Below are 57687 nucleotides of genomic sequence, written 5' to 3' on the forward strand. Positions count from 1 at the left end.
GATAAAAATGCCCCATGGGAATTTGTAAGGATTAAATGAGTTACTGTACATGAGGCAGGCACATAAGAATTCAATAAAATGTTATTTTCAGATCTAGGGAGAGAAATGTACTTCAGATTATCTCTGAGAATGGGCTAGATGAAAAAGCCTCAATAAGTAAAATGAGGGAAAGGAAGGAGAGGAATGAATGGAGCTGGTGGGTGACAAATGGAGAAGACTGGGTGGGAGAGCGGGAATGAGGAGGGACTGGCTGAATGACTGACGGGCTAGGAGGATGACAGGTTGGAGGATTGGCCCACAGACCTCAGTTTTTTTTTTGTGATATCTGCACTGGCTGGCTGAGAACAGGCACCTGAAATTCCTATACACGTGGGTGCAGGGAGGAGGGGCCCCCTAGGGGGACTGGGTACAGGAAAGGGCTGGGAAGTTGAGGCCAGTGGAGAGGACCTGGGAAAGGAGTCTCCCTGGGCAAAACGTATAGATGGCCTCCAGGCTGGTCCTGAGTCCAGGCCACCTGCCAAGGAGGGAGGCAGCCCAGCCAGAGGGTGTGGGGCTAGTGTTCTCTCTCTCTCTCTTCCAATGGCAGAGGCCTTGGGAAATATACTAATCTGCTTTTTAAAAAATAAATTTTTCCTCCCTGGGGCGAAAGTCTCACCTTTTACACTTTGCAAATGCCCAAGCAGGGCAGACAATCCCCAGCAATGTCTGGGTGCTTCACTCGCCCTGTCCTCCCAGCTCCACTCAGTCCCCAAGCCCAGAGCCAGCACTGGGCCAAGCTGGGGGAACACCTGAGCCCAGGCCCCTCTCTCCCAAGGGGCCAGCCCTGGGAGAAGCAGATGGGCTTCTGGAGCAGAATGAGGGACCCAGGTGTCCCTGTGCACAGTCTACCCCTTCTTTTGCTAATTGCAGAAGTGGGGAAGGACATAGAGCCTTGGTTCCTGTAGGATGTCATCTAGAAGGTCTCTTGGTCCCCAGAAGCCAGCTGCCATCCCAGCCCTCCCTGAGAGGGGGAGGGCCCAACCCTGAGGCTGGGGCATGAGAGAAGGGGGCATGTCAAGGACCACTTTCCCCAGAATAACTCACATCCACACCTGTATACTCAAAATCCCACAGACACACAAACACACAGACACAGACACTAACAGGCCACAGGCAGCAGACACATACAAAAATACTGAAAGTCACATACAAGCTCACAGCCCCACGCAGATCCCACACAGACTTAACCTCATGGTTATACACACACATCCCCAGGCACGGGTCCTGCTGAATAAGGGTGAGGCAGCCTCAATGCTGCTGCTCCCCTGACCCAGCCGGCCTGGCTCCCTTGCTGTCCCCAAGCCTCAGTGATTCTGGGAACAGCTATGCCTGGCAGGCATGGGGTTAGAGGCAGGACAGCAGGCTGGCTCTTTGGCTCCTTCCCACTCTCCTCACAGGGGCTTCCCACTCCTAACCCAGCCTCAGGCTTCAGCTGGGTCAATAGGCACTGCCAGCAGCTCAGTCTCAGCAAATGAACATTCCCCCAGAAGTCCCCAGCGCCTGCTTGCCGGTCCTGGCAGGGGAGAGGGGCGTCGGCTGCAGTATCTGAGGAGGGACCATCTGGCCATTGGGGAAAGGGGAGATCCTCTGACCTCCAAACCCCTCACTGTCCCCAGGTCCTCCCAAGGACCAACTGGCCTCCGGAAAGTCACTTGTTCTCTCTGTACCCTAGTCCCTCTGGGAACTAGGCCTCAGCTGTCTGGATGGGTGGAAGGCAGGAGAAGGGACTGGAGCCAGGCAGAGGCCAGGGCTTGCTACCAATCTCCCTGAATTCCCCTGTATTGCAGGGGTGAGGAGGAGCAGGCCAGCTGTCTTTGCCATATCTCTCTTCCTGAAAGGGGGGGTGGTGGTGGAGGGGCTATCCCCTCACCTTTCAATATTTCCTGTATCCTTAGACAGCCGCCAAGGGTCAGAAAGAAGAAAGAAGGGGGAAGGAAGAACAGGAGGGAGGGAGAAGGCCTGGAGAGGTAAATTCCTCACTCTAAACTGTGGTGCCCTGTGGTGGGACTTTAATCACCATGAAAATGGAAGTTTTGGTGGCAAGTGGCTTTCCCTATGGCCCTCACATCACATCAGGTGGGTGGACCGACAGGGAGCAAGTGATTGTCTAAATAAGCGGGAGTAGAAAGAGGATGGGAAGAGAGCAGTGAGCTATGGTGGACATGCACAGGTCCTGAGGGCTCGGGGCTGGGGGCAGGCACAGAGGAGGCTCCAGCTTGGCCAGGTTGGCCCCTAGCTGAGGGCCTGGTGGAGGACAGGTATGAACTAGGAATGAGGCTGAGGGCTGGGGGACACAGATGAGAAGGATGTGGACTGACAGAGAAGCCCGGAGAGCAGGGAAAGGAAGGGGGGAGGCAGGGCGAGGCCAGCAGAGCCTGGGGACCCCTCAGCCTACCCTCTTGGCCGTCTCTGCCTGAGCCTAGGTGCTGTTCCTTCTGTCTACACCTCCCCTCCTCGATTCCAGGGATGTGCAGACAAGTCAGGGCTTCTTGGTGTTCCCAGGCTGTGAGGAGGGAACCAGTGTGGGGGTTCAGTCCCCTCCCACTCCCTGACCCCAGGCCCCAACCAGCCCGTTTTGTGAGGGGTCAGTGAATGCTAACCCCTAGCTTCCCCACAGCCCGCCTCCCTGCCTCTTTCACTCTGGGTCCTGCAAACCACTGAGGGGAAAGGGGCCTGTCCAATCCCATTAGGCAGAAGGCCCCTGGAGGGTGGAGTGCTGACGTGGGCCTTGCTGCTGATGCTGCTGAGGAAGCCCATGGCCCCCCCTACCCAGCCTGGGGCCCCCATATGGGTCTTCTCCAGCTCCAGGAAGGTCAGGAGGGGTTTTTGTCCAGCGATCACCCAGGGGGGCAGCCTAGGAGCAGCTCAGAGGCCTGGGCACCTTCCCCGGGGATGCTCAGGAGACAAGGCCCAGCTCGACAGCCTGAGCAGCACTGCCCCCATCCTGGGTCTGCGTCCCTCCCTGCCCTCACCCTCCTAATTCCTTGTCCTCACTTTTTCCTCTCTCCTCCTCCTGTCCCTTCCCATATTATCTACTGCACACGTTGTATGTTCCTTGTCCTTATTTTACAAAGGAGGCCTAGTGGAAACTCTGCCCCTTGAAACCAGACCCTCACATGGCAGTTTTGCCTGTACATCTTGGCTAGCTTCCCCGAGGCTAGTGCCAAGGGGGTTCAGGCTCTGCCTGTAGCACCTTGTTCCTGCTCAGGCCCCTGGGGTGGCCTGCTTGTGGAGCCTCCTGGTTGGTTTCCTGGACCCTTTACAGGTGAGCAGGGTGAGATTTGGGCTCTCCATTTTTTTAAGAATGAGTTACCATTTATTGATATGGTCTATTATGTGCCAAGGGATTTACAAATGGTCACCCTTTGAAACATGTAGTATTATTATTTTGGGTAAAGGGGATCTTCATTTTATAGGGGGGTAACAGGCTGAGAGAGGGAAAAGAACCTGCTCAAAGTCACATAGCAGTGCCAGGGCTGGAACGCAGTTGTCTTGTCTCCTGTAACACCTTTCATCTCACAGGTGCCAGAGACAGTTGTGGTTGAGCCGTGACCCTTCCTGTGGTCTCAGGTAATGGCCCAGAGGCCCACCTTGCCCAGGTGCATCCCTATCCAGCTGGCTGCCACATTTTCCTCAAAGCCCAGATCTATTTTGTCTGGCCCCAGGCTGGACCTTGCCTCACTTAGGGCCCTGAGAGGGTAGAGTTTGACATCTTACAAGGGCTGGCGCTCCTATGAAGCTGTGGGTGAGGAGGTAAGGGACACCCCTCCAAAGGTAAGGGAACCCCAAGACTCCTGGAGGTCAGTAAGAAGTAGGAGGATAGGCATGCCATTTGGAATTTTTATTTTTCACTGAGCCAAGAGAGGAGATCCAGCTATGGAATCCAGAGAGTTCTACAGGGACAGAACACAAATTGCCTGGGCCTGGGCCCAGAGGAGGCCTGGAGCTTCCCGGGCTAATGTTCAGTGCCAGCTTCATCCTTGGTACTCAGGCCCTCCCACAGCATCGCTCAGCTCCAGGAGCCAGAGCCCACAGTACAATGGCAGCTGCTTGAGGCTATGGCTGCAGCTGCTGCCCTGCTGAAGGAAGGGTGTAGGATTGGCTCTGAGGGCCAGGGAGGCCAAGCTAGAAAGTGTTAGAAATCACCCAGTCCACCCCTATTTTACAGATGATGAAATGAGGCCCAGAAAGAGCAGTGGCGTTCAAAGAGAACACATGTGGAGACTCGAACTCAGGCCTCCTGCTTGCTGAGGGCGTCTGTCCAAAGCCTCCTCCCAGCATCTCTGAGGGCTGGTGTCTGGAGGCGTGAGGCACACAGGGCAGCTGGCCTGGGTGTGTGTGTCTTTGTGTGCCAGGATGCATCTGTGGTGTATGCCTCTGCACATCCCAGGGTTCCCATGTGCCTCTGTGTGTCTCTCTGTGGGTGCTCCTATGTGCAAGAACTTGGGGCTATGGCCAGAGAGCACGGGCCTATTCCTACAATCTTGGGAGGCCTCCCCAGGCTGAGTCGGGGTCCTGAGGGTAGGGTGAGAAATGAGGACTTCGCTCCCAGTGGAGAGGGAGAGACTAGGAAAGTAGGCTTGGGCCATGGATGAGAAGGATCCTAAGGCTAGTGTGGAGCAGGGAAAACAAAGCCAAGATGGGGTATAGGTCCCTGGAAGTTGAGACATGCTCTTAGCCCTCATGTGGGCCCAGCCCTCTGATCACCCCAGTGGGCAACTCCAGGGAAAGTCGTCACATGATGTGGCACTTCTCAGCTGATTGCTTTAGGTCCCCCAATGTGGCCTGGGCCTTGTCCTTGAGTGAGCCAAGGTCCAAGCCAGGGAGGCTGGCCAGCTGCCCGAGGACCGAGGCCTTCTCCTCCTCCTCCTCTGTGTCCTCCTCAATCATCTTGGCCAGCTCCCGGGGCAGTTCCACGTCTCCACCTGCCATCTGGATCTGGCTCTCATCTGTCTCATTCTGGAGGGAAGAGAGGAGGGGGTTGGAGGTCTGTGAGGACCCAGAGTTGAGGGGGCAGGGAGGAGGCCTAGACGGGGTTCCCATATTCCAGGATCAAGCTTCTGACACTTGGGCATGGAGACCTTGCCCTTTTATACCTCCTTACTTCACTCTGAGATACTGAAGGTAAGATACTAGCATAGAGAGCACAGAGGAAATGAAAATACCTAGGAGTCAAACTGCTCCAGTGAGCTAAGCCATATGGTGACTACCATTAACTATACGAAAGGACTCACCGATAGTAGTGATGGGTACCATTTATCAAATACCTACTATATGGCTGACATTGAGCTAAGTGCTTTTAATTCTCACAATAACTCTTGAGGCAGGTATTGTTATTTCCATTTTACAAATAAGGAAATTGAGGCTCAGCCAATTTAAGTGAGTAACTTGCTCAAGGTCACACAACTAGGCAGTGAAGGAGCTAGATTTAAACCTGCCTCACGGATTCCAATCTCTGCTCTCGTTGCATGGCACCTGCTGATTGTCACTGCACTTCTCTGTCCCTTTGGGGACGCTGGGGCTTTCCACTTTATGTCCTACTCACTTACAGCCATGTCTTCCCTCATCTACTGGACTCAGAGTTGCCTGATGGCAGGAGTTATGCCTCTCGTACCCTTTGTGCAAGCTTTGGAGCAACGACTCCATCCCTAGCTGGGTTTAACTCAGCAACTTTCCAGAAAGGTAGGCTTTCTGGACTGGTTTTCCTTTTGAGAGATTTCCAGAAGACTGGTGCCCTGTGGGGAGTCAGAAGCAGCCAGGGGCTCAGTAAACATTTGTTGAATGAATGAATGTGATGTCCATGTATCTGATCTTCCAATTCAAGTGGAAGATCAAGGTCAGGAGTGCTATAGCCCTGTACTTCCATTTCCCCTCAGTCTCACACAGTTCTGGACACTGGGAGTGGCTTATGCCTCAGTTCCCTCCTTAGCCAACACTTACATGCCCCTCTGGTGCTGCAGTGCCTAGGGGAGACAACCTCCTGGCTGCTTGGCCAACCAAGGGGTTCTTTGCTCTCTGCAGACAGACTCCATACCTTGGAAGGCAGCCAGGGGGCCTGGAGCAAGCGCAGGCTCAGCATTCACAGGCTTGAGCTCTGACCCCAGCTCCATCATTCTCTGGCTGTATGACCTTAGTCAAGTCTCTTAATCTCTCTGAGCTTCGGTTTCCTTATTTGTAGATGTGGGTGATAGCTACCTGGCAGTTACTGAGAGGTTAGGTAGGGGCATGAAGATCAACAGAGGTTCCACCTTCTCTCCTCCACCCTGCTCTCCCCGAGGGTTCAGAAGCCCCAGGAGCACTCAACCCTGCGGTAAAATCTACTGCCTTCCATCTCTTCATCTGCCCCGGGCTGCCTCGGGGGTTGGGGGAGTGGGGTGTGGAGGAGAGAAGGGCCCTGGACTGGCTCCAGAAACACAAACCTATCAGTCTCTAGCGGACTGGGCTTCCCCTCAGCGCCAAGCCCTGGCCCTTGGCTGGAGCCAATTAACCATGAATGAGTGAATGAATGAACGAGTGAGAGAACGAAGGATGTAACCAAGCACTCCATGAGTCTTACAGGCTGAGAGTTGCGGTGCCCAGAGTCAGGCAAAGGAGTCCGGAGCCCGAATGTGCCTCGCAGCCCCGCTTGTAAGCTTACCTTGGGGAGCCGGTATTTGTCTCGGAAGTGGCTCCGCAGCGTGGCCCGCTCGGCCTTCCTCTGTGTGAACTGCGCGTCCCTCTCCATCCTGCGGGGGCACCGGGGGCGGAGTCATAGCGAAGGCTGAGAGAACGGGCGGGCAGGGTCTGCGAGGAAGGGGCGGGAGGGGTCTCCGCGTCCTGGAGGGCAACCGCATCTCTCCCGCCCGCGGGCCTGTGTGTTGGGAGGGTGCTCGGACCAGACCGGCCACGATCAGTCTTTGCTGTCTGGCCCCGCATCACAGCGCCCTTTGTCGTCTGCGCACCCGCCGCTGGACGGAGCTCTCCGGGCGGGGACGTCAGTATGTCTTTCTCTGCAGGCCCTGATATATGTCCCTCGCGGCCTCCGACTCGGTCTGTCTTTTCCCTCCCTGACAGATTGTGTCATGTGGAGCAAAGTATTAAGGACAGACTTAGGTTCGCATCCTGGCTCCACTACCACTTTTGGTTGTCTTTGGGTAAGTCGCTTACCTTCCTCTTTTGTAAAATGCTGATAAGATTTTGCAACTCAAAAAACTGTTGGCAGGATTAAGTGAAATAATAATAGCTAACATTTAATGATTTATCACGTGCCAGGCGCTATGCTAAGCAGTTTATATGCACTAAGTAATTTAATCCTCATAAATTTATGAGGCATGTTTTATGATCACCATCCCCATTTTACAAAAGAGGAAACTGAGGCACAGAAAGGTTAAGTAACTTGCCTAAAGTCACCCAGTTAAAAAGAAGAAAAGCCTGGCTCTGGATCCCAAGCAGCCTAGCTGTGGAGTCCAGCCCTGAACTCCCCTCTGGCTGGCTCTCTGCCCCAGCACTCCTGGCATATGACAAGCCTCAGTATCTATGACTCCTCCCCTCTCAGGGACAGTCTCTGTGACTCTGAGCCCCTCTTAGCTACAGCACTTTTCTCAGAAACTCAAGCTCGGAGGAGCTCCAGTTGGAAGACACAGACGGCTGGGACCAGATCGGATTAAGGGATTACTTGTTTCGTCAGAAATGCACGTGCCCGCACCGTCCTAGGACCCTTTCGCCCCTGTCCCCATTCCCTCTGGGCTCGAATGCGAACCTGGGGCAGGGTCTTGTTTTTGAGATGGGGTGGCTCTGGGGGCAGCCTAGGAGGCACATTTCACATCTCTTACCGCGTCTGGAAAAGTAGGGGAGGAGGGCTCGGGGTCTGAGACTGCCCTAGGGGTGGGCCAGGTGACTGTTGGGTGGGGGCGGGGTGTAGGGGGAGGGTCATTGGAGCCGGGAAGGGATCCCACTCACTTTTCTTCCACCAGTTGCTTCTGATACTCCTCATACTCCTCTCGGCTCATGCCCTGCGCTTCGGCCGCCGACTTGTCCCCGTCCCCCTTGTCTTCGCCGCCCCCCAGGCTCCCGGTGAGGTTCTTCAGCTGGCCGCCCACCATGGTCTTCACCATGAATGCCATGGTCTTCTCTGGCCTGGGCACCACGCACCGGGTTCTACGCACCAGGCGCCAGGCTCGTCCGAGCCTACTTCAGCACTAGGGCTCGCGGACAGCTCCCGCCGCCGGCCCCCGCCCGGCCCGCCCCTACTTCCCCAAACCCCTCCTCTCGGGGGGCGGGGGGCCTGCACGCGGCCGAGGAGGCTGGACCACGTGCCGGCCCCACACTCCCGCCTACCCCACGTGCCTCCTTCAACCCCAAGCTCAGCCGGGCACTGCTGACAATGGATTAGGGCCTTTGGGGGTGGGGTCGCTCCCCTGGGAAAGGGGTTTCGCTGATTCGTGCCCTGAACCTTTCTTCCTACTCTCCGCCCACTTCCTCCTTTCCCAGGTCGCTGATAGGATTTCAGCTGGGAGATCGGAGTAAAAGCAAGGGACAAAGATCCAGCCCTGGGCCCCACCCCATCCTTCTCCCCAACCTGCTTCCCCAGCAGCTGTCCAAAGAGCTTGAGGCTGGGGAAGGGAGCGGGGACCAGAGAGCGGGAATCCCAATCATGGCTCCATGGGTTGCCTCTTAGAGTTCTTGGTCACGTGCCTGCCCTGCTGACCCCTGGAACTGAGCGGGGAGGAGGGGAGGGCGGGACAGAGTTGCTCAAGGTGATGCTGGCTGAGCTAGGAAGGGCACCTGGAGACACCACTTCTTGTTCTGGGTGAATTGGAGGGACAGAATTATACTGTTGTGACTCTCTCCCTCCATAGTCCAGGACTCAAGGCCTGTGGGGTGTCTGGTCTTTTGGCATTAAAGCCAGCTCTTGGCCTCCTTGTGTACTTGGAGCCCACTCTCAGCTACCTGTCCAGAAAAGGGGGAAGTCTTCAGAGAGATTAAGGTGCAGCTGGAAGGTAAATGAGCATAGCACAGCATGGGGAGAGGGAAGTCATCTTTAATAAGGTGGAAGCTCTGCAGAAGCTAAGGTATGGGTAGTTGCTGGGCACCTAGAGGGAGAGGATACTGGCCAAGCCCTCCGCCCAGCTAGACACTGTTTACTTCCCAGTGATGAGAAGTGGACATTCCTTCAGGGCTTTGAGGTGGGTCATGCATGCATGCCGGGAGAGAGGGGCTGCCTCCTTAGAACCCCCAGGGCCCTAGGGATGGGTGGTGCCAGACTCAGAGGAAGGCTGCCTGTGGACAAATAGTCTGGACGGTTCTGGTCCTGCTCCTGCCTGCTGCCAGGGAGAGGAGAAGAAGGTTACTTGGACTTCTCCCTACTGGGCTCTTGAAACCAGGCTCCCACGCTCATCTCCCTATGCTCACGGACCACAGCCTCCCTGCTATGGGACCTTTATGGCTTCCTTGGCCTCCCCATCAGGACCACACTTTCCCCCTGGCATTCAAGGTCTGTCCAGGTGGCTCTAGCCACCATTACACTCCTATGTAATACATAGCCCTGTCATCATTTCCACCTTGTACCTTGCTGCTCTCTTCACCTGGAGGCTGTCCTCTCCTACTCTGCTTTTTAAAGCTCAGCACATTTCACTCCTCCTCTGGGACCACCCCACCCACAATGATTCTTCTTGTCTTGGAATTTCACCAACAAGGACTGTCAGTCCCATTTCTGAGCCCCTTAGCACACCCTATATCTCTAAATGTTTCATTCATTCAACAAATACCCACCAAGCAGAAATAGTGACCTCTCCCCAACCTTTTTAATTCTCTTTGCCCAGATTCACAAACTGGTCCCATCCTTTGCTCTGACAGTACTGAACTTAGCACTTTTTTCTCCAAAATATTATGCTTTTTTTCATGCTTCCATGCCTTTTCTCATGCTGTTCCCTCTGCATCAATGCCTTTTACTTATCTTGCAAGGCTGGAAAAACCCCTGGTCGGACTTGATGACCCACATCAAATGGCCCTTCCAGGTTTATTCCGTCATCTCCCCAAGCTGGGTTAAGTGCTTTTTACTGTACTCTTATTGCCCCTGAGCTTCCTGCCATCATGGCACTGACCGCATAGCATGTGACTATCAATTACGTGTCAGTTTCTCACACTACAGAATGAGCTCTGTGAGCACAGGACCCAGATGGGACCAGCGGCTGAGCAGGTGGTCAGTAGAGGCTATTGGAAAAATGGATCCTGGCCTGGGCACTGCTCCTTGCCAGTTGGTGGGCCAGGCAGGTTCCCCCTGGGCCTTAGTGGCGCCTCTTTCCAATAAGATGGCTATGGCGTAGAACCAAGAGATGCCGGGTAGGTGTGGGAAGTCCTGCCCATGAGAAGGCCCACCTGAAGTGCACATAGTAGAAGAATCCTACAGTCTGGATGAGGAGGAAGAACAGGAAGATGCCTGGCCGCAGGCATGAGGAGGCCCCTGGGAGCCAGCCAGGTGGGTGAGGGTCCTTGGCTCCTGCTTTCTGAAAGAGGACATTGTAAGGCCCTGGACCAGTCTCTTACACAGGAGGGAGGGGACCTGGAATCCAGGCCATGTGTGGGCTCTGTTTCCCTCTCCCAGGCTTGGGGTACCCTGGCTCTCATCTGGGGCACTTGGAGATGGGCAGAGGACAAAGCTGCCCTCCCCCCACCCCAGCTCCTACAGCTCCATCTGTGGGAACAGCTGGGAAGGCCTGGGGCCTGGGATAGTCAGAAGGCCAAAGGGTCTAGAGATGAGAGAGAGAAGTAGAGAGCAAAAGACAGGGTGATGGTGAGGGCAAGGGAAAGAGCAAGATGAGGCAGGGGCACAGGAAGCATGGGCTTCACCCTGGAGCTCTAAAGGATCTTGGGCATGGCCCACTCCCATTTCCCTTCTGGTCATTGAGGATATCGGACCAGGTGGTCTCCAGGGCCCTGCTGGCACTGACAGTCTGTGGGACTCTCTAGAGAGCAGGGAGGGCAGAGAGAAGGTGACATCTGTCTCTGTGTGCGCGTGTGCATACACACAGAGACACAGACATAGGTGTGCCAACTAGGGGTCCCGGGAGCAGAGGGTAAAGGCAGAAGTGCTGGAAGAAGGAGGCTAAACCCAGACTTCAGGGATGGAGCCCCCACGGTACCTTCCCCCTCACCACTGGGCCCCGAAGGTCCTTCTGCAGGAGGCTCAGGATCTGGGCCAACTCTAAGAAATGATGCTTGGTGCCTACAGGCAGGTAGAAGACCTGGGCTCTTGAGACCACGTGGGCAGCTGCATCCCTGGTGGGGGATAGAAACCAAGGGAGTTGACTCTATCCCTTCTGGTTGCACCCAGACCTCCTAACCATTTCTCATAATCCTCAGAGGCAGCACCTTCTTGGGGGCTAGTCTTCTTACCCCAAACCTTTTTCCTGGATCCTCAGTCTCCTTTAGCTCAGAGAAGGGTCTCCCTAAAGCTGTCCCAACCCCAGGTTCTCTGCTCTGCCTTCCATTCCCAGCTCCCAGGGGATTTTACTCCTCTCCCTCTTCCCATCTCCCCACCCCAAGCATCTAGTGAGCAGGGGATCCAGCATCGAGCATCCAGCCTGAAGCCTCCCTCTTTCATGGCATCAAAGTGACCCCCCTGCTGCCAGGGCTCTACAGGTAGCTCCCAAGACCTGGCCTAGAATGGGATGCTGGGAGGTTGGAGCGGGGCAAAATGTAGTCAGGGACTGCCTCCTCCAACTTGGCCTGATCTTGATTATGCTTCCTCCAGGAATCCCATCAGAACATCTCCTCCTTCCAGGAGCTGTCACTGAAGGAAAGCTCAGATTTACTGACCCTCCCTGGGGCGGAAATGCCTGAAGGGGGCCTCAGGCGGGGCCTCTCCCAGGGACAGTTGCTTTTAAACTAGGACTTTCAAAACTTTAAACTGGATTTCAATTAAATTCAGTCAACTCGACAAACCTAATTCTGCCCCCAGCCCCTCTGTGTGCGCCAGGCTTTGTGCTGGGTGTTCAGGAAATGATGAAAGGAATACAGGGCTGATGGAGGAGCTTCAGGCAGAGAAGCAAGTTGGTGGATGGGAACTTCTCGTCCCTGTCTCGCAGGACCCCTCCTCTCCCTGGGCTTACCTCATCTCTTGCAGGTCCTGGAGCAGAGTCTGCTGTCCATGGAGCAGGGTGCTGATTTTGGCAGAGTCCTGCAGAAGTGCCAGCCTCTTCCCCAGGGCCCAGGGCACAGCCCCTCTCTCCTCAGAGGTCACCTTCCCCGGGGACACTGCAGCCCTTTTACTTCCAGAGGCCTTACCAGATTACCTGGGCCCTCCTCATTTTGGACACATTGAGGACACATTGTCCATGTGGGCATCTGGATTCTCCCTCCTCTCAAACCCCTCTCCCTGAGGGTGTTGGTCTCCCCCCACCCCCACAACAGTGGCTACTCCTGGGCTTTCTCAAAGTCCCTCCCCTTCCCAGAAGTGGTTCTGCCCCTGAAGGAGGAAGAGGCCCAGTCCAGTCCCCTCTTCCCACTTCCCCCAAGGCACAGTCCAAGCTGGGGCCAATGCTGGTCAACTCCCAGTGCTTGGGCCCTTGTCTGGCTGAGTGACCTGAAAGAGGTGGCCACCCCTCTGTGGGGTGGGTGGAATCTGACAGGAGGGGTCCTGGGCCTGGAAGCAGCATCAGAGAGCTTGGAGTGCGGTGCCCCTCCCCTCTGCTCCACCCCAGCAGTCCAGCTCTAACTGCTCTGGCCTAAGGATGCAAGACTCAGTCCCAAGCTGCCAGAACCCAGCAAAGCCCACAGGAGCTGCTGGCCTCCTCTGCCTAGCATCTAACATCTTGACTGAGTTCAGCTCTCAGGCCCTAGGCTGGGGATGACATGGGGCATGATTCCTGGGGGAGGAGCCAGGATGGCAGGAGATTCTGGTGCATCTGAGCATTAAGCAAGCCGTATGTGAATCAAATCACATGTGGAGCTACATGCAAATTAGCATCCAGTCTATTTCTGTCACTTGTCTGCAGACCCACATACAAATACCTGGCATCTCCTCTCCCCAGCCCCAGCCATGTGGCTCCTTGGGCATTTCCTTGTGCAGAGCTGCCCTCCTGCATGCTCCCCCACCTGGCAGGTTCTACCCCATCCTGTCACGTGCAGCATTTTACCCCTATCCACCTTTCCCTCCAGACCTTGGGGGACACTAGTTCTCACAAATAGTGCTTGCTCCTCTTTCTGGACAAAGGGAGCCCACTGGTGCCATGGGACCCAGTGCCTAGGGAGGACAGCTTCTCCAGGCCTGCAGGTGGACCATTGGGTGCCTGAGGGGTCACTCACCCAGGCTCCCTCAGGTCTGGCCTGGCCTGGGGGCCCCAGCTGCTTCTTCCATTGCCTCTCAGCCTGGGCCAACTGCTCAGAGAGACCCTGGAGAGCCTGCAGGATCTGGCTGTGTCTGCCCAGCGTCTCCTCCAGGGCAAAGATCCTTTCCCCTGGGAATTGGAGCAGAGCTGGGACAGGCAGCCAGCTGGGGTGGGGCAATAGATTCTATCATTTGGGAGCTTCTTTGAGAGGGGGGGTTCAGAAAGGCGTGGCTTTTGCTTCCAATACTCTCTCCGGGAAGGTGCGTCTGGGTGGTGGGGCAGGGACAGGACAGAGCACCCAGGCCCCAGGGCCTGTTTAGATATGCCTCCTCAGGCTTCCATCTTCCCACTGGTTAAAGGACTCCTGGTTCAAAGGGAAGAGTATCCTGTGACACCTAAATGGGTCCCTGCCCCACCTGGTGTTCCCTGGGTCCCTACCCTCTTCCTGGGCTTCAGACTTCAGCTTTGGAACCATGTCCTCCTTGGTGCCCAGGGCCAACCTTGCCTGCAGACCTTCCAGCTGCCTTGCCAGGCGGAGCTGCTCCATCTCCGGGAAGGCCTCGGGGGGAGGCTAGAGGAGAAGGACAAAAACTCAGTCTGAAACCCGTAGGAGACCCGGGGGCGAGGGGAGCCTCCCCACAGGGCGCCCGGGAGCTCAGTTCCCTGCCCTGAACAAACATTCATGCCAGCAAGGGAAGAGTCCGCCAGCTGGCTGTCCCTCGGTTCAGCTGCCAGGCCCTGCAGTCTCAGCTCCCTAGCCCTGCTCCACTGCCCATCCCCACACACTTCCCTCCCGCTGCGGCCCAGACCCCGCAGCTCTCACAGGCCTCAGGTCTCCACTCCTCCACACAGCTCCTTCAAGCTCATCTCCTCCAGGCTGGTTAGGACCCCTCCTCTGTGCTCCCACAGCTCCCGCCAGCCTGGGAGGTCCTTGAGGACAGGGCCTGACTCTGGGTCACCTCTGGCCCCCAGCACTGCCCAGTACAAGGTTGGCCTGAGCAGAGCTCAGAGATCAGGTAGAGACAAGGCTGGAATGACAGCTCTAACAGCACCATGACGTGAGCAGAAGCATCTGGGGAGGGAAGGGTCCCAGGGCCGCCCCTCCCCACAGGGCAGGCCCTGCACTGGCATCACCTCTGGACCTGGCTCACTCAGACTGAAGGTCAGGAAGGACAGGACATCATGGTCATCTGGAAAGGGGGGTAGAGAAAGGAAGGTAAGACCCCCCCACCCAGCAGCCCACTTAACTCAGCCCTCACCCCTCAGGCTCTTGTATTCCAGGCAGGCAAGAGATCTGGGGGACTTTGGGCAGCTCTGACCCTTGTCTTGCTCACTTCACAGGAAAGAGGTGAGGGTCAGACAAGCAGATGGGTGGGCTGTGAGGGCTGAACTCCACACACAGCCAGAGGTGGGACCCCAGTGAGTGGGAAAACTGGACAGCCTTGGGCTAGAGCCCTGGCAGCAGACTGAGCGTGACACCCTCAGGCCCCAAGAGCACAGCTGCTGCTGGCAGAGGCAACCATGCAGTGGCCACCTCCTCAGCATGGCTTTGACCATGCCACTCTTCTCCTCAGAAACCTTCTATGGCTCCCCAGTGCCCAGGGTCTAAAGACCAAAGTCCTGGTATTCAAGGACTCCCACCCTCTGGTTGCACCCTGCTTCCCAGCCGTGGGTCCTTCCATGGACTCTCCGTTACATCACATCCCTTCGCTCCGCTTCCCTAAATGTCCCTCTTGGCTCTCCCTCCTCCGCTTGCCCCACAGCTTCCAGCTAGGGGCACTTATGGGGCCAACACTGGAATAAAAGCTTCTCCTGTTTTATCCTATTTGAGAATTTCAACATTTCTTGGGGGCAGACATGACCTTCCAGATGGTAACGGAGCCTAGAGAGGGCTTGTGACTTGCCCAGGTCACATGGTGAGGAAGTAGCTGGCCTCACACCCTGTGCTCCCTTGGAAGGTATGCTCAGGATGGCTTGCTAGGGACTGCTCCTCTGCTGTTACCGGTCCAGAAGGCCCTCACCTGCCAGGGTGCTGGTGGCTGCTGAGACCCCAAAGAAACCTCCAGGGGCCAAAAGCAGGGGCCCCACATCGATGCACACCTCGTCTGGGTCTCTGGGAGTGAGGCCGCTGTTCACGGACACCTGAGGGGCATGGAGGGAAAGAGCCCCTTGAGGGTGGAGCCCACTCCATCTCCCCTGACCCCAATTCTGACTCACTGGCTCCCTGGCCCTAAAGGAGGGAAGGCAGCCACAGGGCTTGGTGTGAGGATGGCGTGGAGGGGCTTGCACACCTGGTCTCACGCTAACCCTCACAAGGATGTGCTCAGGCAAGTTAGGATTCTGTGTAGGGAGGAGGATCCTGTGTGGGTGTTGCCTGTATTGTACCAGGGACCCTGTGTAGTGTCTCTGGCATGAGTCTCTTGGGATCATGGGCACTCACACAGCAACTCTGTAGCTCTAAGCCCTATAATCTGCCCTCCCCACCCAGAGGACCTGCAGAAGCAGGAGGGGTGACTCACGCGCAGCCTCTGCCCCCAGTAGGTGATCCGTGCTCTGAAGGGGTATGGCCGGTTCCTGAAGTCCCGGTGGCAGGAGCCCAGCACCCGGCTGGCTCCATCCCTGTGGGCACTTGGAATCCAGCTGGGCCACACAGGACCCAAGGCCTGGCCAGTGGGGGAGGCCCCAGAGGTTGTTCTGCCCAGGCGTGCAGTGCCACTCCCCCTCACTGGTACAGGACGCGTCCCTGTTGTCTAGCTTGAGTCTCCCTTGCTGTGGTCTGCTCCCTTAGCAGAAGAGAGAGGAGCAGGACAGCAAGCCCTGCCTGGCAGAGTACTGGCACTTGGAGTTTATAGAAGAGGCCAAGGGCCTCCTGTGGCTCTTCCCCAGGGGTCAGAACATGGACCAAGAGTGGGGTTTCCGCCCCTCAATCCCCCAGGCCACACCTCCTCTGGCTGCCCTCCCTCCCCCGCTTCCCTTAAACTCCAAGTGCCCCTGCGCCTCTGGGTGGGGCTTGTCTTTCCTCTCCCTTCTGCCAGGCTTGGACTGCAGCAGGACAGACTCAGGACAGACAACACGAGAAACGTCCTAGCAGCCAAGAACAACATGACCAGCCTGCCTCCCCGACAGGAGCAGCGCAGCAGGCTCTGGGGAGTTAGGAGGAAGGCGTTGAGCTGAGAGGTCCTGAGTTTCTCTGGGCACAGGGGGACACAGACACTGCTCACACCACAGCACCTGTCCCTGCCACCTTCAGCCAAGAGGGAGCCAGCACAGAACAGGGAGAAGCCAGCTCAGAGCAACCACCTGCCTTTGCACTCCTGGCTGTGTGACCTTGGGCGAGTTCCCTCCCCTTTCCAAACCCCAGCTTCCCCATCTTTAAAATGAGGATAATAATTGAAGTTGTCCCATAATGTCCTTATGAGGGTGAGCTAAGAAAATGAATGTAAAGTGCTTGGCACCATGCCTGGTGTACAGTAAGCTCTGCTCCATAAACATTAGCAATTATTCTAATTGTTATGAGCTAAGGGGTGTTTGCGGAGAGACACTGACTAACCGGCCCAGCTACTGAGGAGGCAGCCAGGCCGGAGGGCTGGGAAGCCATGTCATCTGGGAGAAAGGTAGCGCACTGGCAGGCAGGCAGACTGCACAGGCAGAGGGCGTGGAGCCTCCACAAGGAAGTCTGGCCTCAAATCTCAGTTCTGCACACGGCTGTGTGACTCGGGCCAGTCACTTCACCTCTCTGCACCTCAATGTCCTCACCTGTAACTAGGGACTAATAATCCCCACTTCTCAAGAGTGTTGGGGATCAGATGAGATGATGTGAGTGAAAACACTCAGCCCAGGCCCCACCTTGTGTCATTTCACTACCCCCATGACCTGGGGACATTGGTTGAATGAATTGAGGACTCAGTGGGGCAGTTCCCAGGGAGAACAAGTAAACTCTAGTCTCAGCCAGGAGGATGCACAGCTGTGACCAAGTGGGAGGGAGTTCCAGGGTGGCAGCCATTAGCTCGATGAAAATCCAGCAAGGAGGGCACAGCCCTAGGAGGGGTGGGCTCTCTGTCACAGGCTGGGACAGGGGCACGAGTGGGCAGTGTGGGTAACTGTTGAGCCCCTTGCAGCCCAGGAATCAGGTTGGGGTCAATCCAAACAGGCCCTTACCCAAGCGGCTCGTAGAGGGTGTGCCCATCACTGGCCAGCACACGGATGGCAGGGCTGCTCTGCATGGGAGGTGACAAGCAGCCTGAGCCATGTGCACAGGGAGGAGGGTGAGGGTGTGGGCGGGAGGGCAGGCACGAGACCACTACTCACCTGGGTATCCTCAGCCGAGGAATCGAAGAGGATCCCGATGCCGTCCCAGGAGGCCAGCCCCCCCAGGACAGAGCTTACTTGGCCCCTGTCCTGGGTATACCACACAGCCTGCGGGTCCCCAGCTGCTCAACTCAGCGGTCCCTGCAGGACCCTGGAACCCCAGGCTCACTGCCTGCCTCCCTGACTCACCCCTCTCCCGGGCTCTGGTGGGGGCCACTCACCATGCCCTGAGCTCCCCGGCGCCCTGGCCCGGTCACCCTCATGTGCATCTCTACCTCCCAGGCAGAGAAGAGGACTGGGGCCCTGCTCCACACGGCGCCACTCCGGTTCCGCATGGATGGCGCCAGCCGCACTTCCTCCAGGCCTGGGATGGCATCTGTGGACCAGGGCAGCTCAAGGCCCAGGCCCCACCATCCCCTGGCCCCCCCATCATTCTCTCTCATTGGCCTGGGCTGGGGTCCCAGAGGAGGAAGGCGGTAACCTCCAGGCCAGCCATGAAATCACGGGTGCAGGAATCCACTGAAGAAGCGGGAACTGGAGCCCAGTACAGCTGGAGGGGCCTTTGCCAGGGGAGGGCAACTAACACCAGACCCACTTGGAGCACTTTATCTGCATTCCCACTTAAGCCTCACCACAAGTCTGTGTGGCCTGTTTTTATAAGACCCCATTTTACAGATGGGGAACCCGAGGCTCAGAAAAGTCAAGGAACTAAGTGCGTTGGAACTCAGGTCCATCTGACTCCAAAGTACAAGCTTTTTCCACCATGAGAGAGATTTGTGTTCAACCCTTCCTTCTCTCAGATGAGGAAGCAGGCCCTAGGAGGGAAGGACATGCCTGAGACCTCAGGACACAGGGGGGCACATTGAGAGAAGGACTATGTGGAGGGTCAGCACTCTGGGCTGTGGAAGCACGGAGGACACTGCAAGGTGGACAAATGAGGCTGAGGGCTGCCTGGGGGTGCCCAAGGGGGCGTTCCAAGGAGAGGAAAGCATGAAAGCAAAGGTGGGACCTGGACCGCAGGACTGTTAGGAAAAGGCAAAGGAGGGAGTGTGTGTGGGAGAATTATCGCTGGTGGCAGTGAGGGGGGAGAAAGGAGAAATATTTGGTGGGAGAGAAGAAAGGGGAGAGAAACTGAGGCAGGCTTGGCAGGAACCAGGGAAAGGGAGATCAGAGGCCCCATTCCAGCTGGCTCCCCACCCCTCTGGCCTGCCAGCCTGGAACCTGGCTCAGGGCCCAGGCCCTGCCAGGACTTTCCGGAGACTGCTAATCCACCCTGTTTGCTTGGCAAAGGCCAGGGCTGGGGGTGGGGAGGCTCAGAGGCTACAAGGCCAGAAGTCTTTGTGGCCTTGGAAGCCACCAAGGACTTGCCTCTGAAGTGACTTTCAGGAGGCAAGGATTGCCCACTGTCTGCTACACTTATGCATGCACCTTATGTGGATTGTTCATGGCACCTCGCCCCAGACTGTGGGCTCCCTGGGCCTGACTCAGCCCTCTGTCTCTGGGCTGGGCACAGAGGGGCACGGGGGAGGGGGGCGGGAATCCAATAAAAGGATAAGTTAATGAAAAGACAAAGAGCACATCACTGGGTGATCTTGGAGAATGTGCCTCTGCTCCCTTAGATGGTTTGTGACACCCCAGACGTGGCAAGGCCCAGAGCAGTGAGGACGGTACCAGCCCTGCCATCCTGGCCCTGAGGCAGGGCCTGGCTTGGTGCTGTGAGAGACAGTGCCCTCCTTTGCCTCTGTGAAGGAAGACTGGGCCAAAGACCCTGCTGACGGGGTCTCCCATCTTAAAGGGATATTTGTTCTATTCTCACTTAGGAATCATGCCGTTTCGCAGAACTTACATCTCACAGACATCAGAAATACACGACTGATCTGTTTTCTCTCTTTGTTTTGCCTGTTAGGAGGCTCTGAACCAGATCTATGGCCCAACTCTGAAGGGTGGGCAGACCTTGTAGCATATGTTTTGGCAACAAGCCACATTCCTAGACTGATTTCATGCCCCAGCTGTAACCCTAAGTCTTATTCTTCTGGTTCACTCTTAATTTAAGCTCCTCTCTATTGCATAGGTCCTTGTAAGTCCTCAAAAATCCTTTTGTGAACAAGACTAAGTAAAAGACAGACTCTTTCTAGTTCTGGCTTTAGAAAGTCCAGAACACAACCTGTGCTCTCATGCCTGCTTCCACCCAACACACACACAGGGCAGGGCTGGCGCCCTCTTTGGCAAAACAGCTGGCTGTGAGGATGGTTCCCTGCAGGCAGCCCCCCAGTGCTCATGGACAGCCAAAGGCCTGACAGCACGGAGCCAGGAGAGCGGAGGTTTGTGCTGGTCCAAGTTGCCTCGAGTCCATCTGTCTGGGACTCAGCATGTGAGCATGTGTGTGTGTATCTGTATGTGTGTGTGTGTTCACAGGTTCAAGAGGCAGAGGAGGAGAGGGGGCCCAAGGAGAGAGAAAAGGAGAAGAGAGAAGTCCTAGGGCGGAGAAGGAGAGGGGCAGAGAGGAGAAACTGAGGCTGGTGGCTGGGGATGGGGTTGTGGTGGTAGAGCAAGAGACAAGCCTGGGAGGGGTCCTGGGGCCCCTGGCACTGCCTGCCCCAGGCCTGGCCCCATCTTAGGCAGAGGCTAGTACTGGTAGGCCTGCTCCCACCAAGTCACAGCCACCCAGTGCTGATCAGCCCCTCCGGCACTCTGGGGAGCTCTGGGCATGGCTGGTCCCCACCCCATCCCTCACCTCCATGATGGCTCCAGAAGGGTATTCCAGCCCCAGGCAAAGCCAGCCGTGGTCCTTTGAAGCTGAGCTTGTATTCAAACCTTCGCTGAGGAGGACGACCCCCCTCAGGGCTGTAGGGGTCCAGGAGCAGAAAGAGGAGAAGGCAGAGCAAGGGTTTAGGGCCACTGACCACCGGCATGGTGAAGGGATCTGGCAGCCGGGCCCCAGGGTAGATTGGTAGCTGAGAGGCCAGGGATGGGCTCCTGGGACTGGGCCAAGTGGGGAGGAGCTGGGGATTGGCCAGGAGCTGGGTTTTGGCACTGTCCTCTCCCTCCCTTCCTCCCCAACACAGACATCCTGTTCTTTCCAGGCCTGACCTCAGGCCCCGCCCCGCTTACCACCAGCCTGATGGGGGCAGCCAGACCCCTTGCCAACCTGACTCAGCTGGGGCCATCTTTCTACCTTCCTCGGCTCCAGCAGCTGAGGGGCCTTGGGGACTCCTGGGATAGGCCTACCCTTCAGCAGCTGACCTTTCTTCCCTGCTCTGGGGGATGGGCCTCCACATCCTGCCTCCTTCCCGAAGATGGATGTCCCCACCCTCCCCTGTCCTGCTCTCTGCTGTGGTGCTCAGCTCTCTCCCATGTTCCCAAATTCTCATGCCTCCAGGATACCTGGTTTCCCCAAGAAATAGATCATATGAAAAAAAAGAAAGAGAGCCTTAAGACACAGAGCAGATGAATGCAACATGTGGGCCTTGTTTGGAGCCTAATTTTTTTTTTTTTTTTGGAAGATTAGCCCTGAGCTAACATCCACCACCAATCCTCCTCTTTTTGCTGAGGAAGACTGTCCTTGAGCTAACATTTGTGCCAGTCTTCCTCTATTTTGTACGTGGGAGGTTGCCACAGCATGGCTTGATGAGCAGTGTGTAGGTCCACGCCTGAGATCCAAACCTGTGAACTTAACCACTACACCACCAGTCCAGCCCCTGTGGTTACGTTTTTTTAAAAGTCTTTTGTCTTCTGGAGAAATGTACTAAAGCTTTTGGATGAATTGCTATAATGTCTAGGATCTGCTTCCAAATATCTCAGAGCTTGGGGGGAATGGGGTGTGGATGGCACAGAACTGGCTTTGTGCTGATAACTGTCAAAGTTCGACAGTGAGGACATGGGAGTTTGTTATATTCTGCTCTTTACTTTTGTATGTTTGATATTTTCCATAAAAAAAAGTTTTTAAAAAGTAAGAAATCCTTTATTTCAAATATTTTTATCCAAATAAATGTTGGTTTTCCAGAGTGGCTTGTTTGCCGAGAATTCTGGATAGCTGAAGTTTTACTGTACTTTTGGGTCCCCAGTAGGATTAAGCTACCGAAGCCCCACAAATTAATTAAAATCAAGGCTGTAAATGGGAAATTTTCAGATACGCTGAAAGAAAAACTTTTGGGGTCCGCCCTGTGGCCGAATGGTTAAGTTGGTGCGCTCCGCTTCGGTGGCCCAGGGTTTCACCGGTTCAGATCCTGGGCGTGGACATGGCACCTCATCAAGCCACACTGAGGTGGTGTCCCACATGGCACAACCAGAAGGACGTACAACCAGAATATACAACTATGTACTAGGGGGCTTTGGGGAGAAGAAGAAGAAGAAGAAGAAGAAGAAGAAGAAGAAGAAGAAGAAAAAAGAAGATTGGCAACAGATGTCAGCTCAGGTGCCAATCTTTAAGAAAAAAAAAAGAAAAACTTCATTTCTCAACACTAAGTCCCCAGCCACCTCCACCCGCTCTCCCCATCACCTTCATGGCCCAGCTATGGAAAGGTGGGCCCACTCCAGCCCTACTGCCCCGTCTCCCCCTCAGTCCTTCCAGCTCCTGCCCCACCGCCCCACGAATACCACCCCACTGAGGCCTGCCAATGGCCCCTGTTCTCTGTGCCTGGTGGACACTTCTCTGCCCGGTCTCTGCAACGTGAAATGCTGTGGACATTTCACATCCTCTCTTCCCCTCCCCTGCCCCATGCTCTGAGGCCCCTCAAGGCTCACCTGCCTCTCCCCTGCCCCCAGGCTGCCCGTTAGCTGTGTCTCTGCCACTGCTCTTCCTCCTGGCTTCTGACACGGGGGCTCCTTACGGCTGTTCTCCACGTGCTCCTTGGCCAAGCTTGTCCATGCCCTTGGCTTCAAGCACCCTTGCTGTGCCCCTGATCCCCAAATCTCTACTTTCAGCCTGGCTTCTCCCGGAGCTGCGGGCTCAATTGAATATCCAACTCTGCAGGGGACATCTCTCCTTGGATGTCACAAAGGCCCCCAGACAACATGTCCAAATTGAACTCCTCTTTCCAACCCCTGGCCCATTCTCCTTCAGAGCTGGGGTCTCATGGATGGTGCCCCCACCTTATCAAGCCAGAGACTGGAATCTCCCAGATGCCCTCCTCTGCCTCACCTCCTCAGCAGCCATCAGCAAGCCCTTCAGTTTGCTCTTGCCACCCTCATATTGTGTGACCTGACTCTTTGATCTCTCCAGGCCTCAGTTTCCTTACCTGTAAAATGTAGATGATAATAGCGTATGTCTCCAAGAGTCATTTGGAGGGTTACCGAGATAATACATCTATTGTACTTAAAACAGGGCCTAAAGACAGTGAGCGCTCAGCTCAGGAAAACGTCAACTGTGCTCACTTCCTCTCCTCCCACCAGCTTCCCCAGCCCAGGCCACCATCAATCACCTTCTGCCTGGCTGACTGCAGCCTCCCCACCACATCCCCTTGTCTCCACTCTGGACACTCCCTCTCTCCGGCCAGACTGCCACCAGAAAGATCTTTCTAAAATGCACAGCTGACCATGTCACTCTTCCGTCCTAAACCCTTCAATTGCTCCTGATCATCTCTGCATAAAGTTAAGCTCCTCATGGGGCCTGCAAAGCCAGGTGGAGCCTGGGCCCTGCTTTCCCTTCAGCTTTACTTGATCCCAAACCGCACCCCTTGGCACCTTAGCCCTGGCTGCACAGAAGCGCCTTGGCAGGCTGTCGCACCTCACCACCTCTGCCTGGGCAGTGCCCTTCCTTTGCCAGGACTGCCCTTGCTCCCTGTCCCTGCCTGGGCTCCAAGTGTCTGAGAAGCCACCTCTGGCCTCCTTCCCCTGCCCCCCGCTTGGTGCTGGTGGTGGGTGCTGCCCGCCAGATTCCTTGGCACCAAGTTGAGTCCCGAGTGGGATCCCCATCACTCTATGAGTTCCTTCAGGGTGAGAACTGTTTTGCGCATCTATGATATGCCAGTGGCCGGCACAGAGCAGAAGGGAAGTATGAGAGAAAAGAGGGAGAAAATAAAAACCCCGAAACTAAGTAAGAAACAGGAAGTGATGCAGGAATCGAGGGTGGGGACACGCATGCGACCAGGCAGAAAGGTGCAACATCTGCTCCCTGGGCCTGCATTCCTGCAAGTCCCCATCAACTGGACGCTGCCCCTTCACTCTCCTTTGTCCCACCTGTCCAATTCTCTGTTATGTCGCCTGCCTGGCCCCTCTTGTGACCCCATGGCCAGGGGCACCATTTGCCGGTTTCTGAACCCCAACTGGCTTGGACAGCTAGTGAGAGCCGGTGGTCAAAATCTCCCCAACTCCTGCATTCAGTGAAGTCAGGTCGGTACCTTGAAATGGGCTATGGCGAGAGACTACATCACAGGTATCAGCAAACTATGAATCGGAGCCCCCGGCCTCACCCCTGCCCCAGATGTGGCTGTTAAACATTCACCAGCGCGCCTCGGCCTGACTCTCTCCTCTGCAGTTTCGCCGTGGGCAGTCCCTCGCCCATCACCGGCCCATTCCCACTCATGCTCTGGACTCCAGCCACCTTCCCTGCTCCAAGGAACGCTCTACCTTCCATCACTACCACTCTCGGCCCTCCATTCTTCCTGCCCTCCTCCCGGTACGCAGACTTGAAGGTAAGTGTCCTTCCCTTTGGCAAATTTGTTCAAGCCTCTGCCATCTTAAAAATCCTCTCTCATTCTCTTTCCTCTCCATTACAGCTAAATTTCTCCAGATCGTCAACCTTCCTGAATTGCTCGCACCCTCCTCTAGCCATTGTAATCTGGAATCTGCCCTCACACAACTCAGGTCTTGCTAAAGTCACCAGCGACCTCCTCATGGCTAACAACAAGGGGCTGGCTCAGTCTCCCTCTCTGTTTTCCGGGAAGCGGGACCTGCTGGTTCTTCCTTCTTGGCCTGTCCCTCCGCCTCCAAAGCAAGGACTCCTACTTCCTCCTCTGCACCTTGCGTGGCCAGCCTTTTCTTCTTCACCTTTGAATGTTGAGCCCCCGAGGCTTGGTCCTGGGCCCTCTTCTCTTCTGCATGTCCTCTCAAAGTGACTTCCTCTTTGCCATGGCCTCATGGACAAGCCACTTGCTGATAACTCTGAAATTTCCCTCTCCAGCCTCTGGGTTCCAATAACTTACTCAACACCTCTCGGCAGTTTCAAAGGCACATTTAAAACTCAAGATGTCCCTAACAGAACTCATGATGTCTCCTCCTAAACATGGGTTTCTTGGTTCCCGCCCTCCCACACCCTTCCTGGTAATCAGGAGTTGTATGGCTCCACTCTCTCCTTCACCTTCATCCGAAATCCATTACCAAGTTTGGTCAGTTTCACCTCTTACATCTCTCTAGAGTCTGTCCACTCCTATCATTGTCTCTCACATGGATGAGTCCTTACTGTGCTCCCCTCAGATCCTCTCCACCAGCAGCCAGGATGCTCATTTCAAAAACATGTGTCTGACATGTCACCCTCCTGCTCAGAACCTGTTGCTGGCTTCCGATGGCTCTGTGTGATGAAAGCCAGACCTTGCCACAGCCTCACCTCTCCAAGCCCATTTCACACCTCTCAGCCTTGCGCTCACTGTACATCTTCACTGGCCTTCTCGGAGATCCTGGAACCAGTTGCCCTCCCACGAGTCTCAGCATCTCTTCCTGGAATACTGCTACCCGCCCCCGCCATACCTCCTGTTCGTCCTTCTGATCTCAGCGTACATACTGCCTCTCCCAAGAAGCCCTCCCTGATCTACAGACAAGATCCGATTCCCATATTATACATGTTTCTTCCACAGCACTTATCAGTTTGTAATTGTCTGACTGTCTTCCTAACTGTGAACTCCACAGGGTCTGTTTTGCTCACTGCTGAACTCCAGTCCTAGCACACAGCAGGTATTCAAATATTTGTTACTGAATGGTCTGGTTTTAGGAAAATGAGTCTGGCAGTGTGCAGAGAGGATGGACTGGGGGAGGTGAGGAAGCTGCTCCTCTGGGCCAGGGGATGATGGCAGCTGGAGCGCAGTGGACTGAGGAGGAGCAGACATGAGGCACATTGCAAAGTCAGAACTCTGGATTTCACGTCCTGCTGGCTGGGACAGGAAGGATCAGAGCCTCAACATGACAAGGGGGTCCCCCAGCTGCCTGTCTCATTGAACAAAGTGAGCCATCCTCAACCCTCAGAGGTTCTGCACAGACCACTGCTCCTGGGGATCCTGACTGAGGGGAGTGAAAATGCCATGGCTGGTCCTCATTCTCCACCTGTGCCTCCCAGGGTGAGGTGGGGAAGGCCCTCTCCTTTACATCCTCAGGTACAGGCTGGGCCCTTGGGTGTGGGGCTGGGGTAGTGCTGTTACATCTTAGGCGAAACTGTAAGAACCACCAGCAGCGCAGAGTCACCCCTTCCCCCTCACCCTCCAGGGTCAGCATCTTCTCTGAGGCATGAGGCGTTTATCTTGCCTTCTATCAGGGGACCCCACCTCCATCTAGTCAGGCCTGGCCTCCTCCTGTCCTTGGCTTCAGCCCTCCTTGTGCTGATGGCTTGAACAACACAGCAGGAGAGGCAGCCGGGACCCCCAGGCATTTCCCTTGGACGGGGCCCAAGCCCAAGATGGCCCAGAACCAAGCCTGCGCTGCAGCAGGATGGGGGGGCGGGTGGGTGGCAAGAGCTCCCCCACGGCAGACACAGGACACTCGCTCGTGCAGCTGACACAAAGCGGCGGCTACATCTCCCAGCCGTGCTCCCCACCCCACTCCACTCACAGGGCAAGCACAGCCCCACTCACAGAGACAGGGGGATGGACAAGATGGCACGGGGATGGGGGGCCGGGTAGGACAGGCAGGCTCGGCGGAGGAAGCGCCGAGGCTGGGCAGCGGTGTCCTCATGGAGTGGTTTATTACGATTCCATCTCACAAGGCAGGTGGGCGGGCGGCAGCGGCACATGAACTCCAAGCCCCTGACAGACGTCTGCCGCGGGCGCATGCAAACAGTGCAACACGGTCAAGCGCAAACACGGGCGACCGAGGCGACACGGGACACGGGACACGGAATGGGGAACAAGGCTGGGGCAATGGGTCCCTAGAGAGGGGCCTGGTTTCCCCAACCCTTTTGGGCAGGACAGGAAAAATAAGATTCGTACTTCTTGTAAAATGCCCATTTCCTGGGTACTTTCTTTCTCCTTATCTTGAAAAATAATAAAAAATAAACACACGGAAAAAAATCTCAAAAAAGGAAAGGAATAAAACTCTAAGAAGGCGAGAGATGGGAGGCCAGGAAAGCCTGAGCATGGGAGGGGGCATCTGCCTCCCGCCCCTCACCCTTCCTTCTCGGCCCTTTGTTGGGGCTCCTGAAGCCACACAAGTGGGTCCATGAGAGAAGGTGCCAGGTCTAGGCGGGGTCCCTGGGGGGCCAGAGGGGGTGCAGGCTGGGACAGAGGAAAGAGGCCCACCAGCCTGCTGGGCTCAGTTCAGGTTTGAGCCTAGTGAGCGGGGGCCCCAAGGTCCACAATCTTTCCAGGTTCAGTCCCCACATGCCCAAGACCTGGGCGGAGGCCGGCGGTCACAGGTGGAGCTCGTGGGCTTTGATGTGCTCGAGCTGCTCCCGGAGCTGCAGGAAGGAGGGCCGTGTGGCGGCGTCCAGGTGCCAGCAGTTCTTCATGACATCGTAGACTGCAGGCGGGCAGCCGTCGGGGGCGTCCATCTTGTAGCCCTTCTCCACCCGAGGGACAACGTCCTTCAGGGGCTGTGGGCAGGTGAGTGGTACAGAGTCGGTGCAGGACCTAACTCTGGAGGGGACCCCTCTCTCAGCTTCAGGGATCCCCTTCAGCTCTGCCTCAGACCCAGGCCCAGGAAGTGGTCTGGAGGCTCCGGGGGGTAGGTCTGCGGCTTCTAGGCCTCAGATTGGAGAGAGAGGGCCAATGAGACCCCCTCCCCTACCACCCCCTCCTTTGCTCCAAGCCCTACCCTCAGCCCCAGTCATGCCCTGGTCCGAGGGTCCACACTCACAATTCTTGGATAAGGCACTCGCCCAAAGGAGTAGATTTCCCAGAGAAGAATTCCAAAACTCCACACGTCAGACTTGGTGGAGAATTTCTGCCATGTGGAAGGGAGCAGTGTCAGATCCTGGGAATTTGGGGGTAGGGGTGACCCAGGGCCCCCATCCACCACTGCTCAGGCCCTGGGAGAGGCCTGCCCCACCTTCTCTCTCAGAGCCTCTGGGGCTGTCCACTTGACTGGCAGCTTGCCCGTGTCCTGGGTGCTGGAGGCCTCCTTGGTGAGGCCAAAGTCGCTGACCTTGGCCACATTGTCCTCGGACACCAGCACATTGCGGGCGGCCAGGTCCCGGTGCACGAAGTTGTTGCCCTCCAGGTATTCCATAGCCTCGCAGACGTCTCTGGAGGTGAGCCAGCCACATGTCCCCTCAGACGGGGCTCCCATAGCTGGGCAGGGCCTCCCGCCCCCAGGGGCTGCTTCACTCACAGTGAGAACTTGAGGAGACAGTCTCCGCCTAGCACCGACCGACCGCGTGACCGCAGATAGTCCACCAGGCTCCCCTGGGGCAGGACAGACAGACCAGCCCCACAGGTCAGACTTGCCCTCCAGCCTCCAGGAACAGGCCTGGAGCTGGTAAATGGTGACACCCAAGGGAGGTGTGAGGAGAGGGAAGGAGCAGGGGCGGGATGAGGACACCACTTCTGCATGAATATTAGTGTCTACATGCTGGACACTGTGCTCAGCAATTGTCATGTACTGTCTCTCTTAAGTCCTCACAAATCTCTGAGGTAAACTTTATCATTATCATCATTTCACAGATGAGGAAACTGCGACTTAGTGAGGTGACACAACTTGTTCAAGGTCATAGTGAATAAATGACAAGCCAGGACAAAAGCTAAGCCCTGGTGACTTTGCAGCTCAGATGGGGGGAGGTGACTGAGGGAGTAGGGGCCCACGGGTGCAATGGGTGGTTTGGGGCAGTTGGAAGCTGGAGCCCCAGTGTTCAGCTCTAGGATGGGGGCTGCATCGGGGGCAGGTGCACACCTTGGCCATGTACTCAGTGACGATGTAGAGCCCGCCTTTCTCCTCCACGATCACGCCTAGAAGCTGTACCAGGTTGCTATGCCGAAGTTGCCTGGGGCAGGACGGTGGAGGTTAGGGCCTGCCAAGCCTCCCTATTACCTCCTGGCCCAGGGCGACCTCTCCACTCCCCCTACCCCTACTCACGTCATGACCGAGGCTTCAGCCAGGAAGGCCTGGGCCGTGGCATCGTTCTTAATGCACTTGACAGCAACTTTATTCCCTCGGTAATCGCCCAGCATCACATCTGGGGGAAGAGGTGGGGTTGTTCCCTGGACTCCCCACAGCCCCTTGGCCCTTCCAGGGGTCCAGCCCTTCCCACTCACCTCCAAACTCCCCCTTCCCAATGGTCTGCAGCAGCTTCAGATCCTTCATGTTCAGCGCCCAGCCGCCTGGTGGGGGGGGTGGTTCTGTGAGGGGTGTTGAGGCCAGAGCAGGGTTTACAGCAGGGGTGACAGAGGCAGACTGGACTATAACATGTGTGGGGGTCCCTGGAGGACTCCAGAGCCTCTGGGATGGGGGGAGTGGCAGGAAGCCTGGGAGGGAGGAGGCAGGTAAGCAAGTAAGGACTGGGGTGGGGTGGCACTCACTGCGGAAGAACTCATCCTGGGCTGCCACTGTGCCCTCCATGACCTTTGGCTTGATGAGGCGAGTACAGAGTCCATCTGCATCTGAGGTGTAGTGCTACAGAGGGCAGCACAGGCACTCAGAGCCAGCCCCTAGGGCCCCACCAGCAGCTTGCATGCACTGCCCAGGTCTGACCACCAGAGGGAAGCAGAGGCTGGTCTTGCCCAGCTGGGAGTTGCTTTGAGTGGGGAGGGCTCCCTATTTCCGGCAGGGCAGGGGTTAGGGAGGCCCCAGACTCGGACATGCAGCCCATTTCCCATGCCACCCCACACCTAAGTACTGGACAGACACCCCAGTGTTGCTACCACTCTGGGCCTCACCAGCATCCCGAGGCAGAGGGCAAACCCTCGCTCAGTCCAGACACCAGCCTCTAGCCAGGTATGCCCAGGACCCTGCCCTGCCATAGGCCAAGCCAGGCTAGCAGGGGGAAGGAGCTGAGAGTGAGTGCAGGGGGCATCTGGATGGCTGCCTGGCGCAACTGGACACCAGGTGTGGCCTGGCCAGGGCTGGCAGGGCTGGCCTCAGGAGCTGCAGGGACACGTGGGCATCCGTGCAGGTGCAGGAGCCCAGGGGACCCTGGTCTTTTAGGTGTAGCTCATGAGGACATGCTTATATACACATACCTGAGCATGTGGTTCTGTGAGTGGCTGGAAGGAAGCTAGTTCTGAAGTCAGACAGACTCAGATTCAAGTCCTGGCCCCTTCAATTTATAGCTGTGTGACTTGAGGTAGGTCCCTTAACTGCTCTGAACCTTCATTTTCTGACTTAGGAAATGGGGATGGTGGCACCCTCCCTGTAGTGGCATCATGGGGTGAGTGACCAACTCTGGCACATAGGAGGTGCTCCATCAAGGGGGAGGAAATGCAGGCTCACAGAGGTTGCATGACACGCCCATGGTCACCAGCTGGAAGTGGCGGGACTGGAGCCGAATGCAGGCTTGCATGGGTGCTCACCTCCACCAGCTGCATGAGGTTCTCAAAGTACACCTCCTCGTCGATGCTGAGCTTGCTGGCATGGTACATGATGCGGTAGTGCTCCACCTTGCCGTCGCAGCTCACACACAGCGTGTAGTCCCCGGGGTAGTTGGTGCTCTCCCGCACCAGGAACAAGCCTGTCTCCGGAGGGCACAGGAGCCGCTCTGCCTGCTCCCGCGTGATCTTGCCATGGAACCAGCTGGGGGGTGGCCAGGCCAGGGGTCATGGTAGCCCGAGGGTCTGACCCCAGCGCACCTGACAGGCTCCACTTTCTGCAGGTCCTCCTCTGAAGGCCCTTCCCACTGGCTCATTCTGGCACCCGGGCCCTCGTCTTCTGCTTCTGCTCCTTCTTTCTTTAGTCCTCCCAGCCCCGTCCTCCCCTTTGAGGTCTAGCACCCTGGCCCTTCCCCTCATCTCCAGAAGCCCTCACGGACATTCCTGCTCCTTCCTCTCACCCTCCTGTTTTCCTCTGACTCTCTTCTTGGGGAACAAGCGCTTCTCGTCCTCCTTCCTTCCCAGACTGGGAGATCCTGACCCTGCCACAGTGGTACTCACGGCATAAGGCTGAGTTTGGTGCCCGCCTTCACGCCCTCCCGCTTCTGGACATAGTTGGCTGGGATGATGCCCTCACGGCCCACCTTGTTCTTGGCTTTGTACCAGTTGGGGTCCTGGGGAGAGGGCAGTCCAGACATGCTCTCAGGCCCACCCTCTCCTGCAGGGGAGCCAGGACCCAGAGGGAATGCCCAGAGGTGGCAGGGGGTGGCAGTGGGCAGGTGAGGTCCCTGATTACCTTGGTGACGGCCACAATGGTGAGCACATCTCCTTTGCAGAAGGGAAGGTCTTGCTCAGCAGTGCCATGGAAGTTGTACTTGGCAATACATTCTGTACCGGATGGCCAAGCGGCCTGCAGGGCAGGTGACAGGTGGGCAGGTGCAGCCCAGGGCCCCTCCCCACCCACCTGCCTGCACACCCTCGAGGCCACAGCCTCTCGGCTGCCCTCCATGAGCCTGGCTGAGGTGCCCCTCCCCCTGAGAACTCTGGGTCCCTTCTAGCTGGGATTGCCCCACTGCCTCCAGACCTGTGTTCCCATCTTGAGGGCCTCGTGTCCAACAGTGCACCCTGGAATTCTACTTTGTTGAAAGCCAGGGCTGGGAAAAACGGGAGCCAATTGATCTAAGCCCTCTTTCTTTCTCTCCCTCAACACTCCCCTCCGGGTGGTGCGCATACTCACACCCCTGCGGTACCTGTATTGCTGACATCTTCTCAGAAGATCCGGCGTCCCCGTGTCACAGGAAGGCCAACCTGTTGCTTGGTACCATGAGAGCTGCAGGGACAAGGGGAAGACTGAGGAGGGGGTGAGAAGACGGCACCCCTCAGGCCTCTGAGAGCCCACTTCTTCCACAGAGAAATGTCAACAGGTGTCAAAAGCTCCCAGAGCTGGGACACCGGGCAAGGGCCGTCTCTCTAATCTCGCTCGGCAGGCTGAGGGCACCGCACAGGGGAGGAGGCAGGAACACGAGGCCGAGGATCCCCAGGGACAGAGGGGCCAGCAACCTTAAGCCCACAGGGGGCCTTACAGCCCAACAGAATGGCCAACAGAGGCAAAGGAGGCTCGGGGGAGTGAGCAGACCAGTGCCACCTGCCCCGCCAGCCCTAAGCCTGGGTGCTAACTGGTCTGTTGGGGCAAGGAACCTGGGGCAGGTGCTCTGACTTGGGAAAGTACTTGTCCTCTGTGGGCCTCTCAGTTCCCGCGCCTATAAAAACTTGCCCAGGCAGCATCTCTAGAGCCAAATGTACACCAACCCCACAACCTGGTCATCCCACTTCTAGGCATAAACCAGGAGAAAATAGGACAGGTGTCCTCCGAGATAGGCATGAGCACTCACAGCAGCACAAGTTGTAATAAACCTCAAACTTGGAACTGCTCAGATGCCCATCAAGAGTCAGATGGATCCCCTGTGGTTTGTTCACAGAAGGAACACTGTAGGGCAGCAAACATGAATGAACTACAGCTATGAAACAACACTGATGACTTTCTACACGTAACGTTCACCAAGAAGCCAGACACAGAAGAGCACATGGCCTAGGATTCCACGTGTAAAAAGTTCAAAATCTGGAAACCATGGTGCAGGATGGCGACTACCTTGGGAGGCGACAGTGACCACAAGGGGCGGAAGGGGCCTCTGATATCTGGCTCCTCTGGGCCCAGTGAGGGGTGAGTCCACTCTGTGACCACTCATTGAGCTCCATCCTTGTGATCGGTGCACTTTTCAGTGCATATATTTACTTCAACAAAGCTAACTCCTCAAACAAATCTACCCAGGCCAACCCATCCTGCACACACACTGCCCACAGCTGCCCCCAACTGTCATCTTCCCAAACACACCCTGAGCCCCTTATCCCTGTCTCAGGAAGCAGAGGGGCTGGGGCTACTGTCCCCTTTTTACAGATGAGGAAACTGAATCTATAGACAGGGCCAGTGACTCCTCAACGGTCATCGAATGTTAGGGAAACACCTCCATGCACCTCCCAGGTTCCCAGGCTCATCTGACAGGCTGACGGTCACAAACATTACCACCCACCCCAGGCCAGGCGAAGACTTTTGAGCACAAGAGCTTAGAGGTGTGAGGTGAGCAAGGACTGCAGAGCTTAGGTGGGCTTCCTGGAGGAGAGAGCGCTGGAGCTGAGCCCTGATGACTGAGAGCTTAGATACACAGAGGGCGGCCTGGAGAAGGGACCTGAGCAAAGATGTCAGGGTATAGACAGGCACAGCCGTGAGAAACTGGCCTGGCTGGAAGCCCATGGACAGACCCTGCCCATCAAGGGCTCTGGGACCCCGAGCTTCCAGAGTCCACCCCGAGCACCCTGTCAGCCTGCTCTAAGGGGACGGTTTCGAGCGGGCCTGGTATAAATCTTGCAGGGCAGCAGGAATCAAATGCCAAAGTGAGGAACCAGAGTTTGCTTCTGAGGGGTGGGGCTCGGGGGCCTCAGAAGGGGAGCGTGGTCTTGCAGACCAGATGAGCTGGGCAGAGTGGAGCCGGGGAGAAGCGCTGCTCCAGGTCTCACTCCAGGTGCTGGAGTCGGGTAGTCCTGGCTCTGTCGAGTGCAGCTCAGGAGAATGACTCAACCCTTCTGAGCCTCAGATCCCTCACCCTGAAAGGTGGGGATAGGGGTCCCCTGCAAGCAGGCTGTGGAGGGAGTGGAATGAGACCCAGACTTGGAAGTCTCTGGCACAGGCCTGGCATGCACTCCTTCCTCCTCCTGGACAAAAGAGCTTCCCTTTCTCCCAGAACACACAGTACCTCCCGTCCCCAGGGGGCAGCCCATCAACCTCTACCCTCTAGACAGGGAGACTGGAGTTAAAGGAGGATGAGCCTGGACACCGCCCCCCCAACACATTCACATGACTGAGCCACCACAAGTACAGGAACCACCCCCTGGGCTCCTGAGGACCACAGGCTGTGGGGAGCTGTGATCTTTCTTACTCCTATTTTATAGAAGCAGAAACTGAGGCTCACGAGGTCGAATAATTTTCCTGAAGCTACACAGCTAGCTAGGGGTGACAGCCTAGAACTTGATTTGGGGTCCCACTGGGCTTGGCTGGGTCCCCAACCTTCAGGTCCTTAGGAACAGGGGCTCTGCTAGTTCTCCACATCCCCCACCCCCCAAACTCACCAGCCCCAGGAGGGTGCGGAGGCTGTGGTACCTTTAGTCACCCTCCCAGCTGTCAGTGTGCAAACACTCCTTTCCAGGCTTGCAGCTGCTACTGCTGCCACCTCCCCACTGATGTGATGATGATAATAAATAACAACAGGCCCTGTTTTCTGAGCACTTATTCTGTGCCAGGCCCTGTCCTTGGCATGTATGGCTCATCAAATCTCTGAGAATTCTGAGAGAGAGAGGCTATTATTAACCCCATTTTACAGATGAGGACCACAGGCAAGGCCAAGAGGTAAGGTGGCCTGGCCTGAGATTACACCTTGAGCGAGCATCCTGCCCCGCTGAGCCATTAGGTCTCCCTACCCCCACCCCCCGCCTTCCCCCAGTGCCTCTGGGCCTTCGATGTCTGTACTATACCCCCAGGAGCTGCAAGCATGTTAGGACCTCACTGGCCTAGAAGAGAGAGTGCAAGGGAGGAGAGAGAAGCAAGTAGTGCTCAGAGGAAGGGGTAAGCTCCGGCAGGAGTGGTCCGGGTGGGCTTCCTCGAGGGTCTGGGCTTTAACAACCAAGAAAGATGTGGAAAGGAGAGGGAGGAGATAACCTCTCCCCTTTGCTCTACCAGCTGTGACTTTGGGACCCAGTTTCTCCATCTGTACAATGGGTTGGTGATAACCCCGCAGCTCCTAGGGCTACTCTGAGGACTGGAGCTGCCACCTCTCAGCACCAGGAACAAGGTCCAGCTGGACGCAAAAACCCTTCCTGCAGGAGCTGTGGACCATCTCTTGACAGCTCCTTCCTGAAGCTATGAGCCCAGGATGGCTCAGCAGTCTCCCAGCCAGTGCCTAGGCTGGGGTCCCCTCCTTAAGGCTCTGAGGGTCCAGCCAAGCCACTCTACTCCAGTTCAGAGGCCAAGAGTGAGAGTGGTTGTCCTTCAATCTGGCTTGGGTCAGGCAGAGAGGGGCCTGGTTTCAGGGCACTTCGTGGAGGCAGTGCAGGAATACTGTCCTGGGAGTCAGGGACTCTGAGTCCTGCTCCTGGCTCTGCCACTTTGCTATGTGACCTTGGGAAAGTTACTTGAACTTTCTGGGACTTGCTGGCTCACCTGCTCTTCCCAGGGCACCTGTACCCTGCCCACCTCCCTGCCTTCACATTCCCTCGCCACTCCCTCCGCCTTCTCTACCCAAGGAACTTCCACTCCGCCTTCGGGGGCAGCTGAGACAATGCCTAAAAAAATATAGGAGGACAGTCTCTGCCGTACTGTCTGTGGTAGCAAGAGACTGGGAGACAACATTCACGTCGATTTACAAGGGACAAAGTGAATAAACGACCAGATATCCCTAAAGAGAACAACACAGCTCCAGCTGTGACGGGGTCAGAACACTCCCTGGGAGAGAGTAAGTAGAAATGGTGAAAAGCCAGCCAGTGAAGGGAAAGTTGCTGGGGGGATAGGACAGTGACACAGCTTCCAAGTACCACCCCACGGATTAATGAGAAAGATGACAGAGCACCTTCACAACAGGGAGGTCTGGCAGACTCCTCATTAACCAAATGATCAAATTCAGCATCACTGATAAAGAGAGAAGCGACATGAGTGCCTCCTGCTCCCAGGCACTGAGGAGGGCACAGCATCTCTGTGGTATTCCTGCAGAGCTGCTGCTCTGACTCCACCAGGAAGGGGCAGTCACACAGCCCAAACAACTGGCCTGGACTCTTAGAGTCAGCGTCACAAAAGACAAAACAAACGAAGGCTGGGGAATGTTCTAGATTAAATAAGACACTAAAGAAACATGACAACAACAAAATTATAATGATGTGAGTTGAGGGAGGTGTTAACTAACCTTACTGTGGTAACTGCTTTGCAACATACATGTGTTATCAAATCATCACACTGTACACCTAAACTTACATAATGTTCTATGTCAATCATATCTCAATAAAGCTGGAAAAAAAAGAAAGAAACACAACAACAAGATTCAATGAGTGATCCTGAATCGGATTCTGAATCAGAGGGAAAAAATAGCTATAAAAACCATTTGGGGACAATTGGGAAAATGAAAATGTTAGATAATATGGAACTAATGTTAATTTTCTTAAGTGTAATCATGGTACTATTATGTAAGAGATGCATGCTACAGTACTTAGGAGTACTTAGATGTGATGCCCACAACTAACACTCAGATAAATCAGCAAAAAATAAGCACATATGTCTATGTATATAAAGGAAGAGGTAAAGCAAATATGACAAAATGTTAAGAAATGGTGATTCTGGGTAAAGGATATGTGGGTATTCATTATACTATTATTTCAGCTTTTTGGTAGGTTTGAAATACTCAAAAGAAAAGACTGTGAAAGAGAGTGAGGTGCAGGCCACCATCCGTGGTATATCACAAGCTCTGTTTTTCAAGGGGACATATGATTCATCCCTAAACTCAGATATCCACATATCATCTTTGAAAGATGGAGGAAACTGATAACAGAGGTCACCTCTGGGATGGGAAGGGGAAGAATCAAGTTCAAGGGAAACTTTTCACTGTATATTTGCTGTTTTGTCCTTTTTGATTTTTTTTTTAACCACATACATCTATTACCTTCCCCCTAAAAATCTGATTGAAAACAAGTAACTTTTTGAAAGCTACCTCTGCCAGGAGCCTTCCATGGTCCACCAGCTGTGGAGGCTGCTCCGGGCCTCCACAGCCGCTCACACATCTCCGTGCTCCAGGGAGGACCCCACCGATCCTGGCCTGGGAGCTCTGCAGGGGGAAAGCCAGCATGGGCTGGACCCAGAGTGGCAGCTCAGTAAATGAGTGCTGAATGAATGAATGAACCAACAAACGAAAGGGTGAAGCAGGCTGGCCACACCACACCGAGGTCCCGTAACCAGAGGGATAGCCGCTATCACCCCACCCCCACAGGTCTAGGGAACAAGGGGTTTTGGAACTTTGTGAAGTCAATGCTTCACTCTGACTTCCTGTCCCAAACCCTGCTCTCAGCAGTCCTTGTGCTGGGGTCCTGAGAACAGGCTGGGCACTGTGCCCAAGCACTGAGGTCAGTGGAAGCAGCCTCAGGCAGGCCTTTCTTGAGAGTCCAGGCCGGCAGGGAGAGGGGAGCCCAGAAACTCCCAGGCTGCCCTTTTCCTGCCCTGGGGGCAGCTGTAGACCCCCACAGCCAAGCACGTGCTGAGGACCAGGGTAGGTCAAGGGGCCCCTGTCCTGCCCCCCTCACCAAAACTCCACTGCCCAGTGGGGCGTGGGAGCCTTCAGTAACTGTTTACACCCAGCTAAAAATACCCACTGAAAAGGGAAGTGCACATGAGACCTGGGGGAACTCGGGGCCATGGCCCCCAGAGACTCTGGTCCTGCCACAGGACCCAGCTAGAGCCTCTGGGGGCAGGGGCAGCCAGTGGAGGCAACAGGTAGGTCCACCTTGCCTTCTCATTCTTTGAGCCAGTGTTTCAGGAGCCTTCCTGTGCACCATGCTTGGGGGGCCAGCATGGGCAGGAGGAAGAAAGGGCCCAGGAGTCCTGCCCTTGGGGTCCTAAGAACTCCACTCATCGGTCTCTGTGGCCAGCCTGGGGACCCCAACAAAATGCAGCCCTGCTCCTCTCCTCTTGGCTACCAGATGGTCAATCATGACCAGGTGAGCTCAGTGACTCAACAGGAGAGACAGGGGCAACCCACAAAGGCTTCCAGGAAGAAGGGGAAGGGAGCTGGAACTGGGAGGATTTTAGGTGGAAGTAACTGGGAGAGGGTGTGCTAGATCAGGCCAGGACTAAGAGTCCAAACAGTCGTAAGGAGGGAGTTAACTAAGGCTGAAGAAGGCTCAGGGTGGGGGTCCATGGAAACTTTGAACCCAGCCCGGAAGTTTCTGATAGGTCACAAGACAGATAGAAGCACAGGACAGATAGACAGATATGGTCACCACCAGCAGTTGGGCTGGTTTGGCAGCAGTAAAATCAGCCCCACCTCTGGGTCTGTCAAGGGCACCCAGGCTGCTCACACTGTGACGCCCCTGGCCACATACCAGGCAGTGGGGCTGGAGGGCAGCCACTGACCCAGGAGGTGGTCCAGAGCCCTCAGCACCTCCACTGCACAGATGTCTCAAGGTCGGCAGCAGAATTAGGCACAAGACCCTTGGAGACGCCTAAACCTCCCTGGAGGTCGGGATCAATGGTTCTCCACTTTGGCTCCAGTGTATGGTGCCACTCCCCACTCCCAGGGCTCCCTCAGCCTTCAGCCCCCTTGCCCTAAGGAGAGGAGCGAGTTTAATGGCTGAAAAATGTTAAAAAACAAATGACAGCAACTCACTGGATTCCTTCCTGCCCTCAGTGGCTCAGTGGGACTGGAAATCCCACCTCATGGTTGGGAAGGGTGAGGGCTGGAGTGAGAGGAGGCTAGTGGGGAGCCTCCTCCCCCAGGCACCGCTGCCGCTTGAGGCTGAAAACTCCTGGCCCAGAAAGGTTTCTAATTACCGCTCAGGAGCCTAATTACCTGGGCAGCGGGGACTCTGGGCCTCCCCAGGGCCCTAACCCAGGCCTCTGTTCTCCCACCCCCCTCAGCAGAGGCTGTGCTTTTGCATCCTCATTTGCCTGTATCTACATCTAGCCTCTCAGCACTGACTTCCAAAGAACCCTAAGGAATCATGGAGTGTCCTTGTCCCCTCAGTCCTAGCCAGGTCATAGGTGGGGAGACTGAGCCCCAGAGGCCCATGAGCTGTCTAGAACTTTGGCCCCCAGATTCCTAGTCTTCCTGTCTCAGAACTGGGACCCACAGCTATGGGGGCCCAACACAAAGGACATAGAGCCTTGCTACCCACCCACGGTTTTCAATGCCCTCCCCCAGGCGGACAGACGGTAAAAATGAAAGCCGGGGAGAGAGTCTCCAACCCAACCTTGCGTTAGTTATTTAATCCTCAAAAACCCCATGAGGTTTTACTATTGTTCTCCGTTCGACAGACAAGGAATCCGGCTCTGAAGAGGGTCACCCAGCTTTCAAGGGGTACAGCAGGGGTTTGGGCTCAGATTTGTCTGAATTTGGTAAGGAGAAAAATCCTCTATCCTTCCTTGGGCAGGACCGATGATATCCTGAAAATGGACAGATAGTGAGGGAGGGTGGCTGAGAGGGCTGTCCAGAGCTTGGCCCTCCTGCTCTCAGGAGCATAGCTTACATCTGAGCCACCTCCTTGCTCATCTGCCATACCCTGCCTTGCACAGAAAAGCCAAGAGTCTTTCCAGGGCCACACAGCAACCAGAGAAGCCAGCAGCCCGAGAGAGGGTAGAAGTTCCAAGCAAGGACCTCTGTTTCCACCCAGCCTCTTCCTCAAATGCTGCTTGGTTTTCTTGGCCCTTCCCCTCCAGGAAGCCTTCCTGGCTGCTGCAGCCTACGCAGATCCCCAGCTTCTGAGCTCCCACCAGCCCTGCCAGGAAGTCAGAGCCACAGGCCTCCCCCAGTTGACTCCTCTCTGAGTCTGGTCTCCTCTACCGGCCAGCAGGGGAGCTCTCAGGGTCCCCTCTTCATTCTTCCCTCCAGTCTCCCTGCAGCGTGGACAACACAGGCTGCAGATGCCCAGGCTGGGTGAGAACCAGGTGCTGGGCTGGGCAGGGCTGTGCAGCAGCAGCCAGGGTAGGCAGGCATCAGATGACACCCAGGTCTTCACCCACCCACAAGGCTTCCAACTGTTTGCAGAGCGGGACAGGCAGCCTCTCTGCTGCTTGTTCTGTGCCTCCGGGCCTAGACCACAGAAGGGGCGGGCGGGAGAGTGGGGGTGGGGGGAGGCCAAGGGAAGCTGCGGTTGGAGGCCCAGCCCCACTGAGGCGTACACAGCTAGTGTGTGATGAGAGCTACTCTCATCGCAGTACCTTAAAACCAGGAAGAGAAACTGAGCAGGCAGAAAGGGTGAGCTGGGCTTCGTGGGGCCCTCAGGCCCCCTGGGGGCCTGCCAAGGGGAGCTTCTGGACAGTCGCTGGACAAACCACTTCTCCCTTCTGGGCCTCAGTTTCCCCCTGGGAAAAAGGAGATTCTCTCCTTGGTCCTGCCAGTCTGTCCTTGATTGATGCAGGCTGTATCCTGCCCAAGAAGAGACCCTCAACTGGTGGAGGACCCCTGATCCCCCAGTGGGCTTTGGCCTCTCCCAGGATGCAGGGGCTCAGCCCCCCGAAGTTAGCCTCGCCCTGCTCATTTCTCCCCTCAGCCATGCAGGGAGCACACTAGCTCTTCCTTCACCAGCTCTTTATTTTTAGGTCTGAATTTGACTTTAATCATTACTTAGCGGATTCTATTTCCAGCCCTCAGATGAAGGGACCCAGAGGCGAGGAGGAAGGGAGACAGTGCTCCCTGCCTGGTACGAGGGCGGCCTGCTCCTCCACCCATCCTGTCCCCAACCAAGGATGCGGGGGACTGAGAAACACCCAAAGGGCTTGCCCCAGCCAGGCCAGTATCTTGGAGAGGACCCCACCCTGTGACCTCATCTCAACCCAAGCTGTGGGACAGGAGGGTAGTTGTAATGCCCACTTCCCCTGCCCTAAGACCAAGGAGGAGGGAGACACCCCACAGGCAAGAGTCCGGCAGCAGAGTCCAAGGTCACATGCCTGGGGGACCTCTGCACTGAATGGGCCACCTGGGGGAGGACTTCCTGCCTAGGTTAGTCCCGGATGGTCCTAGGGTCATCTGGGGCTATGGTCTCATAGGCCGTGGGAGTGCCAAGCTGAGACTGATTTCCTCCTACTGTGCAGGGGGTGGCCCCAAGAGGGCATTCCCAGTTCTCTGGTCTCCAGAGAAGCAGAATAAGAGGAAGCAAGTTATGTCACAGCAGTACACACTCAGGTTAGACGTGGGGAACACCTGCCAAAGAGGAGGACACTCACACACAAGACTTTCCCAGTGATTTGTCGACATCTCTGTTCCCTTCCAACTCCCAGCGGGGAGGCTCTAGAATCCCTGCCCCTTCAGCTTTCTTCCCTGCCTTGGCCACTGGGAAAGGGTGGGAGATGAGGCTGGCATGGCTGTCCTTGGGTTGGGGCTCAGGATGCCTGGGTTCATTGCCCAAGTCTCAGTTTTTTCAGGGAAAGTACGCCTCTATCTTCACTGGGGAAATTCGGGGCTGGCCTAGGAAGTACCCAGAGCTGGGGGACAGGAGGCAGCTGAGCTCTTAGAGATGAAGCCTTGTCCACTCAACTCTGACGCTTGGAAAAAACGAGGAGGATGTGTAGGGTCAGGCCCCAGAAATCAACCAGTAGCCCATCTTCCCAGGGTCAGGTTCATGCCCTGGGCCACCCAATCCCATGGTGACAAGGAGGAGGGAGGGCAGGGAGGTAGGACAGAGCACTGGCTAGAGGAGTCCAGAACTGCAGGGACAGAGGGTTTCATAAGGGCTCCTGGGGCAGAGACCAGGCCCGGCTGGGTGAGCCATCAGCCAACCTGGCCGAGGTGTCTTCGCCACATGTTGAGGCAGCCTTCGGTGGGTACTCCATCACCAATGCCAGCCCCTCCTCACACAGTGCCTACTGGAGGCCAGGGGCTGTGCCCAGCACCTTCTAGGACCTGGGTTAGTTAGTTCACACTGTGCATACACTCCTCTGAAGCAGGATCACCGTCCCTATTGTGCATATAAAGGAACTCTGGCTCAGAGAATGACTTGTCCAAAGTCCCTCCACTCTGGCCTAAATGGCATGGCTGGACCTGGAACCCCAGTTGGCTGGGTGCCAAGTTGCCCACTCTCCCCAGTACTCCTGGCTGCTTTGGGGGCCTGTAGTAACAACCACCACAACAGTGACAGATGGGAAACGACAGTGTACATGCTTAGTAAGAGGGTTGGGGTTAGGCTCCTGTGGCAGAACTATTTGGAATATTCTCTAGCTTTTTAGAGGCAAAGCAACACAGACCATATAGCAACATGAGAAAATGCCCATAGACACAGTATTGGATGAAAAAAGGTGTCATGCACACACACTCACATGACAACAGCGACGAGGGAAAAAAATCAGAAAGACTGGCAGGGAACTCTGAGATCCCAACAGTCACGGCACTGGTGAAGAAAGAGTGGTGATTTTTGTTTTGTTTTCTAAATTTTCTGAAGTGCTGTTTTGTTACTTTCTAAATTAAGAAAACTAATACATACGTAGTGTTCTCACAATGAGCTCAGATTCGCTTCCCTGGGACCCGCCCACCCCCCAGCTCTGGCACTGGCTTCTGAGACATCTTCTACCATCTGATGGCCTTTCCCACTCGGTACAGCCCTCAGACACGTGAAGGTCTTTCCCTACGTTCTCTTCCCCAGACCAAACACCTCTGCTCTTTGGGGACTATATGTCAAGGCTTCGAAATTCCTCAAAAGGTGGAGCCCAGAACTGTAACCAGGCCGTCCTGCCCAATCAGACCACCTGGGGGTTTGTTGGGGTAGCCACGCCACACTGTGGATCCTGGGCCTCAGCACCTGCCTCTACTCTGGGCTGGTCTGTGGTGGCTCAACCTCTTGGGGACCAGTGCCTCCTGCAGTGGGGCTAGAGACCATCTTCCAGTCTTTTCTTGCCCCTGACCCAATGTAGAGAAAAGAGGAGCCCCTTCTGGGAGGGAGACAGGCACCAAGCTCACCAAATAAAAAATACATCCCAGCACATGTGCTAGCCTGAAGCCTGAGCCCTGTCTACAAAGGCCTGGGGACCCGGGCCGCACTGTACAGCTCACAGTTGGTATAAAAGTGCCCAACCATGTCAGGCCTCAGCGGCAGGCCCTCAGGCTGAAAAGGAAGTTAGGGCTGGGGGTAGGGCTGGGTGAGGGGAGCCTCCCAGGTCCACCACATCTGGGTTCCCCCCGCTGTGCATGTCAGGGCAACTGGAAAAAACTCTACATCAAGGGCAGAGGCCTGAGCAGGACAAAACTCCCAGGAGCACCCAACAGGCCCCAGACACAGCTTGGCATCCTCCAGGGAACCCACATCCTTCCAGAAGCAAGAGGATCCTGCCACACTCCCAACTGCCCTTCTGCTGCCTTCACCCTGTTCTGGATGGGGCCCCACCAACAGACACTGGGACCCCCAGGGTGTGGGGAGCTTGGAACAGACTCTCTGGGTGTCCTCACTCTGACAATGCTCCTATGTCAAGGCTATAGGGTGCTCCCTGTGGAAACAGGGCTCTCACCTTCCCCATCCAGATCCCATTCATGTTTTGAACTTGGTTGCTCCTCTACCAGCTGGGCCAAGGTGTGGGAAGGCTGGGTCAGGACTGATCACCAGGCTGTTTCAGCTCAGTGCCAGGGTCACACGACACAGGCAACCCCACATCCCCTGCCAGTGGGACCCAGCCTCAGGCAACAGGGGGAAATCCCACAGGCACTGCCCATGCTGCCTGAGCCTAGAAACAGGCAGAGCTGGGGCCGGAAGCCCTCTTTCTTCTCTCCAGCCCTCTGCAGGGGAGCACATGCTCATCCCACAAGGTCCCTTGGGCCAGGCTGGGGCCCTGTGCCCCTGGTGGGTGAAGGTGCCTGCCTAGTTTCCCTCCACCCACCCCAGTCCAGCTCTGCAGAGCAGGGGATGAAAAGAGAGATGGCCTAACTCTGCCAGAGGCCTGGAGTAGCAACTTCCCTCTTTGAGCCTCAGTTCCCTGGTCCACTAAAATGAGAGAGGAGGTGAACCCCTAGTTAAGCTCCAAGGATCTGGAGATGGACACGCCCCTTCCTGACACCTGGCCTGGGCCCTGAGGAGCCTGGGCGAATGGGCTGACCAGGCTGCCATGAGTTGGGGGTATGGTCCTTATACCCAGTGTCACCTCCACCCAGAACAGAGACCTTGCCCAGTTTCCCCACCCAAGGGTCAGAGGTCCCTTGGCTTAGGCCTAGTCTTCTGGGACGTCCAGGGTGACAGGCTCAACTTCTGGTAGGCTCAAGGGAGGTGGCTGGGCCCTGGGCTTCCTGGAGCTGGCAGGGCCTCGGTGGGAGAACCAAGGAAGGGTCAGAACCAGGCAGGCCAGGGAACCTGCGGGGAGGCCCTGGGCAGGGAATGGAAAACTGTCCCTTTTCCAGGGCCCTGGCCCATGCTGACCGCCTCCCTCCCAGCTCCAGCCAGACCCTACACGGGGAGGGGGCACGGTGAGGACAGACTCGTAGTGGCCTGAGACAAGTCTGTGGGGCTCGCAGGGCAGTACCTCCCTCGTGCGCTCCCCTCCCAGTCGGGCTGACAGCGACTCCCGGGAGAATTCGAACGCGGGAAGGAGGGGGCAAGGGAGTGGGGGATGGGAGTGGAAGCGACGGCAGCTGCAACAGAGGCAACAGCAGCGGGACCTGCGACCTCCACCCTCCTCGCCGGCGGGAAGCACTAGGACGCCCACCTCCTCCAGGCCTGCCAGGCACTCACCTCTCTCGGGGCACAGCGGTCCGGGCCACCTCGCTGCGGGCAGCATCAGCGGCCTGCGGGACAGTCCATGCAGCCAGGGGGGAGGGGCGCAAAGGTCCCCAGGGGGTGCGGTACAAAGAGGTAAGGGTGCGAAGAGAGGGGAAGGAGGGACGGCCACACAGAGGCAAGGGGATGGCCGCGCGGCCCGGGTCGGGGAGGAAAGAAAGGCGGGAGAAGGGGGGCGGGAGGGAGTCGGGGGGAGGACAATGTAGCCGGCGCGGCCCGGCAGAGTTCCGCTTCCCAACGCCGCCACCGAGGTTCGATTTGGGACCGTCGCGCCGGCCGCCGGGGGCAGCCCCGGACGCTGCGTCGGGGGCCGCGGGGGCTCCCCGCGCTCCACGCCCCGGAGGCTCCGGCGGCCACAGGCTGGCTGGGGCGGGAGGGACGGCCGGCCAGGGGACGCCCCGACGGCGGCGGCCCGGGCGCTCGCCCGCTCGGACCCCACCCCGGCAGGACTCCCGGGTAGAGTGCGAGGCGGGGCGGGAGCGGGAGGGCGGCGGCGGTCTTGGCGGCGGCGGTCTCGGCGGCGGCGGCGGCCAAGCTCGGCTCGCCCCGGGCTCCGCTGGGAGGAAGCTCGCAGGCCTGGCGAGAGGAAGCGCGGCCCGGATCCTCCGCCCGCGGCAGCGCGCCTGCGCGAGGGGGCCTGCCCGGCGCGCGGCTGGGCGTGGGCCGGCGGGGCGGCGCCCCCTGCCGGGCGCCGGGGGCATGGCGGGGGGTGTGTCCGCGCCCACGCCCTGCCCCCCACCTGCCTGCCAGCGTTGAAGGCTCCCGGAGGTCCCTCCTAGAGGGCCAACCAACCCGCCTTCGAGCAACCTCCGAGGCTTCTCCGGGCGCAGCTTCTCCGAGGTAGAAGCGTTTGAGGCCCGGCTTGGGCTCCTCTCCTCGGATCTGTTTGGGAGAGTGGGCCTCGCTCGCAGCAGTGAGCATTCCTTCACAAACACTTCCTGGCGCTGACAGCGGGACAGGCCCTCTTTGGAGTCTACTAGTAGGACCCCTTCATTACTGTAAGGAGTTCTCAGGAGGAGAACTGACAGGCCAACAGACAAGCGCAAAAAAATAGTTGATAAGAGTGGAGAGGTGGGGTACAAGGTCCGCAGGAAGCAGAAAAGAGGTGAAGGCTAATGGGGAGACTTCACAGAGCTGGGACCCTAGGCAGAGGGAACAGCATGGACAAAGGTAGGGAGAGGTGAGAGCACTTGATGGCTCTGGGAACTGTAAATAGCCCAGTGTGGCCACAGTTTGCAGTATGGGTCCAGGAGAGTGGTGGGAGATAGGGTCCCTGAAGGCCACAGGGACAAGAGAGCTCCCAGGAGCCTTGTAGGACTTTCCTGGACTTTGTTTTCAGCCTGGAGGCAATAAGGAAGTTGCCAGTAGCTGTGTGACCTTGGGAAAGTTACTTAACCTCTCTGTGCTGTAGTTTCCCCATTTGGTAAAATGTGTGTGGGGGGGAAATAGCACCAACTTCTTAAGGTTTTGTGGGGAGGAAATGAGTTAATACGTTTGAAGTGCTTAATGTGCAGTGGCTGGCACACGGTCAGCCCTCAGTTAAGTATTGCCTACTATTATGCGTTAGTGTTAACAGAGTGCCGAGAGGTGATCTGCTCTGAGCTCCGTGAGCACATAGCGGTGGTGGTGGTGGGGGCGGGTGGCACAGAGTTGGGGCAGGCAGTGATGGGGGAGAGCCCAGAGACTCCACTGTAGATAGGAGGTGTCAGGGCACTTCCCAGGGACTGGGCCCTGAAAGAAAGGTCAGGGTTGGGTGGGCAGAGAGGACGGGCATTCTCCGGTGGGGGAAATGAGTTGAAACTTCAAGGTAAAGTCTTGAAATTCAAAACAAGTGAGGGGCCGAGAGAGTGAGCGGACAGTAAGGGGCCCTGTGGGAGAGTGAGCTGGGAGACAGTGTGGCTGCAGAATTGAAATGAGCCTCAAATGCCAGGAGCAGGAGTTGGGTGTGCCCTGCCGGACAAACCACAAGTTGGCCCTCTGACCCAGTGCACCCTGGGCCAGCTTCCCAGGGAAGGGGCAGCCCTCCAAGGAAGAAGGCAGTGGCCACATCCCTGCCCTTTGAGGAGATATTCAGTAAGTCTCAGCGATGTCTGTGGTGTAATGGAAAAAAGCATGGATTCAGTGTTCAAATCTCAAAGTGAAATCTCAACTGGGCCACTTACTAGCTGTGTGACCTTGGGATAATTACTTAAGGTCTCTGAGCTCAGTTTCCTCTTCTGTAAGATCAGGCTCAAAATACACCTCCCTTGTGAGAGATGATGCAGATTCAGCAAGATAACGGCCTGGGGTGAGGGGGGCGGGGAAGGTGCTCAGCTCGGTTGGTTTCCCTTTCTTTCCTCTGAGGTCAAGATGGAACGATAAAGCGGGCCGGATGGGGCCATCTCTCAGCCTAAAGGAAAGCACTTCAGCAGCTCTGCAGAGGCTTCTGGAAGGGAGAAGTTGGCATCTTCCCTCCTCTGACTGAATCAGGTGGCAAAATGGGAAAGGATTGTGGGGATTTGAGGAAAATACTCTAATGCCTGTCCCAGTTTTGTCACCAGCCTATCTTCCTTTACCCCAAACACATTTGACTTTTTCCCCTGGGTTTGCTGTGGCCTAGAGAGTGAACTTTGGAGTCAAATAGACTTGCATTTGAATCCTGGCTCCACCTCTTCACAGCGCAGTGAAACACATTTTTTAACTTCCCTGAACCCCAGGCACAGAGGACAAATTGATCAAGGGCCCTGCCCCATAGAGCCATCTTTTAGTGGAAGAGTAGTTAGCTTGCAACCTCACCCTTCGTTCACTCCCTCATTCGCGCGCTCACAAAAACTGACTGAACACCTGTTAAGTGTAGGCACCATTCAGGACGCTGGAGATGAAGATGTGAGCAAGACCGCCACAGTTCTTGCCCAATAGGGTAAATAAATAAGCAGGGCAATTAGACACTGGGATATGAAGGCAACGAACGTTTGTTGGAGGAGAGAGGACTGGGGGAGACCAGCACCCAGGGCTCAGTGTCTTCAGGGTCAGCCAGAAGGCCAAGGTGACAAGACCAGCAAGTGGGCGAGAATGGTATGAGAGTACAAGGCCAGATCCTGTGGGGCATTGTGGGCAGGGATTTTATTACACGAGTTCAGACTGTATTGTATGAGCAAGGGGGAGCCGTGGGAGGATTTTAAACAGGGGGGGGTGACATGATTGAGGGAAGGTCAAGAGACCGCTGAGGAGGCTTTGCTTTGTCTGGCCAGTCATGATGGGCATGGGCCCTGGTGGACAGAGGAGAGCCATGTGACAGCTCTCGGTGAGGGGCTGTTTGTGGGGAGTGAGGCCACTGGAGAAGGCAGGCCTGATCCTCAGGTGCGGCTGGAGCAGCTGGGAAACAGTGATGCTCTTTGCTGAGGTAGGGAGGACCTGGGAGAGGGACAGGGGGTAACGCTCAAGAGCTGGACTTTGGACAACCTGAGTTTAAGATCCCTGTGAGACGTGGAGACAGCAAGTCAGTGTTTGGAGCCACATTTTACAGACAAGCCCAATGAGGCTCCAACATCAAGAACTTTTCCAGAGTCCACCCCCAGGACTGAGGTTGAGGTCTGAGGACCTCCAAAGCCTGGAGCATCACACAGCCTCTCCCCTCAACAGATTTCGCGGTAGGAAATTATCAGAAAGGGGGCCTTGGGTTTCAGGATTGGGGAGTAAATTTAGGAGGAGCCCCCTCTCGGCCAGGTAGGCTCAAGCACTAGGTTTCCCAGGCTGGGCTACTTGTCCCCAGTATGGTGAGCCCACCCTGGAGGAATGGAGAAAAGAGGAGAGAGGGGAGACCCCTGGATATGGGGAATGGAGCTCAGACTTCTGGCTGCATTTTGATGATACAGGCCAACTGGGCGAGCTCGATGCAAAGTGGAGTTGGTCAGTGGTAGCCAGAAGTCCAGAGCTTAAGCACCTTTATGGGTCCTCTGGGGAGAGGAGGGGCTCTCTCCCTCTACCCTGCCTTCTCCCCTCCCCCAGCCCCTTTGCTCTGAGATCACAGTTTAGAGAAGCTGGTGTGAAATAGTTTGAAACTCAGATCTTCTGGGCGGTCCCCCAGGGCAGAAAACAGGAAGCCAAGATTAAAGGCAGATTTCCAGCAAAGTCCCCTTCTACTTCCGGCAGAGCAGGTGCTCAGGCTGAGCTCACTGTGAGCAGCTTCCTCTGCTGACAGCACCTCTGGGTGCCCCATGCCAGCCTTCCTCCTTTGGGAGCTGTTCTTTGACCTTGTCATCACCATCCCCACCAGGGAGCTCCTGCCAGGGCCTTGGGGAATGAGCCTCCTCCAGAAAGAGGCCATGGAAGGTGGAAGGAGCGGTCACTGGGAAAGAGGCCTAGTGGTGGCACTGACAGGAAACAGCACCTGGGGAAACCTGGTGCAGTGAGACCAAGCGGAAAGGGTACGGGCTTTGGGGTCCCTCGGGCTTGGTGTGAATGCCATTTCCTTGCTCACTGACTTGCAGTGTCTCACTGACCTGTGGGGGTAGGTTGAGGGGTGGAAGCAGTGGAAAGAGAGCCTAAGGGAAGGTGGCCAGGGACCAGTGCTGGTGGCTGAGAGTCTCAGGGAAGGCCAGAAACCAGGAGAAAGCAAGTGGCCACGGTGGCCCCTGCCATCTCAATGCCAGGGGCCGCTTGGCTGGATGGCCACACTGACATCCATAGCTGCTAAAGACTCAGGGAACCAGGGGCCAGGATGGGCCTCCCCTGTGACCTCTTCCCTTCCTGACTGGCCGGACAGCAGGCTTCTTTTGGCTCCGTCAAGTCAAGAAGCTGCACCTGCCTCATGCAGAGGCCAAGCCCCAGCCTTCCAGAGAAGCCCTGGAGCTCTGCTCAAGGGGCCTGAGCTCCGCCCCACAAGGCTGTCCTCGGAGTCAGCATCACCTGCCTGAAGCCAGAGGCAGAACACACTGAAAACCTCCCTCCTCAGACTGGCTGAGTTCATCAGGGGACAAGGCATCGGCTTGGGGCTTGGGAGACCCAGATTCCAGGGACAGACCTGGCTTCTGACTTCGGGCAAGTCCTCCCTGTCCAGGCTTCAGTTTGCCCACCTGTGTACCAAAGGGTTGCATTTGGTGCTCTGACTCCTTGTGCACAAGAGGAGGCCCTAGGGATGGGGGTGGGTGGGTGGCTGCCAACTTCCTCCAACTTCTGTCCCCCTGGGACCAGGGAGCTACTGAGCACCTGCTGTGTGCTGGGTACTTCATGACTATTACGATGATGATAGCTAATATTTACTGAGCATGTACTATGCCCAAGCATTTTTTATGTCAGGTTAAGATCTGTTCTCTTCACTGCACCAGTTTGCTCCAAGGGGATTTCCTAGGAAGTTAGTCTTTGTTTTTGATGTCACGGTGGCAGAAGTCTTGGTGGTGGTGGTTTGGTGGCTTTCTGGCTTTAGTGGTGTTTGTGGTGGTGGTGACCCAATCAAGAGGCCATTGGGGGCTGGAGGACCCCACTCTGCACCTCCCCTGCCACACCATAGGTGTTAACTGGCTGGTCCCCTGACCTTGAAGGTCATAGGTTCTGGGCTCTCCGATTTGGAATCTTCCTGGAGTGGGCAGAGCCAGAATCAAGTCCAAGACATGAATTGGTCAAGGGACCTGGGATCCCTGCAAACTGTCGTGGTGCCTCCCTCATGGCACATATTTCTCTCCTCCTCAGTGCCGGTCTTCTTGGAATGTTCTGTCTAGTGGGGGCACAGATGTTAAACAAGGTGATGAAAGTTACCGGGAGGGATGTGCACGTATGATGTGGGTGCAGAGCAGAGGAGCTCTCCTCACCTGAGCGCTCAGACCCTGCAGGAAGAGAGATGCCTGGGAGGTCAGCAGAGGGGACCCAGGAGCAGAGGGCCTGGAGCCGTGAGGGGTTGCGCTTTGGGAGAAGGGGCAAGAGGCCAGAATGGGGTGAGGTGCAGCTCCTGGGGGCAGAGCCCTGGAGCAGAGGCCGAGTGGCCAGAGCCTGCAGGGCCTCCTGTGGATGGCGGGAATCTCAACATCCTCCTCAGGGAAGAGGGACCCTGCTGTTTGAGGGTTTTACCACAGTCTCAGCCATGCATTTGTAAAAGATCACCCCTGCTTCTCGGTGCGAATTGACTGGCTTTTTGCTCCCAAGAAACTGCAATGACCTTTCCCAAATTGCAAGGCTAGACCATTCCCCTCTGCTGTGCCCCTCAACGGGCCCACTTCTCAGCACTGTAGCACTGATTGCCCACTTTGTGCGGGCTGCCTGATCTGCTCTTGGAGGCTGAAACCTGGTGCCCAGATGTTGGTTGAATGAATGAGTGACATGGATTTAAATTCATAATAATAATAATAGGTAATACTAATATAGGGCTTACAAGGTGCCAGACACTGTCCTAAGCATTTTGCATGTCTTAAGTGTCATTTAATCCTCACAATATATTCGACATCATTCTTGTCTCCATTTGCAGATAAGGAATCTGAAGAGGGCTTCCAGTGAAGGAACTCAGTTGCCAGATCCTGGGTCAGGGAAAAAGGACCCGCGATGCCATCACATCATTCTCACAGAATTTTTTTTACAGGCTCACCACTGCTCAGCTATGTGACCTTAAGTAAAAGTCACTTAACCTTTTGAAGCCTCAATTTCCTCATCTCTAAAATGGGGATGAGAGGCCCACCTCACAAGGTACTCCCTGTGCTAAACTGAGATGATGTAAATTTCCTCGTTAGCACAGTGCTTTGGCGCAGGGCACTCTTGCTCACTGGCAGTGAGATGAATATTTTTCTCTGACTCTGGAAACAGGCTGTGTAGTGCCGGGCCTCGCCTGCTGTCCTCCCAGCGTTTAGTCTGCTCCCTGAGGCTTTGTCTGTTCCTGAGCCTACAGTTTCACAGAGGCTGATGAACTGAAGCTCTTCTTCGTCCATTCACCAGATATCGAGGGTGTGTTTCCTGGACTACTTTCCAGGCCCCAGGGCCCCTGAGAGGGGACAGGGCTAGAGCTTCTTTGGTTCTCACCCGGAGTCCTGGGCTCACAAAATGTCTTACAGGTTGGCGCTTCCCCCTCAGTGCTGCCCAGAGACCCTCGCCTGCCAGGTGTCATCTTTAAGCCAGACCACCCCCACCCAGAAGTCTCCAGGTTCTGCTTTGTGGATTGGAGGCCCCAGTTGGTGCTGTTCTGGCTTCTGCATGGGAACGGTTTGGGGGAACGCAAGAAAAGGGGTCCTGGGGTTCTCCAAGGTGCAAAGGATGGAAACTTGGCCCGGGGCAGGCAAGGAGAGGGCGCAGGGGGTTGGCCTGGCTTAGGCTGCAAAGGGAGAGCAGCTGGGTGCTGGTGAGCTGCCTCAGGCCAAGCTTTTGTAAATCACATGCAAATCCTCTGGCCCAGGTATCCGTACCTGTGACTGGTAAGTGTCAACACCTGTCCCTGTGGGACATCAGGGGAGCTTTCCAAAGACCCCTCCCTTGGTTGGGAGTGGGGCGGAGCTGGGTAGGGACAGGACCTTCCCCTACACAGGAGGAGTTTCTGGAAGCCACCTGGGAGTTAGGGATGGAGCCTCGAGGGCCCTTCCTCAGTGGGCTCCAGGGGACCAGGAGGGAAGTGGCCCTGGCCCCCCCCCACCCCCCGCCGTTTTGGTTGTTAGGCCCCTCAGAGTTTAGTTCCGGAGAGTAGGTATCTGGGCAGGGCGAGCTCTCTGAGGACAGGGACTAGCTCCTTTTCTTTGTCTCTCCACAGGGTGGCACAGAGCCTGTAACTGTAAAGCCATGTTGATTGAATAAGTGAGTGACTGAATTCTCCTTGGGGTCTCCAGCCACAGGTCTCAGGGCTCCCATTCCAAGGAGAAGGTCTTTACCTGCCTCCCTGTTTTCTTCCCCCCGCAGCCCATCTTCTTAGACCTCTCTCCTTAACCTCTGGGTCTCCAGGGGCGCTATCCTGACATAGAGATAGGCCCCTGGAGGTCTAGGTCACCTCTCCCTCCAGGCAGAGCCAGTTCTGGTTGGAGAGGTGGCCCTCCTATCCCCTGAAGTCTCCCCTCCCACTCCTGGGGCCGTGAAACTCCAGCTCCTCAGCCAGCCCTCACCCCAGCTGTGAGCAGGGCAGCCTCAGAGAGAAGGCCAGCCTGCGTCTGGGAACCTGAGTCCTAGGTGTTCGATTCGACAGGGACCTGGCATTGGTTGAACGAGCGAAGGATTGAAGATAGGGTGACAGGACCAAAGGCTGGGAGGAGCGGGTTGCTTCCCTGAGCTTGGGGTGCAGAGGGAACAAGAAGCTTCCAGTTGGCTAGGGCGAGGGTGCGTGATGGAGGGAAGCAGTACCACAAACACCAGGGACCCTTGGAGACGGTTTTCAGTGGCAGCTGGGAGCTGAGAGGCCAGGGACAGCACCCTCTTCAAACTGCACCCGAGCCTGATCTTAGCTGTCTCCTTGCTGCTTTCTTCCTTGGGTGACTGTCTTTTCTGCCACTTTTGTGAGCAGTACGTTTATTTTTCGCTTATGTTAACCAGAGGTCGGTTTCTGTTGTTTGAGTCTTAGAACCCTGCCCGGTGCCCCTGACCCCACCCTCATCATGGCAGAGGGAGGATGAGGTAAGGTCCTGCGTGGGAAGTGCCAGATTCATAGCGGCGATTAGACAAAGGCCATTGTCTTCCCCTTGCACTCCCCACAGTGACTTGCTTCTGCCCTTATCTAGAATAGAGTTGGTCTCTGACGGTGCTGGCCCGTGGGCTCATCAGGTCTGAGGGGGAACAGCGCCTCCTGGTGGCCAGAGTGCAGATCCCAAGGGGAAGGGGAGGCGATGGGGCTGGAGGCAGGGCAGAGTCACAGGCTCCGACCAGCAGCCCCAGGACCACGTCCGGAGAGCAGGAGCATGTCTGCTCTGGAAAAGGTTGGCTGCTGGGAGCTGAGAGAGGACTCAGAGTGAACAAGAGCCAAAGCCAGAGCTGACCCTCTCCAAGTGGGAGTGTCTCAGGGCAGGCTCTGGGCAGGGCTGGCCCAGGCAGATGAGGATGGGGAACTGAGGGAGCTGGAAGGGGAGCAGATACGGCCACTTCCAGAAAGCATGGGTGTATTGGTCATTCCTTCCCAGAGAGGCAGAAACCAGCCCTGCCGAAACCACTTCCAGTGGCCCCCATCTGGCTCTGGAAGGGCTCTTCCACATGGGGTGTTGGTGGGGGACAGCCAGATCAGCACCTGGCTACCCCATTCCCCAGAGTCCCCCAACTTGGGCTGCTCTCTGATTCCAAGGTCACCACCACTCTGGTCTCCTGGGTGCCTGGACTGGCCTCAGTGTTGCTGACATCTCTGGGATTCTCCTAAATAACAAGAGCAGGACAAGGACAAGAAGGAAGGCACGCTTTGTTGAACACCTACTGTGTGCTGGCTGTTTGTACATTTGATCTCATTTGGTCTTTATCCTTCAAGGAAAACAGTAGCATCTAGATCTTGTCTGCATGGTAAGGGAGGCCCACAGAACATGATTCGAGGGACCGCCCAAAGCCTGGGCTCTCCGACAGCAGTTCCAGAGGTCCCAGGCCCCAGGTCCTAGGTTTGTTGGCAGTGAGCTGGGGAAGATGTTGACATCCTGCCTGCCAGTCCTCCACTGAGGCACAGAGGAGCTGCTGGTGCGGGGCAGGAGAGTCTGTGTAGAATGGTCCTGGAACCCAAGGTGGGAGGCAGAGCTGGGGCACTGGCAGAGGCAGGGCTGGGAAGCAAAGGTGTAGGGGGCAGACTGGGGTCACATTTCCAGCTTCACAGTCCGTCCTGAACCTTCTCAGCAGGCCTGGCTTGGGCCCAGGTGTCCTGCATTGGTGCAAGGAATTCTGCATGAGCTCCAAGAGCCACCAGCCAGGCTGAGGTCAAGTCTGACTCTGCAAATGACTAGCAGTGTCATCCTGGGTGAGTAACCTCCCCCTCTGCACCCCTGTCCCCATCTGCCTGGTGGGCATGAGCACACTGGCCTCACAGAGTGTCATGAGCACTAAGTGGGGCAAAACTCCAGCAGAGAGCAAGTGCCTAGGGAACGCAGGCTGATTCTCAGGCATAATCAAGGGGGCAGTTGGACTCCAGACATCTCCAAGATCCTAGGATTTAATTCCTTTGACTACAAGACCCCTGAGAAGAGGTAGGTGGGGGTGCAGGTCCTTGTAGAACTGGCTGCTCCCATCTCTGTGCCTGTCGGTGTACCTGTAACCCTCATTTACCCACCTGTTGCTCCAGGCAAGTGAGCAGTGTGAGTCCCAGGAGGTCAGGAAGGGTCTACACCACCAGTGTTCCCCGTACCCCCAGCACAGGAAGATGATGAGTCAGCCTTGAGGGTAGTGAGTTCCCTGTCCCTGGAATTAAGAGAATAGAAGTTAAACTCTTGGCAGGGAGTTGGACAAAGAATTTCTACTTCGGGTAAGTCTATAATGGCCAGACCAGGGAATGATGGAGGGAGTGTCCTCTGGTCATTCTTAGTGGTTTCCCCAGAATTTCTGAGTAGGAAGAATTTGAGACTTGTCTTGAAGCTGCATTTGCAAAATAAACCTGCTTTTCCTTAGATTGTCTATGTGGAATGGGAATCCCAGGGCTGCCGGTGACCGTCGGTGGCTGCGGGAAGCATGTGCTTCTAGATCGGCCACGAGGGGGCGCCCGAGACTGCATTCTAGCGATCCAGCTCCAAAGAGGGTCTGGGCAGATCCTGGCCTGAGGTCTGAGAACATGTCTGGGGACAGGAAGAGGGACTCAGAATTGGATAGCTGTGTGTGTGGGGCAGGGAGGAAGGGCCATTCTGCTCCCCACAGATCACAGGCCTGACATTTTTTGGTGGCGGGTGATGGGCACAAGGTGGAAAGTTTTCCTTTAAACAATGAGTCCAGTTATTGGAAAAAGTGATGAATTTCAAGATTACAGATGTAGCGAATGTCTAGGAAGACTTCTAACTTGGCATTTAGGGACAGATTCCCCTTCCTGTGCGACAGGGAGAATGTGAGAGTATGGCTGCTGGGAGGAAGGGGCCTAGTGCCCAAGAGGAAAGGACTCCCACCCCCACCCTCACCCCCACAGTTTGATGCCCAGGTGGGAAGCAGGAAGGAGGGGAGACTTCAGGCATGGGGGGAGCTGGTGGGCTATGCTTCCTGGAGTCTCTGTCATCATCCCCTGGGTGGGCAGCCCATGGTGCTGGTTTTCCAGTGTCCTGGGCTGGCACACTCCTCCAGGGAAACAGACCTTGCAGAGCAGGGAGACGGGAAGGGGGTGCTGGTATGTGGGAGAGCAGGCCCTTGTGGACTGTGGGAAAGGTGTGAGGTCTGCCAGTCTCCGTCAGAGTGGGGCCTGGGGCCTCTCTGGGTGAGGAGATGGGGCTGCGGAAGTAGCTTAGGGAGAAGGCAGCCCCTTGTCAGACTCATCAAGTGCACCTGAGGGTGCAGGGCAGCGAGGGCCATGACCTCCTTGGGCTCCCAGTTGGGGGTGCAGGGCAGTGGCCAGTGGGTTCAGCCAGACCCCAGGATGGCAAAAAGGAGATCCTGCCCAGTCCCACCTACTGCCTGCCTGCCCAGCTGTGCGGGAGCCGGCAGCCCCGGGGTGGGGGCGGGGGCAGCTGGGAGGGGGCCTGGCTAGGCAGCATGAAGCCTGGGTTTTTAGCCTTGCCCATACACCATCTTCCTAGGTGCCTGTCTAGAGCTCAGTTTCCCCATCTGTGCCCTGAGGTTCACTTATTCATTGCACATTTATCTAGTGTTGAATTGAGGGCAGGGTCTTTACCACCCCACACCCATGGCTTTGAGTCTTTCCTCTGCCATTTACTTGTTGGGCAATTTATGTGATGTCTCTGGCCTCAGTTTCCTCATCTGTAAAAAGGGGTAGTGTGCGCCCCATAGGACTGTTGTGAGGATTAAATTATTATTATTATACAATGAGGAAGATGGGAACTGGTTGCTCTCCTCAGGGAGCACTCAGTATAGACATACCGAGGACGCTGCACACTTGAGCTAGCAGATACACCAGGACACACGGACTCGCATTCGCTGAGGTTTATACACAAAAGAAGCAGCATTTTAAGAGAAACACATTTCAAAGGCTGGAGCAAAGAAGAGGAGGGTCTGGCTCTAGGCCTGAGGTGACCATGGTAAGTTGGCGCTCAGCTGTCTGCGGGCTGTGGGCAGTGCTCATGGCATGTGTGTCCCCACTCGCACATGCATGCAGCCTCTGAGTGTTTCCCTTACTCAGTCCTTGAGATGGCTGGGGGAAGGAGGCAGAGCCAAAGGAGTAACCAACTTCTTCTCCCCTTCATCTCCACTCCTGCAAAAGGCCCCCAAATGCACAGCCGGAATAACACCTACTTCGTGGACTCAGAGGATTTAAGTGGCAATTCTGACTCATCCAATTTCCTGGGGAAGCTGTCTCTTCTCTCTGAGCCTCTGTCACTCCATCTCTAAAATGGGGTTATTTCACGGGTGAGGCTATGCCTTCCATGAGAGGGGTGGTAATTTGTCCATGGGCTCACAGTAAGCCCTTTCCTGCCTCAGGACCTTTGCAGATTTTGGTCCCTCTGCCCAGAGCTCTTTTTTCTCTGCTCTTGCTATTTACTTCTACCTCCTCTGAGAAGCCTGCCTTGATCAACTCTTCTAAAGTCCTTGTCCCTGTTTGTCTCTTTGTAGCATCCACGTTTCTTCTTCATAGCGCTCGTTGCAGTTTGTAATTGGGTATTTATTTGTATATCTACTTTTTTAGTGTCTGTCTCTTCACTAGACCATAAGCTCCATGGGAGCAGGAGATAACCAGGCTAATCTTATTCCCTGCTTATCTCCACCAGCCAGCATGGCACCTAGTACGCAGTAGATGTTCAATCAATGTAACATAAATTCCTTTTTTGAAATAGGAAATCTATACACATGGTACAAAATCCAAAGTTACAAAAGGGTGAAATCTCTCTCAAACCCATGTCCTCTAGACATCTATTACCTTCTCTGGAGAAGAAACTCACTTTTTCTTATACATTCTTGTAGAATATTCTCTGCATATGTTAGTATACTATGGTAAAAAAACTAGATATGGAGAATCTTTCATATCATGCATATTATTTTATATGACTCTATCATAATTTATTTAGCCATTTCCAGATTGTTGGAATTAATAGAATGCTGCAACAAAAATCTTTGAATATATTATTGTCATTTGTATAAGCCTAACTGAAGGATAAATCTCTAGAAGTAGAATTGCTGGGTCGAAGGGTATGTACTTTTAAATTTTTGACAAATATTGCTAAGTTCATTTTTAGAGATTTACTTTTTAACTAAAATTCACTTTCACCAATAATAAATATGAGTGCCTGTTTTTTAACACCCTCACCAACATAGTGTGTTATCAGACATTTCATCTT

The 57687-nt window shown here is 55.9% G+C and overlaps 3 protein-coding genes across 10 annotated transcripts; all 3 read right to left on the reverse strand.

The window, feature by feature from the left end:
- Nucleotides 1-3865: 3865 nt before the first annotated feature.
- CPLX3 (complexin 3) lies at nt 3866-11280 on the reverse strand. 4 transcript variants are annotated; one of them, XM_070269023.1, is made up of 5 exons: nt 7978-8255; nt 7778-7855; nt 6981-7085; nt 6677-6764; nt 3866-4998 (listed from the first exon to the last, which is right to left on the reverse strand). In XM_070269023.1, the coding sequence occupies exons 1-5, from the start codon at nt 8139-8141 to the stop codon at nt 4774-4776; spliced, it is 660 nt and encodes a 219-aa protein (XP_070125124.1). In that variant the 5' UTR covers nt 8142-8255; the 3' UTR covers nt 3866-4773. The 4 variants fall into 4 exon arrangements, with proteins under 4 accessions (XP_070125124.1, XP_070125126.1, XP_070125125.1 ...); XM_070269025.1 differs by lacking the exons at nt 6981-7085; nt 7778-7855 and adding an exon at nt 11160-11280 and having other exon boundaries at nt 7978-8154; XM_070269024.1 differs by lacking the exon at nt 7778-7855 and having other exon boundaries at nt 7978-9079.
- Nucleotides 9039-20754, reverse strand: LMAN1L (lectin, mannose binding 1 like). Of its 4 annotated transcripts, none has more exons than XM_023653550.2 (13): nt 20389-20754; nt 17876-18030; nt 17655-17762; nt 17505-17563; nt 15866-15965; nt 15368-15488; nt 14481-14536; nt 13785-13917; nt 13324-13475; nt 12129-12196; nt 11160-11295; nt 10396-10523; nt 9039-9341 (listed from the first exon to the last, which is right to left on the reverse strand). In XM_023653550.2, the coding sequence occupies exons 1-13, from the start codon at nt 20564-20566 to the stop codon at nt 9209-9211; spliced, it is 1527 nt and encodes a 508-aa protein (XP_023509318.2). In that variant the 5' UTR covers nt 20567-20754; the 3' UTR covers nt 9039-9208. The 4 variants fall into 4 exon arrangements, with proteins under 4 accessions (XP_023509318.2, XP_023509337.2, XP_023509329.2 ...); XM_023653569.2 differs by having other exon boundaries at nt 9039-9338; nt 11172-11295; nt 20389-20706; XM_023653561.2 differs by having other exon boundaries at nt 11172-11295; nt 20389-20706.
- A 5763-nt stretch (nt 20755-26517) lies between these two features.
- CSK (C-terminal Src kinase) lies at nt 26518-44935 on the reverse strand. 2 transcript variants are annotated; one of them, XM_001492384.7, is made up of 13 exons: nt 44321-44935; nt 31564-31643; nt 31110-31223; nt 30875-30987; nt 30299-30518; nt 29309-29402; nt 29045-29110; nt 28866-28965; nt 28683-28773; nt 28125-28198; nt 27843-28038; nt 27651-27737; nt 26518-27387 (listed from the first exon to the last, which is right to left on the reverse strand). In XM_001492384.7, the coding sequence occupies exons 2-13, from the start codon at nt 31576-31578 to the stop codon at nt 27205-27207; spliced, it is 1353 nt and encodes a 450-aa protein (XP_001492434.3). In that variant the 5' UTR covers nt 31579-31643; nt 44321-44935; the 3' UTR covers nt 26518-27204. The 2 variants fall into 2 exon arrangements, with proteins under 2 accessions (XP_001492434.3, XP_014589385.1); XM_014733899.3 differs by having other exon boundaries at nt 31564-31663; nt 44321-44722.
- Nucleotides 44936-57687: the final 12752 nt, after the last annotated feature.

The sequence above is a fragment of the Equus caballus genome, chromosome 1 (genome assembly GCF_041296265.1).
Source record: "Equus caballus isolate H_3958 breed thoroughbred chromosome 1, TB-T2T, whole genome shotgun sequence".
Classification (NCBI taxonomy): Eukaryota; Metazoa; Chordata; class Mammalia; order Perissodactyla; family Equidae; genus Equus; species Equus caballus.

Excerpts from the sequence above, each read along its gene's own strand:
- CPLX3 (XM_070269023.1), bottom strand. The coding sequence starts at position 8,141 with ATGGCATTCATGGTGAAGACCATGGTGGGCGGCCAGCTGAAGAACCTC. Across the intron at positions 7,856-7,977 it reads AAGCAACTGGTGGAAGAAAA|ACGCGGTAAGAGATGTGAAA; the intron begins GTGAGTGGGATC and ends CTACTTTTCCAG. Across the intron at positions 6,765-6,980 it reads AGAGCTCCGTCCAGCGGCGG|GATGGAGAGGGACGCGCAGT; the intron begins GTGCGCAGACGA and ends GTGCCCCCGCAG.
- LMAN1L (XM_023653550.2), bottom strand. The coding sequence starts at position 20,566 with ATGCCGGTGGTCAGTGGCCCTAAACCCTTGCTCTGCCTTCTCCTCTTT. Across the intron at positions 11,296-12,128 it reads CAGGACCTGCAAGAGATGAG|GGATGCAGCTGCCCACGTGG; the intron begins GTAAGCCCAGGG and ends ATCCCCCACCAG. Across the intron at positions 10,524-11,159 it reads GCCCAGTGGTGAGGGGGAAG|AAAGCAGGAGCCAAGGACCC; the intron begins GTACCGTGGGGG and ends GTCCTCTTTCAG.
- CSK (XM_001492384.7), bottom strand. Across the intron at positions 29,111-29,308 it reads CCAGGATGAGTTCTTCCGCA|GCGGCTGGGCGCTGAACATG; the intron begins GTGAGTGCCACC and ends CCCCCCCACCAG. Across the intron at positions 28,774-28,865 it reads GCTGAAGCCTCGGTCATGAC|GCAACTTCGGCATAGCAACC; the intron begins GTGAGTAGGGGT and ends GTCCTGCCCCAG.